General features: G+C 39.9%; 1 protein-coding gene and 1 long non-coding RNA gene across 2 annotated transcripts; both read left to right on the top strand.

Annotated features, from left to right (window-relative positions):
* The first annotated feature begins 303 nt into the window (after window positions 1-303).
* On the top strand, window positions 304-1,691 carry ARF6 (ADP ribosylation factor 6). The gene has a single exon (XM_042943113.1). The coding sequence runs from the start codon at window positions 670-672 to the stop codon at window positions 1,195-1,197; it is 528 nt and encodes a 175-aa protein (XP_042799047.1). The 5' UTR covers window positions 304-669; the 3' UTR covers window positions 1,198-1,691.
* A 19,120-nt stretch (window positions 1,692-20,811) lies between these two features.
* LOC122222544 lies at window positions 20,812-58,183 on the top strand. The gene is made up of 3 exons (XR_006203794.1): window positions 20,812-21,164; window positions 53,839-53,918; window positions 57,504-58,183. It is a non-coding gene; the product is annotated as an uncharacterized LOC122222544 (long non-coding RNA).
* The last annotated feature ends 1,008 nt before the right edge of the window (window positions 58,184-59,191 follow it).

Here is a 59,191-nt window from a genome sequence, read left to right on the forward strand (position 1 = left end):
GGCGGCGGCGGCGGCAGCGGCAGAGCTGGGAGGAGGAGGAGGTGGAGGCCAGAGGGAGCCCGCGCTCAGGGCGGCGGCTGGAGGTAACCTCCTGGACTGAGCTGGGAAAGCGGGCCACCTCGGCCTCCGCTCCCCTCTGGTGCTCCGCCAGTAACTCCCTTCTTCCTCTCTGTGTCTCTGCAGGCGGCGCACCAAGTTCCCGCGAGGATCAATGACCTGACGAGGCGCCGGAGCCGCGCTGACTCTCGGGTGGCCTGGGTCGGTGAGCCCGGTGCTGGTGGACCGGCGGGCGGGCCGGAGGGCCTCGGTCTCCCGCGGCGGAGTGAGGAGAAGGCGGAGGAGCGGGAACCGCGGCGGCGCTCGCGCGGCGCTCGCGGGGGGAAGGGCAGTTCCGGGCCGGGCCGCGCCTCAGCAGGGCGGCGGCTCTCCCGGCGCAGACTCAGGGCCCCGGCGGCAGCGGCGTCTGGAGGAATCAAGTTGTGCGGTCGGTGATGCCCGAGTGAGTCGCGAGCCCGGGCCTCTGCCCCGAGGAGGAGGCGACTCCCACGCAGGCCGCACGGGCGCCCTCGCGGCCGGGAGGCTTCGTTTCGGTTTCGCGGCGGCTGCGGCGTTGTTGGCTGAGGGGACCCGGGACACCTGAATGCCCCCGGCCCCGGCTCCTCCGACGCGATGGGGAAGGTGCTATCCAAGATCTTCGGGAACAAGGAAATGCGGATCCTCATGTTGGGCCTGGACGCGGCCGGCAAGACAACAATCCTGTACAAGTTGAAGCTGGGCCAGTCGGTGACCACCATCCCCACAGTGGGTTTCAACGTGGAGACGGTGACTTACAAAAACGTCAAGTTCAACGTATGGGATGTGGGCGGCCAGGACAAGATCCGGCCGCTCTGGCGGCATTACTACACCGGGACCCAGGGTCTGATCTTCGTAGTGGACTGCGCCGACCGCGACCGCATCGACGAGGCCCGCCAGGAGCTGCACCGCATTATCAATGACCGGGAGATGAGGGACGCCATAATCCTCATCTTCGCCAACAAACAGGACCTGCCTGATGCCATGAAACCCCACGAGATCCAGGAGAAACTGGGCCTGACCCGGATTCGGGACAGGAACTGGTATGTGCAGCCCTCCTGTGCCACCTCAGGGGATGGACTCTATGAGGGGCTCACATGGTTAACCTCTAACTACAAATCCTAATGAGCATTCTCCACCTATCCCCCGGAAGGAGAGAAATCAAAAACCCATTCATAGGATTATCGCCACCATCACCTCTTTCAATTGCCACTTTCTCTTCTTTTGAATTTGAACTCTGGAGTTACTGTTCTACGGTTGGGGGGGGGGGGGTTAGGGGTTTCCTTTTTTTGTTTCTTTTTTTTTCCGTTCTTTTTTTTTTTTTTTTTTTTTTTTTTGCTTTGCGTTAGGAAGCTCTGATCTGACATTTGCCATGAACACAAAGTGCTAGATGCTCTTAATGACTTCCAGCAAATGGGATGGGGGAAATATAGCAGTTTTTGGTAAAGTCCTTTATAATAATGGTTTGATTTTTTATTTCGAGAGAATCTTTTTTGCAATGTATGCTTTTTTCCTTTTTGCCCAGTTTCCTTATCACTTGCTGTAGATGGCTTATTTTGCATTCATGCAGACTATGTTGCAAGTCTGTTTCATCTAGTAAACTGAAAATTATTGCTTAATCAAACTGCCGTTTGTCTTTTATATTTAAGGCCTTTACCCCTCCCTTCTGAGTTTTACCTTTAACTTAGTAATTTCAAATGTGACCTTTTATATCTAAGACCAGTGTAGTAAACTTAGCCTACAGTGGCAAATCATGAGTAATATCATTGTAATATGTTCCAGTTGCACATCAGTATGTTAAACAGGTAATGTAAGAAGTTTTTTGAAATGTCAGCTATTAAGTTCTGAAACATACATCATGCATGAGTAGGGATAAAGCTCAAGTTCCTTATTACATAGCCAACTTACACTGCATAAAGATACGAAAGTGTAACCCGTCAAGAACACAGGTTTTTTTTTCACTGCAAAGTTAGCAACTTTGCGGTTTTCCCTCTTTTTTAACTTTAAAAGTAGACTTTTCCCAGAAAGTGGAGCAATAATGGTGTATGCCACACACAGATGAGATCTCTGTAGATATCTTACGTGACTTTGGGGCAAAACTGGAATATATATTTTACCACGTTTCGAATATCTAAGACCAATAGTTAAAAAAATTATTAGAATGTTTATTTTGTCCATTAATAAAGCATCTAACAATTCAAATTAAATACACCTTCTACCTAGTTGGAAAAACACGTTCCTGTTTTCACGTTAGAGCAAGTGATTAAGCTGAAGATACAAGTCTTTTTTTATAGATGAGTGATCCACATCTCCATTAATTAGAACACTGGAAAAGATGTTTTATGAAAAAAGTATTTAATTCTGTTTGTAGGATTAACTCATACAAAGAGTAAGTCAGATATCCTGTTGGTTCATTAATACACTATCTCCTTTAAGGAAGGAAATGTGATGAATGAATTATGTGTAGACTTGAGGAATGACAAAGGGGAAGTAGGATGAAGAAAACGAACCTACAGATGACAATGAATGTAAACTTATTTTTCTTCAAGGGTAAGCATTGTGCTCACTGGTGATATCCAGGTCCTAGCAAGATTACTTGCTTAGCTTGTTAGGACCGGTAACTAGGTTATTGAGACCACTATGATTGATACTTGGAACCAAATGTTAATGCTTGATACAGAATTGTGAGCAGCATCTGGTTCTCATATAGCCTTAAGGATTAATTTTAGAGATCCTCAAGGAATTAAACATAGGGAATTTAAGAAATGTAGACTGCAAAGGCAGTATACAGGAGAAGGTAGAGTGGGTTTTGTTCATGAGGGTGTCTGAAAACTAAAATGGAGCGGGATATCATGGTACATAGTTGGACAGTATTGGTCCTTCGTGCTTTGGCCATATTGTATAACGGAGCTTTTACCAAAGATGTATGAGAAGCATAAGGCTATAAAAAGTTAACTATTCAAAGTAAAACTCTTGACAAACATTTTACTTAAAGCAGATGAGAAAAGGTGCTATGTTGTAGGCTCCTGATGGTGCAGAGGGATTTTTGAATTCAAAATGCAACTAAGGTACAGAGTTCTCAGTTTTGCTTTAGAAAGATCTCTAGAAATCAAGCTGACAGACACATCCGAGAACATTTTAGTTGCTTTTAAAATTCCCAAAGCTCCACCATAAATTTAATTCTTAGTGTTTTAAGTGATTGCATTTTAAAGGTATATAAACATGGGTTATACAAATATCAATGCTATAGTAACATCCTTAGACAAGACAAGCACAAAGGTATAAATGCCTAAACTGGAGGAAACTTGAAACCCTCATCTTAATTCTTAAATGTAGTATTTCTAACTTGTGACAGACAGATTGATAGGCAGCCATTTTTTTTGTGTTTTAAAATACCTGGGAGCATAGTTAAAATTTTATACATCAAGTGATTGCTATTGAATGTTGCAGGTGAGATGTGGTGGTTACTTTTAGTTTATTTGAACTGTCTAACTGAAGGGGGGAGGGGGGAAGCAAATATTTGAAATTTGGAAAACCCTAAACTTTTTGGTAAGAACTTGTAATTTTCATTTACATTTTCTTGAAGGATATAAAAGGTGGATAATTGATGTAGTTAAATTGAACCATAACTATTGGTAATCACGGGGCAGGTAATTGTAGCCTGCAGAAAAAAGTTACAATCTAGAATTTAAAAAAGATCCTGAAGTTTTTGTTTAATTGCATCAATTTCTGTATTTATGTGAATTTATAAACTGCAGTAAGTTTTTGAATGAGGTTAATCTTGTCTAATATAAGTAAATGAGTCTGTAGACTGTGATCTCCCCAAACTAAAAAGTACAGTACTTGGAATTGTGTTCTTTATGGTTGTAGTGTTGGTAAAGCACTAATATGCAGAAAATAAAGGAATTACACAGTGCAGTTTCTCACGTTATGTTACTCGTTTGGACTAGATTAAGTGGGACATGTGGTGTGTTGGGCCATGTTATTCTCCAGGGAAATATGGTATAAATGACTCAATTTGGGAGTCACCTAGCTTTTATAAGAACAAAAAAGATTCAGTTTGGTTTTTACAATGCTGAGTGTATAAAAAAGTTTTGTACTGATTTAATTCCACCAAACTTACTCTGATTTTATGATAATTTAGGACACAAAAGCACTTGAAAATAATTTTGAAAAATTAAGCTTCTAAGCAGTTTCTATTCTACCATTTTTCCCAAATCACAACCTTAGTGTTTTTAGGAGTAGAGAATTGTATCTCTAAAGAATTGGCCTACAGAGTTGTCCTAACCCTTGACAAATGACTTTTAGATTTTAAAGTTTGTCTTCTAAACCCAAAGTTGCTTGTCTCCTAAGAATGCCTGAATTGTAGCCATTTAGAAAGTAGGAGTAGATGAAGAATAACTTGTTGGATAAAAGGATTTTTTTTAAAACACATTTCCTTTTCCGTAAGCATTCCCTCTTATATCAGCAATTTTTATAGCTTGATTTTAGAATGTCTTAGTGTATTCTCTGGTGTGATTTACTCCCCACATTAATATTAATATATTTAGTACTGTGATTTACTAATGGCTGCCAAGTATCAATTTATCAGTGCTAGAAGTAGAAAATATTTTTCTCTTTAGTGGGTTTTTATGTTTTTCATATGTTTAGAAATATAATAGCCATGGGCCACCTGGGTGGCTCAGTCGGTTAAGCATCTGACTTTGGCTCAGGTCGTGATCTTGCAGTTTGTGAGTTCAAGCCCTGTGTCGGCCTCTGTGCTGACAGGTCAGAGCCTGGAGCCTGTTTTAGGTTCTGTGACTCCTCTCTCTCTGCCCCTTCCCTGCTCACTCTCTCTCAAAAAATAAATGTTAAAAAAAAAGAAACATAGTAGCCATAATCTGAATGGTGGTGGAGCTTACTAAATTCCCAGTTAACCCTCAGTATCTTGCCAAGTATCTGTCAGGGTATGGTAAGACAAATCTTGTTGCTTGTAGGGAAAAATTGTAAAACCACATACAACAATTAGAAACTTTTAAGTCTGCCTAGTCACTGAGCATAATGCATTTGGAGTATAACCTTCAATAGAATTTTTTGTTTATATTGAATGCTGAAGACAAAGTAGGAAAGATTGCAATATTAGGAAGTTTATGAAAAAAAGAGAATGGTGGGACATAGAACTGTAGAAGAGGTAAAGTAACTTTTCCCTGATTTGCTAAACTTTAAACTTGCCAAACTAGATTAGTGAGTTCAGTGGGCAAGGAATACATACAAGTGAGATCAAAGAGGCAGAACAAGTCTGTAGAGAGGTTTAGGAATGACAACTGAAATATGTTATAAGTAAGCTAAAGTAATGGTAACTTTCCTGGGAATTAGTCTGTAAGAAAAACCATTTTGTGGGACAGTAAGAAAATGCTTTAATTTTGAATATTTTTTTTCCTCTAAAATGTTTTATGACTACTTGAAACAATTTTAAAAGCAAAGTATTTGTCAATCTTGTCCTTGAAAACTTTTCTACTAGTTAAATTATTTCATTTGGATATATATCTCCTCCGTAGTATTTGTTTTATAGTTGCAAGAGTAGATTTATTTATTGAGAGCCTACTGATATACCTGCTACTGGTCTAGGTACAGGAGATCCATCAGTGAAAAAAATACAATATCTGCTTTCATGTAATTTATGCTGGTGGGGGTGGGGTGGGGTGGGGGGAAATGACAAAGATCAAATAATGACTTAAGCTATGTAAGGTGATGTACTATGTATTACATAGTATGTTATATATATATATAGGAGGACAGGTAGGAATGTCTTCAGAGGCCTTATTGAGAAAGTGACATTTGAGCAAATACTTGAAAAATATCAGTGGAATTGACATAGTAACAGGAAGATAATACTGTATGGTATAGAGCAGGGGTGGGGAACTGAGCCTAGGGCAAATGTGGCTGTGACCTGTTTTATAGGGAGTAAAGGAATTGTTTTTACATTTTTAAAGGATTTTTAAAGACTGAAAAAACAAGGGTGACTAGGTGACAGTAGTTAGCCTGAAAAGCCTGAAATATTTACTATCTGGCCCTTATTAAAAAAGTTGGTTGACCCCAAGTCTAAACCCCAGTTTTTAAAATATTACCAAAATATATAGGAAATCCAGCAATCCAAAGTAAAAGACCATGGTTAATGAATGAATGAGTCTTATCAAAACTTTAAGGAACAGCACACACAATTTACCACACTTGAACATTTAGTGATCCTTGAGACTTGTGATTGAGTAGTCTAACCTGGAGGTTTTTTTCTCTGAAATTTAAATGTGTGGAATCAGTAGTTTTTCAAGTTCAATTTTAACATTCTTTAAGATCTTGTGAATCATTTCATTAAAATTGTTTCCCTTATTTTTATGGTAGTTGTGCTGGTTTTTGGGTATAAGTTAAATGTGTTTCCCTGTTGAAGGGCCCTTTCCTCCAGATAACCTAGATTAGTTTGGAATAGGTTCAGATAACATCATAGAACGGACTTTTATTCAGTTGGTATTACTGTAATCAAGTCCTGAGTCCAGTATTTTATATTATGAAACTTTGTAAGAGGAAGTGTTTTGTTGACTTGGAGACTAACATGTCACAGGATATTTGGTTTCTTCTGGTGTTAATTCCTCCAAGTGATATAAAGTAGGAAATTCACACATGAATTATTTCTTGCCTAGAGAGTTGTTCTATACTGCTTACGTGGTAGAATGTAAGAATCTGTAACTGTCTTAAAAGAGAAACTAAACAATAATTTAACAGGAGTTATGGGAGTAAATTTTATGGAGGACATTTACAAATGGGCTTTAAAAAATAAAAGCACTTGTAGTTCATAGAAAGATCTATGTGAAGCTGGATATTCATGACCATAAAAACTCTTTCCCATTATAACTAAATAGACTGTCCTGAGAAGGTCATAGCATTATGAGAGGGGGGAAAACCATTAAAGGAGTTATAGAAGCAGGGATTTAGATCTTTGATGTTTGTTCTAATTTGGCAAACTAAAGTGCTTTTTCTCTATATCTTTATTTCTAAGTCAGTTTTGTAAATAAGTCCTAGGTTGGAGCTAGGCCTAAAGATACCAAATTGGGAAACATTCTAAAAATATTAAGAGTTAGCATCTTTTGAATGTTTGCCACGTGCCAGACATTGTTCTAAGCATTTCATGCATATTCTATTCATCCTCACCAAAACTTGGGAGAAAAGGCTCCCATTTTATAGTTGAGAAAACTGAGGCTTAGGAAGGTATATGTTAATAAGTGGCAGAGCCAGACTTTGGACTCCAGCAGTCTGTGCTATACTATGAGTATGGCTGAGGTGAACCAGTGGTTAACGATGTGCTTAATATTTTGTGTGTGTGTATTGCTTATGAAAAGGTTACTTTGTGTAATATAATTTCATGTTTGTCCATCACCCAGTTTTGAGTCCCTATATAATTTGAGCCTTCTGTGTAATGGAGAATGTAGTATTGGACTCTGAGAATTATTTTTTTCTGTAAAAATCACATGTGACTACTTGGTAGATTGCAAATTTTACAGATCATCATGAAAAAATAGAAGTTAGTTTTCGCCGAGTTGATTATTTGCATGCTTGTTTATACAGAGCCTCCTTTTGATTTGAGAAAAAGGTTTTAGAAAATTTGGAGTGTACGATTTACATTGTGTTTCTACCTAATAAATTCACGACTACAGACATTTAGGTGTTGTTTAATAAGTGAATTTCTTGCTTTTTAGATCCTATTGTAGCTCACTTTTTGTATGTGAGATTTACTTAAAGAACATTATATCCTCCTATCAGCAAGAACCTGGAGCCTAAGGTTACCTAGAGTGCTTTAATAATGTACTTTGGTGTTTAAGCCAGGACTTAAGAGTAAAATCTGATAATTTTGCTAAAATGCAAGATGCCATACCGAAAAATCCTGTTTTGTCAGTAATTTCTATTTGAGGTAGAAATTTAAGGCTAGGGAAGACATACGCTCGAAATGTTCAGTCAGTTATCAAGTGCTCTATCAAATACTAGACAGTGCAAAGAAGTATTATATTGTGGGCTGGAATGGGCTAGGGAAGGCCAGTGGGAACTGAGTTGGACCCAAAAGGGGAATTATAGCATTATTGATTGTATGCTCACCGTGTGCTAGGCACTGTTCAAAGGGCATTATTTGCACTATCTCACTTAAAATGTGTAAGTAAAAGTGCATTGGTGGTATATCATATAGTATTTAGGAGATGGAGAAGAGACTTGTCTGGCTAGGGTTGCCAGATTTAGCAATTAAAAATACAGAGTGCCTTGGGTGAAGGAGAGTGGGAGGCACAGGCTTCCAGTTTTGGAGTGACTAGGTCATGGGGATAAAAGGTGCAATATAGGGAACACAGTCAGTGGTATTATAATAGCACTGCATGGTGACAGATGGTAGCTACGGTTGTGGTGAGCATAACATAGCATATAGAGTAGTAAAATCACTATGTTGTACACCTGAAACTAATAGAACATTGTGTTCAACTCCAATAAAAAAAGTAAAAGGTGCCCAGTGAAAGTTCAATTTCACGATCTTTAGTACAAGTATATTCCATGCAATATCCTAAAATTATATATAAAATATTATTGTTTATCTGAAATTGAAATTTCACTGGGTGGCCTATATGTTATCTGCAATCCTTTGTTTGACTTGAGTGGTAGAGGAGGAGATATGGTTCAAAATAGAAGTTGAAAACGCGGTTTTTAGAAGGCCTCAAGAGCTAGAGCAAGTAGTTTGGACATTTTTGTGTGTGTGATGTGAGCCACTAAAGTTTTAAAATATTCCCATAGTAGGAGAGACTCACAATGTTTAGGACTATTAAATCTAGTAGCTTTGTGTAGAATCCTCAATCAGGGTCATGAATAGAAACTGGAAGAAACAAATCCTTTCAAGAGACTTAATTCAAGAGAAAATGCAGACAAAGTATAGGATACAGAAGATGAGAAACAAGTGAGATGAAATAAAATGGTAGACATACATTACTTGTGGAGGGAGAAATAATTAATGATTTTGATCCTTAATTTCTATGCAAAAGATAATGATGACATAAAATGTTATTGATAGAAAGAAACCAAGATATAGAGCACCTTTGAACAGAGACACTTTAATAATTGGGTAAAATGCTTCATTTGCAATCTTGATATTAAGTCTGTTAGGCATACTCTGTTTTGTAATTATTCTGTCTTAGAGCATTTTTGTACAATATAAATATAATGCAAGCTGCCAATGTAATTTAAAATGCTTTAGCATCACACTCTAAAAAGTAAAAAGAGGGACGCCTGTTTGGCTCAGTCGGTTAAATGTCTGTCTCTTGAGTTTGGTGCAAGTCATGATCTCACAATTCATGGGATCTAGCCCTACATCGGGCTCTGTGCTGAAAACATGGACCCTGCTTGGGATTCTCTCTCCCTTTCTGCCCCTCCAGCTCATGCTCACTCTCTTTCTCAAGATAAATAAATAAACATTTAATAAAATTTAAAAAGGTAAATATAAACAGGTAATATATTTTTTAATGTTTTATTTAGGGGCACCTGGGTGGCTCAGTCAGTTGAGTGTCAGACTTGGGCACAGGTCATGATCTCCCAGCTTGTGACTTGGAGCCTCGCGTCGGGCTCTGTGCTGACAGCTCGGAGCCTGGAGCCTGCTTCAGAGTCTCTGTCTCCCTCTCTCTCTGCCCCTAACCCACTCGTGTTCTGTCTCTGTCTCTCTCAAAAATAAATAAACATTAAAAAAAATAATGTTTTATTTAACCCAACATATCAAATATATTATTTCAATGTCACTAGTATAAAATAATAAGATACATTCCTTATTTCATGCAAAATCTTCAAGATGTAAGTGTATATTTTATACTCGAAGCACATCTAATTTCAGACTAGCCGCATTCCAGAGCTCAATAGTTATATATGGCAGGTGGCCATCATATTGAACAGTTCATTCTTAGAGGGTGGTTATTTCTAATACCATGCCTACAGTTTCAGAAACTGTACTAGAGAGTACCAGTTAAGATCACTGCAATATGATGAACCTTCTAGGCCAGGGATTCCCAAAATATGGTCTATGAGCCAAATCTGGCCCACTGCCTGTTTTTGTAAATAAAGTTTTATTGGAACATAACCATGGTCATTTATTTGTGTATTGTCCAAGTCTGCTCTTTCACACAACACAAGACCATACGGCCCACAAAGCACAAAACATTTACTCTCTGGCCCTTTATAGAAATTTGCCAATACCTTTCTAGATCCCAAACTAAAGTTTCAGGGATAAAACACATACTATAACATTTAAATGAGTTTTCAGAAATAGTATTGAAATAGTTAAAAGGTAATGTATATATATATTTATCCATTTATTCACCAAGAATGTATTTACTATGTTCTAGGCACTGCAGTAGGCCCAATAAACAGGAATAAATAAATGTCATTAATCTTTAAGAAGGTCATAGTTTCGTTGAAAATAGGGATGCATCCATAGATAATTACAAAGATGTCCTATAACACATGGTGCATTGAGTGTACACCAGTGAGACACCTTTCTCTGGCTAGGGAATGGGAGGTAGAGGAATGGAAAGCTGCAGAAGAGGTCTGTCTGAGGTGAATTTTAAAGGATGAATAAGAATTATTCAGAGAGGAGGTGATGACATTTTAGTCAGCAGAACAGTTATATGCAAAAGTCAGGTGTTAGCATAGCACCATCACGAATTGACAGCTTCTTATGCCTGGAGCATAGGATGGACTTGTATTAGATGAAGATGGAAAAATGGTCAGGGGCTGGATTATGAAGTGCCTTCATTTTTTATAGGAATTTTGGATTTTATAATTTGGGTCCTTAGAAAACCTTGCGGGATTTTTAAGCACAAAATCGCATGAGACTTACATTTTAAGGTGCTTACCAACTACTGTAAAGGATGAATAAAGGTCCTAGGCAGGAAACCTATTGTCGACTAGTTGAGAGAGATTTCCCTAGTTGAAGCAATGGGTATAGGGGTGAAGAGGAGAGAACATATCTGAGAAATATTTGAATTACATTTTGCAAAGTATATTCTGTAGAACACTGATCACCAAAGATAATCCTTTGGAAAAAGGCTTCCAAACTCTTTGGGAAATGCTTCATATTATATCTGCATTTGAGAGTCACAAGTCACGTTAGCAGTATATTGAAGGGTCTTAGAAGTCTTGCTTTAACCCAGCATTTCCCAAGCTCATTTGATCACAGAACCCTAATAATTTTTTTAAAAAACTATGCTGTGGAACAAAGATTCATTCCAAGAACTATAGTTTAGGAAACCCTATTTTAGGCAGAATCACCAAGTTTTGGCCAATTGAATGAAAGGGAACAAGGGAAAAAAGTCTACATGAGTGACTGTTAATGAAAATTAACATTTATAAAGACAAAAATTAGAGGGAAAAGAGCAAGTTTAAAAGCAGGAGGCCCAGTTTTGTCAGCAAGTTTTGGGTGCCTATGGCATGGACATCTACATGGAGATATGCAGTAGAGAGGTCAGGAGACATCTAGTCTACAGATAGAGGTTTACGTGGTAGCTTGTAAATGGGTTCTTGAAACCACAGATGGTAGTGAGATTTCCTGGGAGAAGAATGAAGAGCAGAGGATATGGAAGACTTCCTGGAGGAACGCTGATGTTTAAGGGGTGGGTGGAAGAAGAGGGTATTAACAAAGAAGACCCAGAAGAAATGGGAGAGAATATCAATGACTTCATATCCTACAGGGAGATCAAGAAGGTTGAAGTTCAAAATGAATTCTTTAGAACTGACATTAGAAAGCCATCAGGACCTTCCTTAGGGATATTTGAATGAAGTGGCCAGAAACTAGTTTGCAATGAAAGAGACAGGAGGCAGTAGAGAAGCTGCTAACAGAAGGGTTCCAAAAAAGCTGGGGATTAAGGGTTGATAATAGATGTTAAGGATGTGATAGTCAGCGGGAGATAGGTGCAAAAGTTTATATAAATAAATAAATTAATAAATAATTAAATGTTTTACACGTTAATATACACTTTAGTATACACTTAAATATAGAAGGGTCATTTAATTTTCAAGACATTATTTCAGGTAAGCGTTGTACGTATTGATTGTGGAGGGTGGAATACGAAATGAGGAATATGTGCTCCCTATCACCAGTTTCCTAGAGGTAAGGAAAAATTGGAAAAAGAAGCCATTTGAAAAATGTTAATCTCAATTCCTTTAAGCTGCTCTTTTTCCATAGGTAGGGTTCTCCTCCTGAAAATGCCCACAACGAACATGCCCAAGTAATTCTAGTCCCACGGCAACTACGGTTGTAGATGGTGCCATCCCTGTCTCTCAAATGTAGAAAGTAAGCCATGGTGGCCATGGCCTGTCCAAGAACTCATAGAAGTTAGTGATATAACTGAAACTCAAAATTCCTTTGTATTATTACTCATATAGTCATGGAGCGAAATTTAAAAGATTTTCTTTTTTTTAAAATGTATATTTATTTTTGAAAGAGCATGAACTGGGGTGGGGCAGAGAGAGGGGGACAGAGGATCTGAAGTGGGCTCTGTGCTGACAGCAGAGAGCCTGATGCGGGGTTTGAACCCATGAACTGCAAGATCATGACCTGAGCCGAGGTTGGATGCTCAGCCGATGGAGCCACCTAGGCGCTCCAAGAATTTCTAATATGTAAGCATCATGCTGATTAACTTAACCCCTATTTAGGTAAAATATAGAGTTTCCAATTTACTATGAAACTTCTCTTAAGATTTGCAAACCGAAGTTTAATACTGTCACCATCAGTTTTGAATTTTAGGATATTTTCTTCCATGATTTAGGGTTAGAGGGAAAAAATCTATAGGATGACAAAATGGAGTATAGAATTAAATAATGGTACACATTATTAAATAATTTATGTGTGCCTGCCAGTGTGCGACTGGCTTTAAATGTAATATTCACAACAGACTAGCAAAATAGGTGGTATTCTCTTCTATTTTACAGATAGGAAACTTAAAGCACAAATGTAAGTAATTTTTTTTCTTTCTTCTTTTTTTGTTTATTTATTTTTGAGAGAGACAGACCATGAGCGGGGGAGGGGCAGAGAGAGAGGGAGACACAGAAGCTGAAGCAGGTTCCAGGGTCTGAGCTGTCACCACAGAGCCTGATGCAGGGCTCCAACCCATGAATCGTGAGATCATGACCTGAGCCAAAGTTGGACGCTTAACCGGGTCACCCAGGCACCCCAGTAATTTCTTTATGATACCACAGCCATTCCATGGGAGAGCCTGTATTCAAACCCAAGTCTTGTTGAATCCAAAGCAATAGCCTTTAGGAAAGGAGGATTCTAACAAACTGTAATAAATTATAATTTTTTAACACTGAATTCAGTAAGTCATGGTGGCTGTGATCCAATAATCTGTCATCAGTCCAGTTTATCAGGAATACTTGTGTCTGATCCTGGAGACAAAGCAATATTTTGGAGGGACCGAGGCTTATTTGAATGTATGAAGAAGGTGCTTCTGTCCAATGAGTGAGAGAGTTGACAATTAAAAAAAATTTTTTTTAATGTTTTTATTTTATTTTTGAGAGAGAGAGAGAGACAGCGTGTGAGTGGGGGAGGGGTAGAGAGAGAGGGAGACAGAATCTGAAGCAGGCTCCGAGCTGTCAGCACAGAGCCTGATGTGGAGCTTGAACTCACAGACTGCGAGATCATGACCTGAGCCGAAGGGACGCCCAACCGACTGCACCACCCAGGCACCCTGAGAATTGGCAATTTTAAATAACTCCTAAACATTCTTCCTTACTAGATGCTAGAACCTGAGGGCATGGCTGATAAGAAAGGCATTGGGAATGGGGTGGGGCACAGATGGTGAGGAGGAAGAGGCCTTCCTCTCTCCTATCCTATGTTAGAAGAGATGACATCAGGTTACTTTGAACTGTATCTCTCTATGTCCTTAACTAGGGGATGGTTTTCAAGTTACTTTTTTTCAACAGCAGCATCAGGACACGTGACTTCTGAACCCCTTATAGTTGCCTGGATCTTGCTTTTACTTGGGGAGGAGGAGCCAAATGTATTCTGTTTCTGTTGTGCATTTGGCCAGGAATTACGGGCTTGTACAGACATGCCTTTGATGTATTTGTGTTTAATTATTTTAATTTGTCTCTGTCAATCTGGACTTTGTATTAGGTAAATTCATGAATTTATTCGCAAAGAACTCAACATTTGAGGTATATAAATATTTAAAGAATACACGGAAAAACAAGGTGAAGCACAGACTTACTTTCAAAGGTTTGTGTCGGGTAGCAGGGAAATACACATTTTAATGAAATCATCTTTGTAGCAGTGACAAGTTAACTGTTCATTTTTAAGAGGTGGAAGAAAAACCCCTGGATGTTTTCAGTAACTTTCAGAAAATCCATGTAGCATGTGTAAGTTTGATCCACTGTTAATTGGATTATATGATAGGACTGCAACATCAAAAGTGTATAAAAGCTTATAGAAAGACAGTTTGTTTAAAAGATTATGATGTGGTAGTACAGGAAAGCTAGCTTTATAGTATCAGCGGTTTATCCCCCCCACCCCGCCCTCGTACAGAATTAAAATTTGAAGGGGGAGAGGAAGGCAAGGCTGTGTTAAAGCCAGGAGGTTGAATCATCTAAGGAAATGAGTCAGTGGCTATGAACCATAACTTTCCTTTTTCTGAGGCTTTGACTTTGAGGGCTTAACGTTGAATTATTTTAAAAAATCTCCTTGCTTGCTATCAGTAAATTGAAAACAATTTTTTTTTTTTTTTTTAGGAATTTAAAGATAATTAGTATTTGGGATTCATGTTTTTCTTTCAACAAATATTTAGCAGAAACACAGGGATATTAAAACCAGTAGTTATGTTTTAAAAAGCAGTAGTTACATACTTCAGACTAAGTAAATATGTAGTGATTTGGTAATAAGGGATTATGTCAGTATCTTTGTATATATATTTGGCTCTAGGTAACCAATAGTGATTCTTTTTTTTTTTTTTTTTTAAGGGTTATTTATTTATTTTGAGAGAGACAGAGACAGCGCAAGTTGTGGGTAGAGAAAGAGGGAGAGAGAGAGAATCCCAAGCAGGCTCCACACTGTCAGCACAGAGTCCGACATGGGGCTCAAACAAACTGTGAGATTATGACCTGAGCTGAAACCAGAGCCAGTTGCTTAACTGACTGAACCACCCGGCTGTCCCCCAGTAGTGATTACAATCAGCTTTTAAAACAAGATTTTTGAGGTTAATAACTGGTAACTCATTTATGGATTTAAGAGGAAAAACCTGGGGTGCTGGTAGCTATTGACAATCATATTTCTATTCAATACACTTGAGTTTTTTCCTAAGCCATGAACTGTTTCTTTGGAACACTGAGCCCGTGGGAACCTTGAGCCCGTAGAAACCTTGAGCCCGTAACTGAAATGAACACATTGCATTATGGCTTATTTTTTTAAGCTTTAAAGATCTGAGCTGTAATCATCAGGTTTGAGAGTAAAGACAGGTAGGTATCTCAGAGTGAACACTAGTGCTATTAAATGAAAAGTTTCAGCTTTTTGTGGTTGCTTATCTTTATGAGTTAAACTTTTTATATGATTGGATTGCATTTCTTATTCTTTTCAATTCATGACTAATACTTAAGATAGTGAATGCATTTCACATAAGAATCTAGTATTTAGAAAACTACTTGAGGAAACTTCTTTTAATATTTTATTTTAATCAATCAATCAGTTAATTAACTTTTGAGAGAGGGAGGTACAAGTGAGCGAGGGGCAGAGAGAGAGAGGGAGAGAGAGAGAATACCATACAGGCTCCACGCTGTCATTGTGGAGCCAGAAGCAGGGCTCGAACCCACCCGATGCAGGGGTCAAACTAAATGAACGGTGACCCGAGTGGAAGTAGGATGCTTAACCAACTGAGCCACCCAGGCACCCTACTTGAGGAATCTTAAGTCCTATTTTTGTCATCTACATAAACGTGAAATATAGAACAAAACATTAAATTTTTATTCCTTTTTTCCCGCAATTAATGTAATAATATGCTAGAGGAGTCTTGGAGAAAATATTTAAATAAATGTTAATAGGTACTCTTCTTTTATTATTTGTTGGATATGTCATTGAATGGAGATTTTAGACTAGCATGACAAAACTAAATTACATCCTGGGCCTAATCTTCCTAATTAGTAAGGTTGGCAGGGCTATTTTTTCTGTATACTTAGACATGTTCATTTTTCTCCATTCATAACTTTGGTGATATCTAGACTTTTCTTTTCTTTACTTTTTCTTTCTGCATATCCCATCCTGATAAAACCTAAATCTGTTGCCTACTGGTACGCCTAATAATTTTTGCCTTGCTGAGCCTCAAATCAGTGAGTTAGGAAACTGTGTGACTTTTGGATTCTGAATTACAATATTAGTAACACTAGAGGACTTAGGATCTGGAAACATCCTGTGTATGATGTTGTGAATGCCATTCATAGCACGGAGGGAAGACTGACGGTAGAGGAGATCCCTCTTTCCTCAAAGTGTCATATAAGACATTTTCTATCTTTTCACAGGTATTTTAGTTCCCTGCCTGACAGTGTTGATTTGGGGAAAGAGCACAGGGCTTTGAGTAAGATAGACTTAGGTTTGCATCCTAGCCCTGCTACTCAATAGCTAAGTGACATTGGAAAGTTTATCTCTTCATCTATCTTTTCTAAAAATGGGAATGGTAATGTTCACCCTGTAGGGTTTTATCACTAAAAGTTGTAACTTAGGAGAAAGTCTCTAGCATAATACCTGGCATGGTAAGCACTCAATAGAAGTTAGTTCTAGTCTCCTTTTCCTGCTCTAGTTTAATAATTTAAAAAATTTAAAGTGGAAGTAAAATCCAAAATTTATGCTAGTATCATTGAAATATTTAAAGATGAAATTATATGACTTGGATTTGCATTCAATTAATCCGGGAGTAGGATTACACATGAAAATCTATACAATTGTTTGAGTTGAGTGAATATGTACATGGGCATTCATTGTATGTTTGAAAGTATCCATAATAAAAAGGTTTTTTTTAATGTTTATTTTGAGAGAGAGAGTGCAAGCAGGGGAGGGGCAGAGAGAGCAGGAGGCAGAATCCAGAGCAGGCTCCAGACTCTGAGCTCTCAGCAAAGCCTCACGCAGGCCTTGAACTCATGAACCGTGAGATCATGCCCTGAGCCGAAGTCAGATGCTTAACCGACTGAGCCACTCAGGAGTCCCCATAATAAAAAGTTTTAAAACTTATACTGTATGTAAAAAAATATTTAGTGAACAAAGACTTTCTCAAGGTGATGAGGAACGATCTATTTGTTGGTTGTATCTTTTACAAAAATGTTTATTTTTTTGAGAAAGAGGGAGAGAGAAAGGTGCAGAGAGAGAGGGAGAGAAAGTATCCCAAGCAGGCTCCACAATGTCAGTGCAGAGCCTGACGCTGGGCTTGATCTCATGAACCTTGAGATCATGACCTGAAAGCCTCAAGAGTTGTACACTTAACGGACTGAGTCACCCAGGCGCCCCTAATTGCGCCTTTTTAAAGATGATGATTGAGAACAGGCATTATTGATTTATGAATGGTGGTAGTTTTTCCCCCTCAACTACACAAAATGAATAGTTCTTTGACTAAGAAGAAAAAATGTCAAGTGGGAAGCCTGAAAAAAATCCTGAAGAAGTCAGTTTAAATGCTTTTGTCTAATTATCTGAGTCACTCCTCAGGGTGGAGGTGCTGTGGCATGGCTCACAGCCAACATAATTTTCAGCTGAAAAAAGAGAGCAGTTAGGCCAAGAAACACAGTAACCAAAATGACTACTATGATACGGGAACCAGCTTTATGTACTGACATTTTCTTTGTTATCTTAGGATAATAATGAAGAGCTACTGGCGTTTCTTCTTCTGAACCATATTAATTTTCTAAGAATGACTGTATACTGAGTTACAAACATTCGAATAAATTCCAGAGAGCAAACAAATGTGGACTACTTACTCATAGGGATATGACTGTTCTATACAGCATTGAAATATAGAAGGAACAAAAGGCTTTCTTGTGTTTAATGATTGATTAAAGGCACATTGCTTACTGCAGAAATCTAAAGGTCTACTTTTTTAAAAATGCCTGCAAATCTTGTTGGAAGAATTCTAGAGACCAATGTATTTGATAACCATTTCTGGAAAATAGAATTGCCATTGACATATCTAAACAATTGGATTCATAATATAGTATATAATTAATGAACTTAATATTTCAATCAGACTTGATGTTCTTGATCATTAATTACTTATTTTTAAAGAAGAAAATTAGAAGTGTCAATTTAGAGAGAACAGGAACTTTCACTTTCCTGACCTCCATTTATAGAGTAATCGTTTCTTTAAAAAAAAATTTTTTTAACGTTTATTCATTTTTGAGAGACAGAGTACAAGTGGGGGAGGGGCAGAGAGAGAGGGAGACACAGAATCTGAAGCAGGCTCCAGGTTCTGAGCTGTCAGCACAGAGCCCAATGCGGGGCTCGAACCCACAGACCATGAGATCATGACCTGAGCTGAAGTCAGCTGCTCAACTGACTGAGCCACCCAGGCACCCCAAGACTAATTGTTTATTTCTTAAAGCTTTCCCCAAGGGTGTTGGTATCCATACCATAACCCGGTGTAGTAAATTAATATTTATATAACTTTTCATTAAAGTCTCAATTCAGAAATTGTAATCATTCAACAATGACACTCACCTGCAGAGTATTACTATGAAAGAGGTATGGGCACCCAAAGTGCCTGTAGGCACCCAAGAGGTTGATTTAATTTTTAATAGGGTTGAGAAGTAGTAAGGGAAGAAGGAAGAGAGGGAAGGAAGAGACCTGGAAGGGAACTAACATTTATTGAAAATTTACTACTGTGGGTAGAAAATCCTTTTAGTACGTTATTTATCTTATAAGAACTGCTTGACATTACTTGAAATTAAGAGCAGTTGTTCCAAAGTCAGATGGCCTAGTTCCCCATTCAGATACATAATAGCATATACTACTATGAGACCTTGGGCAAAGATTGCATAGGACATAATTATTCTTTTTTTATCTGAAATTTAAATTTAACTGAGTGTCCTTTATTTTATCTGACAACCTTATCACAGGGGATTACATTAGTGAAATCTTAGACATTATCTAGAACAGTGCTGGTGCATGTAAGTGCTCAATAAATGTTAGTCTTTATTTTTGGAATCATCCCATCCTACAAATGATGGAAAACTCAGGTTAAATAATTTTCATTTTTTCCATAAGTCAAAATAGTTTACTTGGATTCTAATTCTCTGCGGCCACTTTAGAAAACTAGTTTAACAGTTCCTAAAAATGGTAAACATAGAGCTACCCAGTGACCTGGCAACTAATCCAGCCCATGCTCTGGGATCAGATTAAACACTGTTAATATCGAGAGGTGGGGAACACTGGGGGCCATCTTTAAGGATGTCTATCATGGCATGGAATGGATGTCTACCAAATCAGGACAGAAGATACTTCAGAACCCTACTCTGAGGGGTTGCCGATCTTTCTTTTTAGAGGGAAAGCAAAAGGTTAAAATATAAAAATACGAGAATTTAGAAGTCCCTTTTCAGTCCCTTAGGAGAACTAAATGCTTATAGAATAATTTAAACATATTGCAGTTAAAGAACTGAAACTCTCTCTTTAACACAAATTAAGGGTTTAGTAGTTGGCTCTCCTAGATTCTGTGACCTTCAGAGAGAGTAGCTGCTGCAAAAAAACCCATAATGGGCGGAATATATGTGTGTCTACGTATCTTAGCTGGATTTTTGTTAGATATATGTTTGAACTATCAAGCGAAGGCTAATTTTTGTGCATAGAAGACTCGCATACATTTATTGGCTACTAGAGTATGTTACTGTGTGAAAAATACATAATGTGAGCAGGCCGTGTTTATCAATTTGTAATATCTTCTGCAACAACAAATAAAAAACAAACAAGACAGGCAACGGTAGCCTAAACAAGGAGGGGCTTATTTTCTCACACAGTTTAAGTCCAGCAGTAGGCAGTCCTGGCCTGGCAGAGCCCAGAGAAATAATCGAGGACCCAGGAATCTGTGTTTCACCACTTGTAATCCTTAGTGTGCCGACGTGTTGATTGATGATACCACAATGGCTACTGCAGCTCAAGATATCTGTGCCCATTTTTAAGGCAGGAAGAAAAAGAGAGCAGCACAATTGTCCAGAATTGGGTCACATGGCCTCTCCTGGTTTGAAAGGATGCTCAGAAAAAAGGCACTGACTCTCTCCAGCCTCTCAAGTGGAAGAGGACAAGGATGAAAAGGGTTGAGAATGGGTTTTGAGTTAGCTTTAATAAAGGGAATCATGGTAAAAAAGTTGACAAATACTGCTTTAAATGCTCAACAGGAATTGGATAAGTTTACAGGGGGAAATTAAAAATTAGGGGTACAATAAGAACCAAGAATTGATTGAACACTGTGGGTTAGTTCACAGGACACGGAGGAGCCCAGCCCTATTAGGTGGAGAATAATGTTGAGAAGTGATAGAATTGGGTATGAGGCTGAGATTGGCTGTAATAGTTAATAGGACATCCCTGAATGGTTTTGAGCAGGGGAATAATGTGTGAAGAAGGGGGTGAGAAATATTTGCTAAGATGAATTATAAGAAGGTGAACTGGAAGGTGAGGAAGCTAAGACAGTGCTATAATAACGCAGTTGTGAAATGCCAACTATTAAGACTGAATCACATGTGATTCTAATATTCAACTAATTTTGACCTACAACATCATTAGATTCATTTCATGTTGGAGGGGATGGTAGGATGTCCATATGGAGAAGTCTGGTAAGTAAATGAAGACAGAGGACACAGACTTTCTGAGACTAAAGTATTGGAGAAAATGTGAGTATCTAGATAAAAGTAGGTACTTTCCATTCTATAGTTCCTGGGTGATTTCATTTCCTTTCAACGCTGAAGCTGTCACTTGCTAACGGCTTTAACCCCCATATTTATTTCTAAGCTCCACACTCTTATATTCAACTGCTCACAGGACATCTGCCTTCAGATATTCCAATGGACCCTTCCAACTCATCATGTCAAAATAGGTATCATTTGTCTTCCTTCCCTTTGTTCCATCTCTTTCATATACGGCTCTTATTTTTTGTCTCATTTAATGATATCAACATCCGACTTGCTGACTATGCTAAAAACTTTGAACTTGTCTTAGATTGTTCCTTCTTTTTACTCCCTCCATCCCTTTGCCCATAGACCTGATCATTTCTGCTTCTTGAATCCATTCTTACTTTCCATCTCCCACTGCCATTCTCTTAGTTCAGGCTCCCAAGACTTCTCTTCTGGATTATGAAAACGCCTTTTACTTGCTTAGGTCTTCTCTTAGGGGATCGTCCAAACTGCTACCCAAGGGATCGTTTAATATACAAATACCACCTTGTCTCTTTCTTGCTTAACCCCTTTTAATGGCTTTCAATACACAATGAATAAGGTCTGAATTTATTACCAGGGCCTAGAAGAATCCTCCACAATGCTCACTTTATCTCCAACTTCACTTCCTTACACCCACCCAAGCCCCTCTAAGTTCCTCCATACCAGACTTTTTGTCCTTTTCCGTAAGTGCTGGGCTGTGTCGTAATTCCATGCCTTTCCGCTTATTATTCCCTTAGGCTGAAATCGTCATGTCCATCTTTGAACATTTTGGCCATCTTTTACTAATATCTCCTCCTTTGAGACTTCATAGATATCAGTCACACCCTTCTTTTTTCTCCCATTGTAATTTGCACTAGCTGCTCATCATATTATATAATTCTTGCTCAAGTGTTTTCCTCTGGCTCATGGAAAATGTGGTCTTGGAGTGTCCTGGTATCTTGTACAGTTCCTGGCTCATCGTTGGTGCTCCGTCCATATTGGTTCAGTGCACTGACAGAACGTGGATAAGTTGTCCCCAGGAGAAAGACTAGGTCAGGGGAACAAAGCTGATCCAAAGGGATGCTCGTAATTAGAGGATGGAGAAAAAAACCCGATGGATCAATCAGTGAGATTAGGCAAGAATCATTCACTTAGCATGTTGTAGGACACTGTACTGACTATAAGGAAATATGCTGGTGTGTTAAGCTAATGAGATATTTATTTTGGTTTAGCTTTGTCTCCGGTAACATCCAGTCGTCTAAAGCCAGACCTTTCTCTGTTACTTTGATTTGTAGTTTCTAAACAGCTCTTACAAGTACTGTCATATTTTCGTAAAGGTACTCAATTTGTAGGTTTTTGTAACTGAAATACAGATTTTAAATTGGTGAGGAGAAGTACAGAGGGAAAATGTCTGAATCTAAAATCCCAGAGGTAAGTTCCTTCCTAGACACTTACCAAGTTGACAATGTTCCTTTGTCACATTTGGAAATTATACTTTCTAGGAATGTTATTGCTTGCGCTCACTATTGGTCTCCTGACTATACTCAGCTCCCACAGAGTGAAAGTGAGTACGAAACATGATGTTCAATCCCTTCTCAGGCTCACCAACCACAGAAGTGATATTATCATATAAAATCTAATTAGAGGCAAAACTAACAACAATTATGCTCTAAATATTAATTTCCAATTGTTTATAACCTAGTGCTTAAACTCCACTGTATATATTTTGTGGTCTATTGATTGTCCCAAATATACATACTATTGCCTACACAGAGTTTTTACATTAGTCTTCCCATTCCACTTGTTATTTAGGGGATCACTATGTTCATATATTCTGTTCAATGCTTCGTTTTTTACTTCCTATTGGCCTTGACTCCTAGGACTCTCTAAACTATTCTTCTTGGGTTTGTGCCATATTATGTTTGATTCTTTCTTTTTTTTTTCCCCCAAAGTTTATTTATTTATTTAGTTTGAAAGAGAGAGAGCGTGCACACAGCCGGGGGGGGGGGGGGCGTGGAGAAAGAATGCCAAGCAGTGCAGAGCCCGATGTGGGGCTTGAACTCACAAACCATGATCATGATCCGAGCTGAAACCAAGAGTTGGATTCCTAACCAGTTGAGCCAGGCTCCCCTGTTTGATTATTTCTTAATCCAAGTCATAGCCTCATCAAACTCCTTCTCTTTCAGTAGCCTATCTTATCACCAACAGTGGCTCTTGATCAAGCTCAACCTGCTCATAAGAGATCCTGGCTTATTTAGCTTATTCAAAGTCACCCACTTGATTTTTTTTCTTAATTTTCTTCATTCTTTTAAAGTTTTCCTCTTGGAATTTTACCTTCTGTAGTCTTTCATTAAGGTTTTAAAATTATGAAAGTGAGCCATGTTCTGTATGAAAAATCTGGAAAATGCAAACACAACTGGGAGGGAAGAGGAGAATAGTTTGTAATTCCTCGACCCAACTACTAGCATAGATATGGCTATTCTCTTTCAATTTTCTCTTAGCATGAAAATGTATTTCCCCATGTCATAAACTCTTCAAAGCAATTTGTGATTGTACTAGATGTTCCACTTTCAAGATTACGATGTCATTATTTTCTGTTAGAATATTAACTTAAAAGAAAAAGACCACTGACAATACCAAATTGCTTTCAAAGAGTATTAAACCAATGTATGCCCCTCAGTAGTATGGGAGTGCCAACCTCTCTGCATTTTTTTCCAGTACTGAATATTATTATGCTAATTTGATAGGCATATTTTTCTCTTTAAAGATGATCAAAAGCCCTAAAAAACAACACCAAAGAATTCATAAAGTTCATAGAGTCACAACTTAGGAGTCAAAGGAAGCTATAGAAGCCGTCTAGTCCAGTGCTGAGGGGTACTGGGTATGGAGCCAGAGGCAAGCACTACACAGGATTCAAGATTTTTGGCATCTCTTATAATCTCGAAACAAAATCAGCCTTAGCAATTTTTTTTTTTTTTAAAGATTGAGAAAAGTTACAGTTATGTCAGCTCCTAGAAGACCTGGTACATCAATAATATTGGTGTCAACACACATTTCATCAGCTAGCTGTCCTCTTTCCAGTTATAGGTCCAGTGTGTGGACATCTTTGTCCCAGAAAAGGCCAAGTTAAGCCAGGACCATTCCAGTTTGTTTCCCCTCCAAAGTTTTGTTTCAGTTTGGCACATACTGACCACCAAGGTCAGTAAACAGAGAAAGGTCAGTCAGTTGGGATAGTCGAGGTATCCACTGACTGGGTCTGGAAGGCTATGGAGGGTGGAAAAGAGAAACCAGATGAAAATGGTATGAGTAAGGCAGACTCTTTCCTAAATCAAATTAAAACTCCTGTCATGTCTACTTCCAAGAAGAAGAAAAGTAGCTGGTGAAAATCATATGCTAGGTGGACTAGTCAAAGAAGGCACCCTTGAGTGATGGAGAGGTAATGCACAATAAAGAAATGCTTTAAGTTGCAGATATTGCATTGTCTGATTTTAAATTAAAAAAAAAAACTCACCAACCACAGGTATTTTATTTTTCATAAATAGGCCTTTGTGTTGCTCACTGTAGACTATGCTTTGGATATAGTATCCCAGAAGGAATTTTTTTCCCTCTCTCTCTCTCTCTTTTGCCCTCCTCTATTGAGTGCCAAAGCAGGCCAGATCCCGCTTATCTAGAGTTTATAATCTAATGAGGAAGACGGTGAATAAGGAAATGAACAAATGGGTATTTTGGAAGAGTGAAATGCTTCCACTGAATGGTCACGGGAGTCTTTCAGAGGAGGTACTATTTGAACTGAGACCCAAACATGGACAAGGGACCAGCCTCGGGAAGATCTGGGAACAAAGTGTTTAATGAGAACATGGCAAGAATAAAGATCCTGAGTGGGGAGAAGAGTCAGCATGTCCCCAGTATGCAGCTTTGGGTTTGGGTGAGAGATCATTTGTGTTATATTCAGGAAGTATCCATCTATTGATGGCGTGAGAGGTGTTTTGTTTTGTTTTTAATGTTTATTTATTTACTTTGAGAGAGAAAGAGAGCATGAGCAGGGGAGGGGCAGAGAGAAAGGGAGAGAGAATCTCAAGCAGGCTCCCCACAGAGCCTGATGCGGGGCTAGATCCCATGTAACCATGAGATCATGACCTAACCTGAAATGAAGAGTCGGACGTTTAACCAACTGAGGCACCCAGGCACCTCTTAGTGAGAGTTTTTAATCAAAAGGTGATATTGTATTTTTATCAAATCCTTTAATAGCATCTACAGAGATGGCTAAATATATGATTTTTCTTTCTAGATCTATTATGGTGAATTACGTTAATAGATTTTCCAACATTAAAGTAAACCACTGTTCCTAGAAGGAAACCTACTTGGTGTATTCCTATTTTAACGTGCTGTTGGATTCTGTTTGCTGACAGTCAATATAGGCTTTTTGGCATTAATAATCATTAGTGCTATTGGTCTGTAGTTTTATTTTTTGGTGCTGTCTTTATCATATTGGTGTCAGCGTTGTAGTCATTGATATTGTTACAAACTAACACTATTAATAACATTATTATAATTATTAAGTATATTTAATTATAACTATTATAAGTTAACATATGCCTTATGACTCAGTCGGCTAAGCATCTGACTTCCAGTCAGGTTATGATCTCGAGGTTTGTGAGTCTGAGCCTCACGTCAGGCTCTGGGCTGACAGCTCAGAGCCTGGAGCCTGCATCGGATTCTGTGTCTCCCTCTCTCTCTGCCCTTTCCCCACTAGCGCACGCTCTCTCTTTCTTAAAAACAAATAAAAGTTTTTAAAAATTTAATATTTATTTATTTTTGAGAGACAGAGACAGCGTGTGTGAGTGGGGAAGGGGCAGAGAGAGATGGAGATGCAGAATCTGAGGTAGGCTTCAGGCTCTGAGCTGTCAGCACAGAGCCCAACACATTAAAAAAATTTTATAAGTTAACATACAAAGCAATACCGTTAATAATATTACAAAGTAAGAATTTATTTTGTCGATTATTAATAATTTTCTTTATTTTCTACACAAAAGAGCAGTTTATTATCTTTTAAATATATTTTTTAATGTTTATTTTTTGAGAGAGACACGAGTTGGGGAGGGGCAGAGAGAGAGGGAGACACAACATCCAAAGCAGGCTCCAGGCTCTGCACACTGTTAGCACAGAGCCCTACACAGGGCCCGAACCCACAAACTGTGAGATCATGACCTGAGCTGAAGTTGGCTGCTTAACCAACTGAGCCACCCAGGCTCCCCTACGCAAAGGAACAGTTTAAATAACATCGCAAATATCTTGAACAATTTAACATTGTAGTTCTCAACCTCAGCTGCATATTGGAATCACCTGGGGAGCTTAAAATCTACTACTACCTCCCAGAGATGCCAGTTTAATTGGTTGGGGGCACAGTCTGGACTCCTAGATGTTTCCAAAGATTCTGAGGTGATTGCAATGTACGGCCAAAGTTGAGAGCCATTGGTTTAGCTGAAGTCTCCGAGTGAAATCATCTGGGTCATGTTCTTTTGGTGTGGGAGAGCTATGGGACCACTTTTTCTGTTTCTTCTCTATAGTTGATCTGCTTAGATTTTGTCTCTTTTGGGGAAGTTTCATTAAATTACACTTCCTTAGATAAATATTTGTATTATTAAGATTTTTCAAATTTCTTTGAAAGATTGATAAAAGTCAACTTTCACGAATGTTTTAATTTTTTCTGTCTGACTATTTTTCCTTATGTTTCATTTATTATCTGTATTCAGGATTTCTCTTTTTTTCTCCTTGATTTGTTAGATAAGATTTTATTTGCCCTTTTGTTTTTCTCTGTTTTTTAATTAATTAGTCTCTACCTTTATCTTTATTGCTTTATTTTATTTTCCTTAGAAAAGAAACAAACAAGAATAAATAAACCTAACCATTTGAGTTATTAGAACTTAAAGTTTTTTTCTTTCCTGTTTATGTGGACATAAGTATTATCTAAGGCTATGAGATTCTCTGGAACTATTGTTTTAGTTTTACCCCTAAAAGCTTGTAGTGCTTCATTGCTGCTATAGTTTAGATATTCTCATCTTTGATCCAAGAGTTTTCTATTAAGGGTAGTTGACTTTGACTGGCTGGCTCAGTCAAAAGCACATGTGACTCTTGATCTTGGGGTCGTTAGTTTGAACCCCACATTGGGTGTAGAGATTACTTAAAATAAATAAACTTAAAAAAATTACTTTCAATGTTTATTTATTTTTGAGAGGGAGAGAGACAGAGTATGAGCGGGGGAGGGGCAGAGAGACAGGGAGACACAGAATCCGAAGCAGGCTCCAGGCTCTGAGCTGTCAGCACAGACCTTGATGCAGGGCTTGAACTCACGAATTGTGAGATTATGACCTGAGCTGAAGTCGGACGCTTAACTGACTGAGTCACCAAGGCGCCTCATAAACAAAGTTTAAAAAGAATATTCGATACTATTCTTTTCTGTTCTTTTCTTTCTTTTTTTGTTTGGAAGTGAGTTTTATTCTCTTATCAGTAGAAATACTTCTAAATACACCCAAATTCTGTTAGCTGCTGATGCTGTGGAAAAATAAATGAATAAATTCTGTTGCATCAGACACCATTATAAATCTTGTAAGAAATATCAAGATGAATATGGTGTTCTATCATTCCAAACTTTCAGATCTCTCAAAATTATTGAAGAACAGTAGGAATGAAACATCCTACATCTGAAAACACAGAAACTTATCAAGAGAATACAAGTTCTGGGGCTCCTGGCAGGCTCAGTTAGTAAAGCATGCGACTCTTGATCTCCGGGCCATGAGTTTGAGCCCCACATCGGGTGTAAAGATTACTTTTACTTTTTTTTTTTTTTTTTAAGTTTATTGTCATTGATTTTGAGAAAGAGATAGAGACAGCAGGGGAGGAGCAGAGAGAGAGGGAGGCAGAATCCCAAGCAGGTTCCGTGTTGTCAGCATAGAGCCTGATTTGGGGCTCAAACTCACGAACCCTGAGATCATGACCTGAAGTCAAGAATTGGACACTTAACCTACTGAGCCACCAAGGTGTCCCCAGAGATTACTTTTAAAACAACAACAAAAAAAGAGAATACAAGTTCTTCAAGGCTTTCCATTTTTAAGTGTCCCTTGTGTCAAGCATTGAATTTTACCAGAAAGCATTTATTGGATCACCATAACAGCAATCACCTATTTCAATGTTTATTTATTTTTGAGAGAGAGAGAGACAGAGAGAAAGGGAGACACAGAATCCAAAGCAGGCTCCAGGCTCTGAGTTGCCAGCACAGATCCCAATGCAGGGCTCAAACTCACAAACTGTGAGATCATGAGCTGAGCTGAAGTTGGCTGCTTAACCGACTGAGCCACCCTGGCAGCCCAGCAATCACCTATTTCAGATAGTTCCTGTGACATGTCCTATTTGTGTGTCTCTCCCTTGGGCACATCCTAGCCAGATTACTGGGACTTTTTTCTAGTTACTTAAATCAAAGATACCAGTTTGATTACAGAGAATTTGTGAATCTTCAAGCAGATAAGGAAACCCAACATTAAACTGCTGTTGAAGAATCTCTTCAAGTAAACATCTGAAGGCTGTAGACATCTCTGCATCTTTGTACCTTTCACTTCAAGAAGTGAAACCTTTCAAGAAGAAATCCTTCCGTGTCCTAGTCCATGTGGAGTTGCTGGAAAGTGAGAGATCGGAGCACAAAGCCACAAAGCTGGAGAGCACCGACATGCATTCGCCCTCCATGCTTCCACAGGAGCAGCCAGGATAGGTGATACTATTCTTTTTTTTTTTTTTTTTTTTTTTAAGTCTATTTTGAGAGACAGAGAAAAAGCGTGAGTGGGGGAGGGGCAGAGAGAAAGGGAGAGAGAAAATCCCAAGCAGGCTCCACACTGTCAGCACAGGACAACATGGGGCTTGAACCCACGAACTGTGACATCGTGACCTAAGCTGAAGTTTGAGACTTGACCGACAGCCACCCAGGTGCCCCTAGTTGGTATTATTCTTAATCTTCCATTTCTTTAGATGATGTCTATTAATTCTCTACTAGCAAAAATGATGAGATTAATTTATTTTCTCTTTATCTCCCTTCCCTTTCTTTTATCACCTAGTTTTAACTATAGTATCTATTACCTATATCCTATTATTATAAAAAAAGATTGTGTTGTATTTTTTGGTAACTGTTAATTATGCTTATATACTCAATTGATTTTTCGGTGTAAAGAAAACTTTTAGCCCCAGGTATTAAAAAAATAGAGAAATCAGTACTCTTTAACTACTTCCTACCTTTTTCCCATTCCCCTCTCAACTTTCTTATTCAGTTTCCACTTTGTCAGAGTTCACAGCATTAGAACTCGGTTCTGTAACTGCAATTCTCCATTTTGTTTTAGTTCAAGTACAACTATTAAATAGATTCAATGCTCACGGGCAGCTCTTTGCTGTAGGTTTTCCCTTTATGTCTTGGTTGACTGAAATTTGTCCTTTGAGAGTTTCTTCAGATGGACCTCATGGGAACAATATTCCCTGAGTGTTTGCATGTTCAAAATTGTTGATAGCCTTTAGAAGTGAATGACAGTTTGGAGTACGTATTTTCTTTCTGGGAGATACTGCTATCCTAACAGTGAATGTCATCATGGGGAAATCTGAGGCTAATCTGATTTTTCACCTTTATAAGTGACTTGATTCTTCCCTCCCCCCCTCCTTCCACCTTGGCTAATCAAAGCATCTCTATTTTAAAGTAACCTTTTAGGGGCTCCTGGGTGACTCAGTCGGTTAAGTGTCTGATTACTGATTTCCGCTCAGGTCATGATCTCATGGTTCGTGAGTTCAAGCCCTTCTTCGGGCTCTGTGTTGACAGTGCAGAACCTGATTGGAATTCTCTGTTTCCTTCTCTCTCTGCCTCTCTCTCTAATAAGTAAATAAACATTAAAAAAAAAAAAGACAAATTAAAAAAAAATGACCTTTTATCTTCAAAGTCCAGTAAATCTTCTACAACCATTCCAAGTCAAGATTTTTGTGGGGTAGGGTGTGCCATTTCAGTCTGTAAATTCAAGTTGCCTTTTATTCCAGGAAAGTTTTTTGTTTTTTTATGTACATGTTTATTCATTTTTTGAGAGAGAGAGAGCATGAGTGGGGGGAGGGACACAGAGAGAGAGGGACAGAGCTTCTGAAGTGGGCTCTATGTTTATAGCAGTGAGCCTGATTCGGGGCTTGAACTCATGAACCGTGAGACCATGACCTGAGCTGAAATCAAGAGTCAGACATTTAACCAACTGAGCCACCCAGACTCCCCCAAATTTTTCTTTTTGGCCCAGGATTTTGCACGTGAGACATTTTAGCCTTTTCTTCTCCTCAGCCAATGAACAGAAGCAGCTACAGAGCTTTTCAAGGTAGTCTCTTTTTCTCCTCATGAACATATGACTTCCTGTGAATATGGCTTATTTGTGGGATTCCAGTGTAGTCCTACCTTCTCTGCTACTCAAAACCAGGGAAACTCATTCTAGATAGCTAGGGCTGCCAGAATAAAGTACCACAGACTAGGTGGCTTCAAACAGAAATATATTCTCTCACAGCTCTGGAGGCTAGCAGTGCAAACTCAAGGTATTGGTTTCTTTAGAGGCTCTGAGGGAGAATCTGTTCCATGCCTCCATCCTAGCTCCTGGTGTTTCTTGTCTGGTAAATGCATCACTTCAGTCTCTCATCTTCATATGGTGTTCTCCTCTCTGTATCACCCTGTCCAGATTTCTATCTTCTTATAAAAGACTCTAGTCATTTGATTAGGGCCCACCTCAATCCAGGATGACCTCATGTTACGTTGAGTCCATCTGCAAACACTATTTCCAAACAAGGTCACAGTCAGAGGGGTTAGGACTTCAACACGTCTTTCGAGGGGACACAGTTCAACTTATAATACCACCTCATCCTCATTGTTTTACCGACAATGCTTTACAAACAATTCATTTTTCACCTCAGTATATGCATCTCATGAGATGTGGAGCCTTGGGTGCCCTCCCTCAGTTCCCTTCAATGCCTTTGCTTAAACTCCATTGCTTTTGGTATCCCTTCAACCTATTTTGTGGTTAGGAGCCTCACCTCTTCTACATTTTTTATTGACGATGAGATTTTTATTCCTGTCTCTTGTTTCCTTTGTTTTTGTTTGGGCGGTTTCTAAGAGATGAAGGAAATGCCAATTTTATGTGACATCTTCAAACTGGAAAAGCCTTGGGTGTTCCCCATTCTTTAGGGGTCATTGACACATTGAATTGAACAAGAAAGGAATGTACACTATTTTTAATGCTTATTTCATCAAAATAGCCTTCTAATATCCTAGTCTCAGTCTAGCAGACACCAGTTCTATCTACCAATTCCTCATAGGTAGGAATTCGCAAAATTTACTTATATCAAGACTTAAAAATATTTCATAAGGATCATATTGAGCTGATAACGCAATTGCAATTATTTTTTACTTTTATATAACAGTGTTAACACTTCTTTAATTATATGCTAATTAGAAAGCTAATATTTATTTATGTTTCTCAGCGTATAATGAGTCTGTGTTGTATCTTTAGAGCTATGTAGTGTTGAAAAGTCTTTTTAAGGTCTAAATGATTTTTACTCTAGTTGAGCCTTTCTAAAAATAAACATTTAAGAAACCTAAAACTATTCTGTCAACTTAAGGGATTCATTTCCAGGAATAGCCATTCACTTCTTATATATAGAATACTTTAAAAATTCTTCATCCCCAAATATTCCTGGAATCTGCTGATTTATTGAGATTTATTCTTGTAATACTTTCTACTAAGTCTACTAAATACTTGATTCCATTTAATGCTAATAACAGGCCTGACTTTTCAAGTCTCTCCAAGCTTGTCAATTTTGAATTATTGCCACTTCAGCTTCGTGTGATTCTCCTGAATGGCAGAGTCAGCTAAGTAATGGAGGCACTCAACATACAGAACTGCTCAGAATTACAGAATACAAAGCAGCTCATTTTAACCATTTGTCTGCTCAGGACTAGGAGAGGTATATAATGTAGTTACCCAAGTGATTTTTGCCACAATAGGCAGGAATTTGGGGAAGACGTCTGCTTTTTGAAAAACAACACTCCTGGCCTACCACTAACCTAATCATGTGAGAGCCAATGTAGCACAGTGTTCAAGGATGTAGCCTTGGAGCCCAGCTGCCTGGGTTCAGATCTTGGCTCTAAAAGCTGTGTGAACTTGGACAAGCTTCTTAATCTCTCTATGCCTCAGTTTCTTCATCTGTAAAAGGAGGGTTGGTGTTGGGTTAAATGGGTTAACATAAGTAAAGCACTTTGAACGGTGCCTGGCCCACCTTGAGCACTGTACGAGCGTTAGCTATCAAGACAAGCATTAGTTACCGTCTTCATTTACTCCCTGGACCTACAGCCAAACCAGGAGAGTAGCAGCCAATGACTAGCTACACCGAGAAGTGCTAGCCTAGTGATTAGGAGGTGCTCAGAAACCACTGATGAAACAAGTCACTGACTGGAGAAGTTTTGGGTGAAGGAAGGACACGAAGCTCGAACCCTTATCTCAATATCTTCCAGACAGGAAGTTGCTTTCAAGAAATAAAGCACCTCAGAGTGCCTGGGTGGCTCAGTCAGTTAAGTGTCGGACTTCAGCTCAGGTCATGATCTCACGGTTTGTGGGCTCGAGCCCCGTGTCGGGCTCTGTGCTTGATACCTCAAAGCCTGGAGCCTGGTTCGGAGTCTGTCTCTCTCTCTCTCTCTGTCCCTCCCATCTCACACCCTGTCTCTTTCTCAAAAATAATTAAACATTAAAAAAAATTAAAAAAAAAAAAAAGAAAGAAAGAAAGAAAGCACCTCAAATCTCCAAGAAGACTGTCTGGCCCATGGGTGCTCTGTAGCTCTCAGTGGCATCTGAAGAGTTAATGGCCCTATTTCAGAGTGGGAATATTTAAGCCCCTCATTCCAGCCACAAGGAAGGAAGGGTAAGGTACTGAACACCAAGGAATGAATAGTTCCTAATGGTAAACAGATAGAAATTGTTGGCCCAGAAAATAAGCAACCAGATAAGATGAAAGAGATTAAGTAATAAAATTAAGTTACTCTATCTGCTCTGTTTTGTGAATATTTTAAGTCAGTAAAACCTTTCCCTTTTTATTTCAAGAACTTATGAATTTTTAATAGGTAAAATTCTGGGCAAGGTGTTTGGCTTCCACTCGCATCTGTGTGGAAAAGGCTGCAGTACGGTGCTCATGACCATCCATCTCCTCTGTATCCCCAACCCTCTATATCCCCAACAGACCTCAACTCATGGCTCCTCATGTGATATTTCAGTTTTCTTGTGGGATGACAAAGACCTGTAAATCTATGTTGGTGCAGGGGCGCCTGCACGGGTTAAGCATTGGACTACGGGTCAGGTCATGATCTCATGGTTTGTGAGTTCCAGTCCTGAATCAGGTTCTGCACTGACGGTGTGGAACCTGCTTGGGATTCTCTCTCTCTCCCTCTCTCTCTGCCCCTCCCCCCCAATCTCTCTCTCAATATAAATAAATAAACTTAAAAAAAAAAAAAAAGCTATGTTGATGCAAATAATAGGAGGCCTAGGGATAAGATAGAAAATAAAAGCCCTGTTTAATAGGTCAGGTGGTGCTATGAGAAGCCATGAGAGCTTCCAATCCAGGCTTTAGGATTTACAGGCTGCTGATTTCAGGAAAGTTATTTAATGCCTCCAAATATATATATATATTTAATGTTTAATATTTAAATATATATTAAATATATAATAAATTTAATATATAATAAAATATATTAATATACATTAATTATAATGTAAGTATAAATATTGTAATTATAAATTAATTATACTATAATTAATATATATTAATATATTTATTATATATTAAATTTATTATATATTAAATATATGTGTATATATACATATATATTTTTTTAAGTAAGCTCTACAGCCAATGTGGGGCTTGAACTCACGACCCTGAGATCAAGAGTCACATTCTCTACTGACTGAGCCAGCCAGGTGCCCCTCAAGTTATTTAACCTTTCGAACCATATTTTCCCTATCTGTAAAATGGGGTTAATATTATTTTCTGAGGCTTTGGTAAAGAAGAAAGATAATCTATGTAAAATGAAAGGCACAAAGTAGGCCCTCAACTAATAGAGTGTTTCTCATTAGTAACTGAAGACAGAAGCATCTGACCTGATTATATTTAAGCCATCTTGGTATTTCCTGCCTCCAGCAGTAAGGTGAAAACTAGAAATCAGGATTTTTAAATATATACACACAGAGATCCTATTCAAGATCTCTATGCATTATAGAATAATGGAGAATCTACATTTTTGGAAAATTATTCACTATAGCACACGATTAGAACAACACGGCCACTTGCTCACAATGAAACAAGTGAGTTCTGATGTTAGCTGTGTAGTGGTATAAAGTAAGATTTAGACTCTGAGGGCGGAAACTGTCCTCTTCAGGATTCCCGGAAACAGCTGCTCTGGTGTGGGGTACACAGGAAGTACCAAAAATGCTTGTTAAGTATTTTATTAAAGTGCACCTTATACATATTCATACACACATACATTTCGAGAACTCATTTCTGTACGTTTGAGAATGAATCTTAAAAGAAAAAATGTAGTCAAGCAAAGCTTTTGCACGGACTGCTAAGGTTAGGGTTGAACACTGATTTATCCTTTCTCATAGTCTAGGACCCCTGGTGCTGTACAAAGCAGGAAAGCCAGGGTAGGCAAAAAGATGTGAAGGAAGTAAACAATGTGAACTGTGGTTCTATTAGCAGACAGACTTCAGGTTAAGTTTTTCTACCTATGTTTTAATTTAGTGAACATACTCCTTTAATACTTTTAAACCCTGATTTTTTCCCTCCAATCAGGGACATATAGGTATGGACATGTCCTACCCTCCACCGCTCCCTCCACCCACCCAATACTCATACTCCCTCTTACAGATGCATTCTTGGCTAGGCTGAAGCTAAACCAAACATTAAATATAGAACCAAGGATTGAATGAAAATGTCCTTACTTTATTGTTTTCTTGAGATTGAAGTACTGATTGTTTTCTTGAGATTTAAGTACTGATGTGCCAGGCCTAAATAGCTTTGGTTCTTGTATACACCAGCTGAATTTACAACCCATCATTTTGTCCATGAACTTCAATTTTGATATTGGTTGAGGATTCCAGAAAATATTATCATACAACAGATTTGGGTTTTTAAAATCAAAGTTATGTGAGTATATAGTACAGAGTTAAGTAGTTCTTGCGCTGGTTATCTATTGCTACATAACAAATTACCCTAAAATCCAAGGGCTTAAAACAATGATAAACATTTATTATCTCATTATCTGTGGGCCAAGAATTTGGGACAAGCTTAGTTCTGGTCATTCCGGGGTCTTTCAGGACCTTTTGTGAGGTTGTAGTCAAGGTGTTGGCCATGGCCGAAGACATCTGTAGGCTTGTCTGGGGCCGGACGATACACTTCCAAAGTGGCTCATTGTCATGATTGGTAAGTTGGTGCTGGATATTGGCAGGAAGCCTCAGTTCTTCACCATGTGGACTTCTCCATAGGGCTGCTTGTGTGTCTTTACACATGACAACCAGCCTCCCTCAGATCCATGTGGGAGCCTCAATGTCTTTTATGATCTAACCTCGGAAGTCACATTTCATACAAGGTCCTATTGGTTACACAAGGCAGGCCTATTCACTGTGGAAGGGGACGACACCAGACCAGACTTCTCAGGGTCACCTTGGAGGCTGGCTACTAGAGTTCTGCAAAGTTTGATATACATGCATCCAAATCTCTCTGTCACACCTGTGGAGTAGAGGTGGGGTTGGTGGAGCGGGTATGTCGGGGTAGATTTCTTTTTCTCCTGAGATAGAAATTTTTAATTTTTAGCTGATTCTTTTGGTATGCTTACTTTTGGTATAGATTTTCTCTCTCTTGCACTTTCATTTTTCACCACCTGCTCCACTCCGTGTACCTATTTCTAAGATGGTCTCCCTGCTCTTCTCATTCCTATTCTAGTCTACTTGGATTTGCAGGTAAATAAAAGTATGGGGTGCTGAGGAAGGGCCTGAGATGCCCTTCTCTGAGTAAAATATTTACATTTCAGAGAATGATTTCTCTGGAATGATATTCAAAACAAAACAGTTACAAATTGGACTTGTGCTTAAAATAAGGATGTGCGACTCATTCGTCATAGAAAGAAATAGAATTCATCATCTATGTAATAAAGACATTTGGCTGTCAAGAACTAATGTGACACATGATGAAGTTAGCTTTATTAGAGGTGATTCCTGGCCTCACCGCCATGGCCTACGAAAGAGCCAAGATGAATTTACATATTTGTAAAGATAGCTGGATGATTGCATATTTGTTAAAAGTACACGTGCTTAATCTATGTAAGCTTTTTAGTAGGTTATATCTGCCGACTCCACAGGGCTTTGTGCTGCCTCCGGTGCCCCCACCTCATGGTGATGGGTCCACAGAAGGAGAGCTCCTTACGCTGAGGGCTGTCTGTGCCTCAGCCAATGAAGAGCCATGGCAAGGGCAGACTCTGGGCACATCTAGAGTGCCTGTGTCTTCCTTTGTTTTCCAGGCTCCTTCTAACTCTACCAGTCATCGGTCACCATCTCCTGCGGTCAGCTTCCCCCTCACAGTCTCTTCTAAGTTTTTATTCCTTTAGAATTGCTGTGGGCCAGGAAGCAAAATAACCAATGGTATTTCATTGAAGTCTAAAAATGGGTATTAATACTATTAATAAAATGAAACATTTAATGCTGCTCAGTCAGTGTTAGATGAAGGCAGCCACTGGGATCCGGGCTGGAGGCTGGAGGGAGTCCAGTGCTGGGTAAGTCAGAGTGGAAGAGGTGTGTGTTAACCCAGAGGAAACACTGACCTGCTGGTTCTGAGTCACCTGTGCAGAGCAACTGCAAAGGAAGCCTCACTGGGGCATTTCCAAGAGGGCAAATGCCTGGTCCCTAGTGTGTGGGTGGGGGTAAGGGATGGTAAGAAGGGCCTTTGAATTCAGTCTGTACAGCTGCTTCAGCATACGAGCTGTGTGACCTTGAGCAGATTATTTAACCTCTTGAAGCCTTAATACCACTTCTTTCAAATGGGTGATAAAAGTACCTGGCACGTAAGGTTGTAAGAATTAATGAAAAACTGTGTGTAAGGTACTCAGCACATTTCCTGGCATATAATAAGCTTTCAAATATTAGCATTTATTAAAAGACACATACATACACACTGTATTTTCCCATGGGAGCCCATTTTTATTTTGTTTTTAAGTCATTTATTTTTGAGAGAGAGAGAGATAGAGCACTAGTGGGGGAGGGGCAGAGAGAGAGAAGGAGAGAGAGACACAGAATCTAAAGCAGGCTCCAGGCTCTGAGCTGTCAGCATAGAGCCCGACGCTGGGCTTGAACTCATGAGCCATGAGATCATGACCTAAGCCAAAGTCAGACACTTAACCAACTGAGCCACCCAGGCGCCCCATGGGAGCCCATTTTTTAATAGGTAGGACATTTAAAATAAGAACCCTTCTTATTTTCCCCAATAATTAAAACTTCTTGGTAAAAAAGCAGTGTTACAGCAAGAACAGGTCTTGTGGAATAGCACTTAGGATATGATTATGGGATGGAAGCTATCCACACACGCATACAATGAAGACTCTAAGTCTTTGGAAGCTATGGACGATACAGGCAAGGTCCCTTTAAGAGTTAGATTTTGACCTGAGTTTAAAGGGCTGGAGGGGAGAATACGGAGAATTTTAGGCAAAGACCACGAAAGAAAGGAAGATAGTCATCTAAATAAGTTAAGTAGCAACTGAGAAGGGGATGAGGTTAGGTGTTCATTAGCTTCCAGGGAAAGAACCACATCCTGTGAAGCTTAAGCAAGAGGGACTTGATTAGATTAGCTCACGGAAGTGAAATCTTGCTAATCTTGCTTGGCTCCAGGCAGGGCTGGATCCAGGGCTCGAAGGGTGTGGAATGGGAGGGCCTCCACCTGGTAGACAGATTCTCACCAAGCGGTGAGCAAGACTCACATTCTTTAAGCTGACTCAAGAGAAAGCCTTTTCTGAGAACCCACATTTCAGAGAGGTCTCTGGCTTGGTGTGGCTCACAGGTCCAACTTTCTCCCAGTCACTGTGATCCTGGAGGAACAGGGGTGCACTGGGCGGGGTGGGGGGAGAGGGTCAGCTGACTGAACCACATGGATGGGTTCACCACCACCAGGAGGAGTTTTGCTCTCAGCAGACAGGGCAAAGGATGCTGGGCAGCCAAGAGGACTACAGCCAGCCCCAGCAGGCAGTGCTCTGCTTAACCTCCCACACCATCTGCCATTGCCTCATGGGCACACCTATCTTCTGTTTAGCTTGACACGGGACCCCTGAGCCAACAGGACCCCCTGAGGTGATCATGGAGTCATGTGATCATACAAGTTCCTGGAAACCCAATCTTAGAGCAGATAGTTGCCAAGAGAACTAAGTGTAGACAGTTCCTTTTGTTCCAAGAGATTTGGAGCTATGACAGAATTCACAGAACACAAGGTCAGCAGAGTGAAGGACGGAGTAAGGGTATTTTTCAGGCAGTATTAAATGAATGCAGCCACCGGGACATTTGGGATCTGCCTGTAGGTTGGATGGAGTCTAGTGCCAGGCAGGTCGCCATGGAAGAGTTGTGACTGAACCCAGGTAACATGCTGACCTGCTAGTATTGAGTTACTTGTATGGCTTCATTTCCAGTGTCCTTCCCATGTGCCATATGTGGTCTTCCATTCAATAGAATATTTTCTTCCTCCCTCGTAGAAAAATCTCACGAACACTTTTAGAGAATTGTTTACTTACAGTAGGCATCAGCACACATCCTGTGCTGGATATGCATGCTTCAAAGACTCCTGGGTGGTGAGGCACATGGGGCTAGGGCATGTACAGGTGGGGAGAACAAGCGCAGATTACTAGAATGCTTTAGAAATCCTTTTCTGCTTCAGATAAGTGGCTAATTAAATTTGGGGTTGGCTATTGGAAAAGTGCCAATTATGGAAACGAGCATCTGTTGATCACACTTTGCTTCAGACGTTTGGCTCCTCACTAGAGCACTGTTGGAGAGAGAGCAGGGAGCCGCTGCTAGCACCATGGAGAGGAAAACATGGTAGGAGGAGTGATTCATCATATTTACTTTCAGGCGTTCGTCTTGTAACACGATTAATTCAGTAGAACTCAACTTCCAGAGAAAAACGGACCATTTATTGTTTTAGATTCAGACTTAGGCACAGCAGGTGGATCTTCCAAATTGCCTCATCTGACATTTCCTAGAAATATAAGCTAACGTTATTCCACTTTTTGGCAACTGTAACGTTATATTTGAACATTCTACCAGTCAGTTGGCAGGACTGGGAATTTCGAGCACTTAACTATCACTCTTGAGTTTGAGCTTGATTTTGATGAGTGATTTTTAAGCATGAGACAGTCCTTTTTTTAGATCTGGAAATCATCTCAGAAAATTTAAGCTATTTGCCAAAGGTCACTGAATAATAAGACACAGATTAGAGCTGGGAACTGATAAATACTGATTGGAATCCAGTTCACTTATATCTCAGAGTCACTTGTAGAAAGTGACTGTGATTTGTGATGTGTATAACTTCGTTTAGCACATGAAATCAGTGAAAATTTTTGACATCCATCTTCTGGCTTTTCCCCCTGGTACTTCTGGGGCTTGCTTACTGTGATGTCTGCTCTTACCATCAGTGAGAATGCAAAGCTGTAAATCATATTTACTCTTCTTCTAGAAGCAAACTTTCCTGCTGTGTTGGGCAGACTATACAGGCAAATCCACTTTGCCAGCAGTATGATACCACAGTCTAGGTAATGATGTCTTTTGATCTTTTCAACTGCAAATGGTAGGCCTAAGCAAATTAATTCCAAGTAAGTACAATCAGTTAATGACTTCTTAATTGTTAGACGAGTCTGATCTTTACCAGTTGTCTCTAAAACATCACTTTAATTCACTATTTTAATATATTTTTCTACTCCTTTGAGGTTTCTCTGTTCAATAATCCTTTAGGTAATCTTCATCTTTTTTGCTTGTTTGTTTTATAGGTGTCACAGATTTCCCTCATATTACTCTGCATTTTTGTGGTTCTTTACAATAACTGTAGCCTTTCTTGCTTAAAGATTTCTGATATTTGAAGCTAACTCTTAGGTTGATAAGATATAGGCATTCTGGGGATGGCAGTGGAGGTATACGTTTGAGTTGATGAATTTGGATTTAGACATGTTTATTTAGGTACTTCCGGTACACCCAGTCAATATGCACTTCGAAATGGGTTGGAATTCAGAAGAGTTCAGGGGCAAAAAATAGATCTTTGGAATAATCGGTTTATAAGCAACATGTGAAACCGTGAGAACAGATGTAAACATCCATTGGGGGAAAAGGCTGGTATTAAGGACAATGAGGTGAGGTGTGAATAACTGGGGAAGAGAGAGAGGCCAGTGCATTCAAGGAGACTGGGGGTAAGAAGGCAAGGAGAGAAAACTGAGAGGTTCTTCAGGATGGAGAGTGTTGACCTTGACCATGTTTCTTTGGGAGAAGAGGAACAGGGGGTACTAGTGGCAAGGGAGAAACTGAAGAGCGAGGAGAATGGGGCTTGTTGATGGCTTGACATTTCAGGACAGTGGGGACAGTATCAGGAACACCACGGTAGGGCCTGGAGGGGGGTCACACGCTCCTGTAGCTAGAAGGAGGGAGGTGAGTGAGAAGGGAAGTTAGGAAGTAGAAAGTAGAGGAATAGAGAGAGTTATCAGTCCTAGACCCCTTTCGCTTCTCAATGAGGCAGAAGGAGCATAAGCTGAGCACAAAAGGAGTGTTGGTGGAGTTCAGGAGCATCTTGAGAAATTAAAATATATGATGCATCTAGATTTTGCAAAACTCATAGATTACCTTTCCATTTTGGAATCTAAGCCATTTTTCACTTCTTTCTGAGCCCTAGAACATCATGATCAAGAGTAAACAACGTATACCAAAGCCATGGAAGTATGAGAGCTTCCATCATGGTTTGTAAAAGCCATCCTGGGAATTTCTGACCAGCCAAAGGCTTGCCTTCCGATATACAACCTGGCGTAATACAGCAAATCTATGCAGAGCTATGCAGATTTGAGATGTAAAGATGGATGGCTGAGCAATTTATACCTCAACTAACCTGATAAATTGACTCACTCTCTGAGAATGTTATATCTTCTTTGGAGATAGAGTAAAAACTCCTTGGGGTAGGGAGGTCCTCTGAGAAATGTTAGTGTTCCTGAGGTAATAACAGGCTGGAAGGCCTTTTATTATGGATGAGTGTGACAGCTAAGAAACAGAAAGAAAGAAATGTGAGTCATACAGAAGCCTCATTCGTGACCTTTGGCCGTTGTCAATCATATTTAGGAAAATATTTTATGTTTTATATAATACTTATAAATGCTACATACATAAGCTTCACTTCTGATGGAGAGTGAGACAATTCTGTGTTTCACTTTCTCCCTCTGTGTTAGCGTTCTTGCTGCAGCACGAGGCAGAAGCTTCTTCTTTAGCAGGGTGATCAGCCGTGAGGGAAGGGACTGGGAGGAGACACAGTTTCCTGTGGCTTATTGGAGCTCTTTGAATTTTAAAATTTGCTCATTTCCCTTTGGGACTTCTTACCTTTGCCCCGGGTTTCCTGCTTCAGAGCCTAACTTGGAGTAAGCCCAGAGCAGGCTCACCCCACACATCCACAGAACTCAGCAGAAGCTTGCCTGTTCTTGTCCAGCCTTCACATAGCACCTCAGGGGTGGGTACAAAGTAGCTTTCAAAACCTCAGGTACAGCCAGCCAGAACCTGTTTATTTTTGGCCAGCGGCCAACGCTGAAGCCACTGGTGCTGTGGCTCTCAAGGTCCTGCTAATTGGCACAGTCAGTTACACACTGGTTGGGGACAGTGGAGGGAGGCACAGCCTAGGGAGCACTTTGCTCTCTCTCTGGCCAAACTAACAACACGAGACCCTTGAATATAGAATGAACAAAGTGACAAAGTTAAGGAAAATTAAAACAAGAAGCATTGGAAAGATTTTTGCCTCTGTTTAAAATTCCCAAACTTTTCCTTTTTTAAAGAAAATTAGCTAACAAGCACTTATAGCATGCTGGTCGTTTATGGCTTATAAATGCTCTCTAAGACTTTGTGACACTCACTGTGGCACAGCTGTAGGTTTGAATGTACCCTTAGACCTCACCCAGAGTGTCCCTTTCCAGAGCATTTGGTCTCCTCTGTCCTGTCCTGGATCCTGATGAACTACTAGGAAAAAAGGAGATTGTTCTGTCAGACACAGATCCTGAGGGTTTTCCCCGGCAGCGCTGTCAGATGTAAGAGAGGACTCCCTTCCTGCCTCAACCTATAACACGGGCTCTGTCTGCTCAGAATGCCCACTTCTCAAAGCTAGAGAAGCATCAAGGAGCCATTACAGATGTGGATATGTCCCTGGCCATCGTCATGACCCGTTGGACATCTTCCTCCTGTGCACGTGAATGGGTTTGGAGACAGCCTGCGAGCATCTTCTTCCCTGTTTTTATAAAGTGTTCTCGGTTTTCTACTGAATCTTCAAACACAGCTTGTGTCTTACTATGTATCATGGATAGTGTTTTCCTGCGTCTGAGGAGCTTAAAAAATAGACCATGTTCCTATTTTTCTGAGAACTTAGTTCTGTCTATAAGTAGGGAGATAAAAATACTTTCTAAATCTATAGTCCTTAAGTTTATCTGTCCTCTTTAGCTTCACCAGGAAGCCAATAAGACCCATGTGCTTCAGGGTGGAGGTAGGAGGTGACAGGTAAAGTGAAAAGATTGCTCTGAACTTAGGTGTCTGCTGAACATTTCAGTCCCTGAGCCCAGGGGATTGCTACAGTAATCTAAAATCAACAGAAGAAGCAATCCAGGGCCAATGAGTAGGGCCAAGCGTATGGCAGGAATCAGGGTCATGAGTTACAAATTGATCTGGGAGTGAAATTATGAGCCTGCATAAAGCTTTTACGGGGCTTGATTCCAGGAAATAAAGGGAATGCATTGCCAAGGTAGTTAATTTAAGGCCGGAGCTCTCAGAACTTTAACACTCTTTTGTTTTCCCTAAGTGGTTGGGAATGTGGTGGACACTCACCCACAGTATCTCTGCTCTGGAGGGAATGCCCCCTTGCATGTAGTCGTGGGGAGGTGCAGGGTCCTACATTGTGTCAAGGGTGATCCCCTCTCCCTGGCTCCAACATCCAGGGTATGGTGCAGCACCCAGGCTCAGCCAGTCACATCCTCCTCTCTGGGATTTTGACTATCAAGGGAGTGAAGCAAAGATTCAAGGATAGTTTATGAGCCACTTGTGGTGACAGTGTCATCCCGTGGGCAGCAGTGGACATGCACAGTGTCCTGTGGCATGACCTTGACTGTAGTCCTTGCTGCCCCTTTTCTCTTGACCTTCAGCCATTTCCTGAACCTTGTTCTCTTGAACCTCTCATTCATCCTGGGATCTATTCAATACCTTCCACTACATTCCAGCTTAAAGTTAGCCAGGGTTTGCTTGTATTGCCTGCAACCAAGAGTTAGATTGGACCATCTGATGTTCCTGTCCTCAAATCCAAAGAGATGCTCCCTCTGTTCCTAGTTGGTCTCTGTTTAGAATGGTCTGGAAGCAAGCTTGCTATACCCCTTCACATAAGAGCAGCTGTATTAAGGGATTTCTAAGATAAATCTAGGATCAAAAGTTTGGGGTATGTTCCCGGAGTAGACACAGCTCACTTAATGTAGAGAGAAATTTCATCAAGTATGGGCTCTAAATAATCAGTGTTTACAGGTGTGGATCCCAGGCCACAAATTTAGGTGGCAAGAGATACTGAGTTTTCTCATGTATTCAAATCAACTTAATTTCAACTTTACATTTTCCCAAGCAGCAAGAAGGAATTGTTGACTTAGGCACTGTTGGCTTTCTCCAGAGCCCCTTCATTCTAAGGGTCATTTGGAAGCCCTCGGTCTCATAGAGACAAGATACCATGGGGAGGCCCTCTGGGAATCAGTCATTGAACTGTATCAGTGACTGCTGAGACACCCATTGTCCTGGCCTATAGTCCCTTCAGTCGTGCTGGCTCTGTTTTCTCCCCTGTGGCACTGGAAGCATGGGGATCTTTGGCAAGGCGGCTGCCTAGAGTTCTGTCTCTTCACGTGTACCACAAAGATAAGCCTTTGAAGATTTGGTTGCCTTCTTGGGGCAGTAGTATGGAGATGGCTCTGGTTTCTGATGCTTGAGGAACCCATAGACCTCTGTCCCTCTCTCTTATCTTATCTCCCAGAATCCTTTGGTCTGACGAACATTCCACTTTTTTCATGTTTCCCTTGCAGGAACCCCCTGCCCCAATACATTAATCAATGGGTTAAGCTTTTGAAAGCAAAAGTCAAGAAGAGAACAATCTCACAGGCATCTTGTGCTTTCTGCTCTGCAACAAGCCTCCTTTGAGACAAGGAAGTATAGAACCTGGTCTTTGCTCAAATAGAAGGGAGAGGGGTCACTACATGGTGTGGGAGGGGAATAAAAACAAATTCATAGATTAAAAACGGTCTGGTCAGGGTGCCTGGTGGCTCAGTTGGTTAAGTGTCTGACTCTTCGTTTCAGTTCAGGTCATGATCTCACGGATTGTGGGTTCGAGCCCCACGTCAGGCTTCGCACTGACAACTTGGAGCCTGTTTGGGATTCTCTCTCTCCCCCTCTCTTTCTGCCCCTCCCCCACTTGCGTGCGTGCTCTCTCTCTCCTCTGAAAATAAATAAAAAAACAAAAACATTTTTTAAAAAGTCTGGTCAATAACATTTAAAATTAGTAAGGAGGAAAAATAACACAGAAGTGCTAGAATGCTATCAGCTGCCAAATAGAAGGGTTTAATTGGATTTGTATTCGGTGTCACTGTCTTCTGTGATTTCTTAGAGTTTCATAAGAGATGCAATCTCATCTCTGAGCTATTCTGGCAGGAATAATGTCACTCCCTCCTTTCACATCCCAACTTTTTAGAGTCAGGAATGAGGAGTGTTTCTTGTCTGTATTCTGTAAACCAAGTCAGCAATCCCAGCTCTAATTAAAATGAGATTTCTACTCTAGCTGAAAACAAATATTTGTGTTACAAATGAAATAGCGTGTAATCCATAATCAAGTTTCTTATTGAGTCCCATGTTCCAGCTGCTTCTTTGAATAGAATCCACTTACTATAGACTTTCTAATCTTGGGTAGCAAGGTACCTTAGGTGAAGTATCTCTCCAGGCATGTAAGCCTAGTAATTCACTGATACATTTAAAATAAACATATGCTAAGAATTAATAACAGAAATACCATATGATCCAATAATTCTACTACCGGGGTGTATACCCAAAGAAAATGAAAACACTAATTTTTAAAAAATGTTTTATTTTTGAGAGAGAGAGAGAAAGAGAGAGAGAGAGGGAGGGAGGGAGAGCGCACAAGCAGGGGAGGGGGAGAGAGAGGTGGAGACAGAGGATCTGAAGTGGGCTCCGTACTGAGAGCATTGAGCGCAATGTGGGGCTGGAACTCACAAATTGTGGGATCATGACCTGAGCTGAAGTTGGACTCTCAACCCACTGAGCCACCAGGGGCCCCAAAGAAAACACTAATTTGAAAGGATATTACTCCATTATGTTTATTGCAGCATTATTTACAATAGCCAAGACATGGAAGCAGCCTAAGTGCCCGATGATAGATGAATGGATAAGGAAAATGCAGATATGATAGAATATTACACAGCCATAAAAACAATGAGATCGTGCCATTTGTGACAACATGGATGGACATAGAGGGTATTATGCTAAGTGACGTAAGTCAGATTGAGAAAGACAAATACCATATGATTTCCTCATATGTGGAATCTAAAAACAAAACAAGGGGCGCCTGGGTGGCTTGGTCGGTTGAGCGTCTGACTTCGGCTCAGGTCATGACCTCACAGTCCGTGAGTTCGTGCCCCGCGTCGGGCTCTGTGCTGACAGCTCAGAGCCTGGAGCCTGTTTCAGATTCTGTGTCTCCCTCTCTGTCTGCTCCTCCCCTGTTCATGCTCTGTCTCTCTCCGTCTCAAAAATAAATAAACGTTAAAAAAGAAAAATTTAAAAACAAAACAAAATGAATAAATAACAAAAAGCAGAACAAGTGTTATACATACAGAGAACAAACTGATGGTTGCCAGGAGGAAGGTGGGTGAGAGGATGGGAAAAATGAGCGAAAGGGGGTGGAAGATACAGGCTTCTGGTTATAGAATAAGTAAGTCATAGAAACAAAAGCACAGCATAGGGAATATAATCAATAGTATTGTAACAGCGCTGTATGGTGACAGGCCACAGCTGCACTTGTGGTAAGATAGCATAACATATAGATAAGTTGAATCATTGTGCTGTACATTGAAAATAATGTAATGCTGTGTGTTGACTATACTAAAAAAATAAAAAATAAATAAAATAAGCATATACTAAATGTGTTATTTTTTTAATGTTTATTGTTTATTTTTGAGAGAGCACACACAAGCGGGGAGGGACAGAGAGAGAGGGAGACAGAGGATCTGAAGCAGGCTCTGTGCTAACAGCAGGGAGCCCGATGTGGGCTCAAACTCACAAACCGTGAGGTCATGACCTGAGCTGAAGCCGGATACTTAACTGACTGAGCCACCCAGGCGCCCCATCATATGCTAACTAAAAAAAATCATTATAGGGGCACCTTGGTGGATCAGTTGATTAGGCATCTGACTTTGGCTCAGGTCATGATCTCATGGTTCATGAGTTCAAGCCCTGCAATGGGCTTGATGCTGTCCACAGAGAGCCTGCTTCGGATCCTCTGTGTCTCCCTCTCTCTCCGCCCCTCCCCTGTTTGTGCACTCTCTCTCAAAAATAAATAAACATTAAAAAAAAAAAAAAGAGAAACAACGTAAACAAAAAAAAATTCATTATAGATGCTGATTCCAAGAAGCAAAGAATCCACATTTTGTGAATTTGCAAGTCTTGTTCATTCTGCACAGATGAAGGCTGGATTCTGGCAAAATTGGTAAATGAATCACCAGATGAGGGAAGGTCAGATCTTCATAAACCCATAACCACTTTCTGCTTTTCATTTGTTCCATAAAACAATATGTATCAAGTGCCTGTTATGGGGCTTGACCTCCTATAGACCAGGGTGTACAATGGTGAACAAGCAGTGGGGTTCTAGCTCTGCTGGGTCATATCCCTGGGACACCCTCAGGGACATGGAGGATGTGTCCCTGAGGGTGATGTATCAGGTACGAGTGAGGAGTCACCTCAGCTGGAGCTGACCTCTTGTCTTTGAGCTTCTAAAACTTTCACTGCTTACATAATGAAGATACAGCAATAACAAAGGCCCACGTTGAAGAAAATCTGCTACCGGAGGGGAAATAACATTTTTATCCCATTTTGTTGGGGGCAAAAATAAAATATTTAAACTTAAAATAATATGAGTTTTAACACACCTATTTTCCGATTTTCAATATTTTCTCAACTACATTAAATGTCCTGGGAAAAAAATTAACTGGTAAAAAATACACTGAGGGGCACCCGGGAGGCTCTGTTGATTAAGCTTCTGACTTCGGCTCAGGTCATGATCTCGTGGTTTGTGAGTTCCAGCCCTGCATAGGGCTCTGTGCTGACAGCTCAGAGCCTGGAGCCTGCTTCAGATTCTGTGTCTCCATCTCTCTCTGACTCTTCCTTGCTCACACTCTGTCTCTGTCTCTCTCAAAAATAAATAAACATTAAAAAATTTTTTTAAAAATAAATAAATAAATAATACACTGAAACACGTATATGGGGATGCACATTTTTTCTTTTCCCTTGGGCTCCAGTATGGCTTGGCATAGCATTTTAGAAGACTGTTTTTACTTAAACTTCTGCTATTTTGTGCATCATGAATTTTTAAATTATTGCATTAAAATATTATTTATCTTTATTACTGAGGGGTTTTTTTTGGTATCCTCTGTGCCCCAGGTGAGTGCCTCACTCTAATCCTGGCCTTGAATGGCAGAGCTGGGATTCAAACCAAGGCAATCTGGCTGCAAGTCTGTACTCCTTTTTTCTTTTTTTTAATGTTTATTTTTAAGAGAGAAAGAGAGACACAGAACGTGAGTGGGGGAGGGACAGAGAGAGAGGGAGACACAGAATCCGAAGTAGGCTATAGGCTCCGAGCTCTCAGCACAGAGCCCATCTCGGGGCTCAAACCCACGAGCCGTGAAATCATGACCTGAGCCCAGGTTGTACACTTAACTATCTGAGCCACCCAGATGCCCTTGCAGGTCTGTACTCTTGACCATTACACTACTCGTGTCCTAGAACTGTTGATTTTTATAATTTTTATATCTACATCTACTTATCACTGTTTTTTCCCCTGAAACCAAAAAAATGCCTTGAGAGCACAGGCCAGTTTTATGTTGCCTTCTTGTATCCCCAAAGCATCTAGCATGGTGTTTATTTGGCACATAAGGGTGCTTGATAATGGTTAGCCAACCATTTTAGGCAAAGGGAATAAAAAGAGACTTTTTTAGTGTCCTGAAATTTACCATCATCACCAGCTGCTTTTACCACAATTTGTAGTTTTGCGTTAATTTTGCATTTTAATTTTACAAAAATAATTAACTGAATAACCTATCTCACATAAAGATGATGAATGAACACATATGAATAAAAACGTTATGAAAATAAAATGCTTTATTCAACCCCGTGTTCTCTTTTTGGCGAAACTTCACATTTTGTGGAAATCTATGGCCTCTGGGAAGAAATCCTAGAGATTTTAGTTTTGTAAGCCAACAGATCACTGTAATAAAGGGAAGGTAGAATGTTCATTGACATAATTATCAGCTCTTTGGTTACAAGCTGGGAGTTTCTGAAATAAAACCCTTCTGTGATTTATGCTTCGCTACAAACTGGGAACTCGGCTCGTCACCTCCTACACCCGGCTGTGAAATCCTCCTCACCTGTGGGTGCATCCACCTCAGTTTAGTGATGTCATGCCTGGTTGGTTATATTTTCTCTAGCACTACTTCTGGAAATGACAGGAGGGGCGTGAGAATTTTGTCTACTGCCACTGAACTACTAGAAATGTGACTGTTTTAGGGGATGGGATCAGTGATGAATGCAGCAATCTTTGAGAGCTCTCTTCAGGGTGGGAGTCTTGAAGACAATATAAATGAAATGAGAGGCACCTGGGTGGCTCAGTCAGTTAAGTATCCAACTTCAGCTCAGGTCATGATCTCATAGTTCCATGAGTTCGAGCCCTGCATCGGGCTCTCTGCAGTTAGCGTGGAGTCTGCTTCAGATCCTCTGTCTTCCTCTCTCTGCCCTTCTCCCACTTGCGTTTTCTCTCTCTCTCACAAATAAATAAATATTAAATTTAAAAAAAAATAAAGAAAATGAGTAGCACTAGAGAACATTTATGGCAGGTGACTTCTGGAGGGTGTCTCCTGCCAGGCAAAACTTCCTAACCCCTTCTTGCCGATCCAGTTCTGGGCTTGATTAAAAAGTATACAAATCCCTTTGATTTGTTTGTCTGCATGTTAAAATCCTCTGAGCAGGTTTTAGCTTCTCTTGAGTTTTATTTTGGAGTATTCTATACTTACTAGTTTATTTACTCATTTTACAAAAGAGAATAGAGCCAGACAAACTGTCACTTGCTTGAAATTTGGGAATCATATGGATGCTCCCTTATGCTCCTGGGTTCTGCAGGGAATAAAATACTGCACTCAGTCTAACTCCAAAATCATATCACTATAGGAGGCAGGATGAAGCACTGTGTAATCATCCCAAATGCAGCTATTAAAATTTGTGTAGGGTGTGTCACTATGAAGAAATGGGGTGTAAGGGACACTGGTTAGAATTGTTAGTTTGCTCGACATACAGCTTTGCTGAACATCACCCCATCAGATTTGTAGCCTGAAAACCCTTCTCCATTCCTGGTGCAAACGCAGCTACGTATTTGGGGGGGAAGAAGAAACACTCCTGGAGAGCGCATTATTTTCTGGTGCAATCCTTAGCTACACTGCAGGCACATCCATATTCATCACCTAGACCACTGTAGATTGTCAATGGGGTGGGAAAAAGCTTAAAGCTTAACCAAGACTCAACTTCATTGTAACTTCTATTTTAATAATCTGAGAAGAGAAAATGGTCAATTAGGTCCATCTGAATTAAACTGGAGAGAGACAGTCTCCAAATGTAGGAAGGAGGGTAATAAAAAAGTTGTGCAAAGTGAGGAGAAAAGTTGCAAAGGGTGGACAGTGGCAGGGTCCAGTGCCTAAATTCTGGTGCTGAATGTCTCCTCTCTGAGTTCTCGGGGGAAGCAGGAATGTTTTGAAAATAAGGCAGCCAGAACTCCATGGGAGGTAAGCCAAGCTCAGATGAGGACACAGCAGAAGTCAAGAAGCATCCACTCCTTCCGTATCAAGGATGGTTCTAAGTACAGTAGTAGAGTGCTTGACATTTAAAGACATAAGGGCTTAAATTTGATCACTAGTCTTAGATTTAGATGTCAAAAGATTAAGAAAGTAACAAATGGGGGGCGCCTGGGTGGCTCAGTCGTTAAGCATCTGACTTCGGCTCAGGTCATGATCTCAACGGTTCGTGAGCTCAAGCCCCAATTCAGGTGAGCACGAGCCCCACATCTGGTGAGCCTGCTTCTCTCTCTCTCTCTCTCTCGCTCTCACTCTGACCTTCCTGGGATTCTTTTCTTTCTTTCTCTCTCTCTGCCCCTTGCTCACTTGTGCCCTCTTTCTCTCTCTCAAAAAAAAAAAAAAAAAAAAAAAAAAGGCAACAAATCTGGAGGTCTGGAAGGATGTGATTCAAGGAACATGAATTGAGAGCTCAGTTACCTGACCCCAGGGCTGGAGACACAGACTTGATTAGGCATAATGCTGCCCTTACAGAGCTACGATGTGTCCAGGATCTTGTATCTTATACTCTAGCTCACTACAGGTTTCCAGGATTGAACGGTATCAGAAGAATTGCAAGTATGCTTACGGAACCACATACTAATCCATATGGAAATTATAACTAGAAAGGTCTGCCCTCACAGGACTCCCTTTGCTTCCCCGACTTCAGTGGTATTGCCCACACTTTGCAACCCCTTTGTATCAAGCATCTTTTATGCAGTGTTTCTCCAATACCTGCCTTGACTTCTGCAGAATTCTACTCTACCACACATTTGCCTCCCCAGAGAGCTAATTATAAGCCTCTATTTTAGTGCCTACTTACAAATGAAAGTGTGTGTCAAAAGCAACACATACCTATATAGAAATTTCAAAGGGTGTAATTCCAGAACAGTGATGAAGCAATGCTCTTGGATATGTTCGCCATCCAAGTAGTGGTTCAGGGAAGTTGAAATAGGTCTGGTCAGGTCAGTGCTGGCCTAGTGGATGCCTCATTAGTGTTTATTGATAACAACCATCACAATAATGATGCAATGACCTAGTGCAAGCTTATTTGGGACACTTTTTATTTATATGAAGAGGCAGAGGAAACCCTGCAGTCATCAAGATCAGAGATTGGGCTGCACCAGCCTTGTGGGTAAATTCACACCTTTGCAGACCAATATGGTTTTTCACCAGCCCATCTCTGTCTTGAGAAATGATGTGTTTGATGTAACCATGGCTTAGAATACAGTAAAACCTTGGATTGCAAGTAAGTTGTTCTGCGAGTGTTCCGCAAGATGAGCAAACATTTCTAATAAATTTTAACTTGATAAGTGAGCGTAGTCTTGCAATATGAGTAGTATGTGATGTTGAATATCACGTGATCACAACTGAGTGAGTGATTCTTCCCTCTCTCTCTGTCTTTCTGTCTCTCTTGTTGCAGGATTGTGGGTGATCATCTGAGCTCAAATGCTCAGTCTCAGGCTGCAGTGTTTGGCAGTAATCAGTGATTTTCAGAATGTTGGAAGGTGCCCACAATGGGCACTAGCGTATTTTTTGTTACTTCAAAACACCTACAGATAGTCCTTTGCTTTTCCATACAAGAGTAAGCTTAGGAAAAGATTTGCTTCATTCTAGGTCATTGGATAGGTTCCTTGTTAAAGCTGAACGAAAAGAAAAAGATTCCATTGAGCCAATAGAGAGCAGTGGTTCCGTTACTGATAGTGAAAGTTGTCCTATACAATAACCCCCCTATCGCTTGTCTCCCTCACACCAGCCACGCAAGTTTTCAAATGTAAGTGCAGGTTAATTTCTTTCTTTTCTTTATATTTTGTACATTCTTTATTATTTTGTATTATATTATAATATTGTAATCATTTTTATATGAATATTTTGGGGTTGTGGAACAAATCATCTGAGCTTCCATTATTTCTTATGGGAAATTCGCTTTGATATACAAGTGCTTTAGATTACAAGCATGTTTCCAGAATGAATTATGCTCACAAACCAAGGTTTTGGTGTATTTGAACAGTGGGTATTACAATTTAGATTTTTTTAAATGTTTATTATTCATTTTTGAGAGAGAGAGAGTACAAGCAGGGAAGGGGCAGAGGGAGAGGGCGACACAGAATCTGAAGCAGTCTCCAGGCTCTGAGCTGTCAGCACAGAGCCTGACACAGGGCACGAACTCACGAACTGTGAGATCATGACCTGAGCTAAAGTCAGATGCTTAATCGACTGAGCCAGCCAGGTACCTCCACCATTTAGATTTTTAATCATAGCCTTTCTTACTAATGTTACAATCTCCTTTAGGCCTTTCGTCTCTGAGCCAGTTCTGATCTGCTGGGATACTATTATCACTTCCTCTTCTCCAGTTCAGGGGTGGAAGGTGGAAGGGGAGGGGGGAATAGACATGGGAACAGTGTACATGCTTCTTTACCTACATCTTGGATTTTGAAGAGGTAAGTAACTCAGACCTTCCAAATTGTCTTCTATCATCTATTCAAGGTCCAGAGCTCTATAGAAATGCCCCTCCCCTTAATACAAAAGAAACAAAATCTCTGTTCAGAGCTTCCGGGCGCTTTCATGTTTACAGACGGAAATATTTGTGGTACTAAAAATCTCCAAGATGTCTGCCTTATTGCAGATTCCTAGTTTCTGTGGGATTATGTAAAAGCTTTGTGTTGCTAGCCACCTCCCCCCCTGCCCCCCCTACTGTCTTCCTTCCATCTTGAAGGAGTGTTGAACATTTTATTAAATTGACAGCAGGGGAATGTTTTACCTGCTTGACTTGTTCTTCCTATTTTATTCAGGTTTCAGTCAAGTGTTTCTACACTCTGCTGGGTGTGGGAGGCCGTGAGTCACCAGGAGAGAGGATATCGTTCTCTGTGCACGTCCAGGGTGTTGCAGGATGGTTGAGGAACTTCTCGTCCGGGCTTCGGGCCACCTTGCTCCTTCCCTTGTTCTCTCTTGGATATCTGCTTGGCTACTGGTTCCCAAGGAGGACCAGTCAGTTGAGTATTCCAATATTAAATTAATTCCTCTTTCTGTGCAAGTGGCCAAGCAAGTTTTTACTGGAAACAGAGACGAGAGCCTGAGGAAAAATGGGGGCAGGGAGGGAAGAGACTGAGTTTAAAAGGCAAAGGAACCTATGGAAAATTGCTTTTCTGTCTAGTTACAAGTTTTATGACACATTTCCATTGTCCGTGATCTTTGTGCACGAGTAGACTAAGAAAATGGTTCAGTGAGAATAACCTCGTGTTAATCAGCTTGTGTCAAGAAGCTTCCTCTTTCCTGTTGGCACCATCTGCTGGGTCCATTAGAGCTCGGAGAGGGACCTGACCCCTGGCTGTCTGTCTCCCATGAGTCACATTTTGCACATAACACCTCCTCCTTTCACCCTCTTTCAGACTAAGGACTTGCTCAGGATTCTAGTGGCCGCAGGCTTGGCGCGAGTGTGGGGAGTCACTGGCTGAAGAGAAGCTGTGCGGTAAGGTGGAGGTGGACACCGGGCAGCTGGGGTTCCTCTCCAGGCTGTGGACTCTCTCCTCATACTCAGTCTTTCACTCACCCTGCGTCCTGTCTCCCTCCTGCAGGCGCTTCTGGAGCTACCTAGCTTGGTTACATCCCTCCCTTTTTAAAGCCTGATGTTACTACTTTATCAAGAGTAATACCCAAAGGTGTTCAAATTAGGTATTTTGAGTAGTTGGTCCCAAATGCAACTGTATATCATGGAGAAGGGGGCAGGGAGAGAAGTTGGCTTAGAAATACACATTCTAGGGCCAGGTGGCTTTAGTGGTGCATTCTACCAAAAATTTAAAGAATAATTAACACTAATTCTTCTCAAATTCTTCCCAAAAATTGAAGAGGAGGGGACATTTCCTAGTTCATTCTATAGGCCAACATTACCCTAATACCAAAGCCATAAAAAGACACCATAAGGAAAGACAACTACAGAACAAGGTCCGTTATGAATACAGATTCAGAGTCTTCAACAAAATATTAGCAAATCAAATTCAGCAACATATTAAAAGGATTATAATCTTTTTAAAATGTAGAAGCTATATTTCCTTTTTTAAAACCAGTTACATTGCTTTTTTTTTAAGATTTAAAAACTTTTTTTAAAAATGTGTATTTCTTTTTGAGCGAGAAGGACAGAGGACAAGTGGGAGAAAGGCAGAGAGAGAGACACAGAATCTGAAGCAGGCTCCAGGCTCTGAGCTGTCAGCACAGAGCCTGACATGGGGCCCGAACACATGAACCATGAGATCATGACCTAAGCCAAAGTCAGAAGCTCAACCAACTGAGCCACCCAGGTGTCCCATTAAACCTGTTACATTTCTATACACTAGCAATGAAAACTCTAAAGTGGAAAGTAAGACAATAATTCCATTTACCATGGTATCAAAAAGAATAAAATACTTAGGAATAAATTTCTAACCAAAGAGGCTAACGACTCATACACTGAAAATTATAAATCATTGCTGAAATAAATTAAAGAAGACATAAATAAATGAAAAGACATCCTGCACTCATGTATTGGAAGGCTTAATGTTCTTAAGATGAAAATACTACCCAAATTGCTCTACATAGTCCATGTAATCTCTATCCCAATAGCACTTTTTTTTTTCAGAATAGAAAAACCCATTCTAAAATTCATATGGAATCTCAAAGGACTCTCAAAAGTCAAAAAAGTCTTGCAAAAAATAAACAGATTTGCAAGTCTGATACTTCCTGATTCCAAAGCTGACTCTGAAGCTATAGTAATCAAAGCAGCATGGTACTGGCATAAAGACAGACAATATAGACTGATGGAATAGAGGAGAGAGCTGAAAAGCAAAGCCTTGCATATATGGTCAAATGATTTTTGACAAGGCGCCAAGACCATTCAGTGGGGGAAAGGACAATCTTTTCAACAAATGATGCTAGGAAAACTGGACATCCACATGCAAAAGAATGAAATTTGACCTTTACCTTATACCGTATATAAAAATTAACTCAAAATGGATCAAAGACATAAACCTAGGAGCCAAACTAAAAAACCTGAAGAAGAAAGCATAGAAAATCTTCATGACATTGGATTTGATAGTGATTTCTTACACATGACACCAAAAGTACAGGAAAGAAAAGAAAAAAAAAATAACTGGGTTTCAACAAAATTAAAAACTTCAGTGCACGGAAAGACACTATTGAGAGAGTGAGAAGACCATCCACAGAATGGGAGAAAATATTTGCAAATCATATATCTGACAAGGGATAAATATCCAGAGTACATTAAAAACTCCTATATCTCAACAACCAAGACAACCTAATTAAAAAGTGGACAATGGACTTGAGTAGACATTTCTCCAAAGAAGATATACGTATAGGCAGTAAGCACATGAAAAGATGCTCGACATCATTAGTTGTTAGGGAAACACAATTCGAAACCACAACGCGGTATCGCTTCACAACCCTTAAGATGGCTATCCCCAAAACCAAAAAACCAACCAAACAACCCCCAACCTCACCCAGTGCCAGACAGAAAATAACAAGTATTAGTGAAGAGGTGGAGATACTGGAACTCTTGTGAATTGCTGGTGGGAATGTAAAATGGTACAGCTGTTGTGGTAAACACAATAGCTTGGTGTTTGGTGTTTCCTCAAAAAGCTAAATATAGAATTACCATATGATCCAGCAATTTCACCCAAAAGAATTGAAAGCAGGCACTGAAACTGATATTTGTACACCAGTGTTCATAGCAGCATCATTCATAACACCCAAAGGTAGAAACAACCCAACTGTCCACCAACAGATGAATGGATAAACAAAATGTGGTATATACATACAATGGAATATTATTTAGCCATAGAAGGAATAAAATCCAATACGTGTTATAGCATGTATGAATCTTGAAAACATTACACTGAGTGAAATGAGCCAAACACAAAAGGGCAAATATTGATGATTCTATTTTTATGAGGTCCTTAGAAAGTAGCATAGAGGTTACTGGAAGCTGGGGGTGGGGAGGGAAAATGGGGAGTTATTTGTTAATGGGTACAAAGACTCTGTCTGGGGTGATGAAAAAGTTCCAGAAATGGATGGTGATGATGATGGCTCATGATTGTGAATGTACTTAATGCTACTGAATTATATGCTTAAAAATGGTTAAAATCAGAAATATTATACTATGCCACAGTAAAAAAAAAAAATAATAATACACATACCAGGGCCCTACTGTTAAAGAGGCTGAGAGGCTGATATAGTAAATATGAATTGGGAACCTAGAATCTGGATTTTTTTTTTTTTTTAATGCCCTCCTATATTTCACAGGCATAGCCAGGCTTAGAAATTTATGATTTAATATCTGCCTGTTCTTTCCAAGGGGACTGGTGCCAGTCTGTGAAGAAATGTTCACCAATCTATTTGAAATATGTGTGTATTATTCGTAAATCTAAGTGTATTACCTTTAAAGTGCTGTTTTGAAATCTGACATTGCCATGACCACATTGTGTTAGGGTGTCTACTCATTTCTGAAGTGATGGTAACAATAGTTCAGGTTATTATTTTTTTTAATGTTTATTTATTTTTGAGAGAGACAGAGACAGAATGCAAGTGGATTAGGGGCAGATAGAGAGGGAGACACAGAATCCAAAGCAGGCTCCAGGTTCTGAGCTGTCAGCACAGAGCCCGACACAGGGCTCAAACTCATGTCCTGTGAGATCATGACCTGAGCCGAAGTCGGACGCTCAACCGACTGAGCCACCCAGGCGCCCCATAGTTCAGGTTATTTTTTAAATGCCTATACTTGGCAAAATAAAAATGAATAATCCAGGGGTACTTGGATGGCTCAGTCAGTAGAGCTTGAGACTCCTGACTTCAAGCCCCAGGTTGAGCCTGGAGCCTACTTAAAAAAAAAAAAAAACCCTGAGTTAGTCTTCTCAAAATTTCTGGAAATTTTTAATGGCTCATTAAATTCCAAAGTCTGGGAACCTTTGCAACCATTTTGAAAATATTGTAACGGAGACTGCTCCTGGTATTAACTTATTTGTACAATAAGAGATTGTTGTACAAATACTTTTCCTGTTGTTCATAGGATCCTTGAATAAAAAAATGGCTGAGTTGAAATTGACGGTATTAAGATGTTCTTTCTCCTGCTGACCGTTGCAATGCTCTTCCTCAGATGAGGGAGGAGGTAGGTAGGTAGAGGTGGGGCCAGGAGAGCAGAGAATGGTGTCACTCTTCCTGGAGAACATACTGTCAGGGGAAGTTGTCCTGTCCCGGGTGGTGCCTTGAAGGTCCTCCTCGCCTTCCTGAGTTTGGGGGCTGAGGTAGGACTGGGGCTGAGGAACATTCATTTCTAGAGGATGCCTTTGCATTCCAGAGGAGGGCAGCTGGCAGCAGGGAGTGCCAGGTCTGTGGGAGCCACGCCTGCCCCGCCCTTTAGGCAGATTAGTTAGTTATTGAAAAGTGCTGGAGAGACTCCATGTGCCCTTGCTCAGGCCTGTGTGGGAGCTGACATTTCTGAGATGCTGAGTCTTTTCTAGGAGGCTGTGGGACAAGAAACAGTTCTTTCCTGTTGTGCTGCAGTCCTTTCAGGGTCTAAGGATGCAGAGACAATTCCAGAAAATTCTCATGCAGTGCATCCTATCTCAAGGGAGAGGTTCATTTTGTGGCAGGATTTGTAAGATATTTAGATAAACGGACCACATCAGATCTGTTTTGTTTTCATGTTTAAAATGTTTTGTTTACATTCAAGTCATTTGTACATAAACAAGATCATCTAACGTGTCCTGTTCTGTGACTTACTTTTTAAAATCTAGCAACATTCCTGGGAGATCTTTCCGTGTTAGTACATTTAGGCTTCCCTGTTATCTTTTAACGGCTACATTGCTTCCAGACTATATAGCTGCATTACTATTTCTTTACCTACTGTAGAACACCTAGGTGGTTTACTGGTTTTCACCATTACAAACAGTATTACAACAAACATTCCTATACAAAAATCTGTGTGCTTATGTGTAAATGCCTCTGAAGGATGTATTCCTGGAAGTGGAATTTCTGGGCCAAAGGGCATGCACATTTCAGTTTTTGGTAATGCTCTCTGAAAATTCTGTTGTAATTTATATAGCTACCATGATACTCATCAACACTGGACGTTACCAATTTTTTAAAAAATTGCCAGCAGAAAAAGCAAGGTCATTTAAAATTGCCTTTCTCTGGTTTACCAGTTAGGTTATGCAACTTTTCACATGCCTATTGACCATTTGTTTTTGTTTTTTGGGAGTTTTTTTTTGAACTTTTTTCTTGAAGTGTAAAATTACAGAAAAGGTACACAGGTCATAAGTGCACTGCTGAATGAATTAACAAACACAAGGTGAACTCTTCTTGTATCCCCCACCCGAGTCAAGAAATAGAATGTTATCAGACCTTTTCCCACCACCTCAAAAGTAATCACTATCCAGATAGCTAACCCCTATAGATTAGTTGTGCCTGGTTTTGGATTTCATACAAATGAAATCATATAACATGCACTCTTTCATCAGGCTTCCTTTATTCGACATTTACGTATCTGAGCCATTTATGTACTTGTCTGTAGCTGTGATATATTCATTTACATTGCTTATTATATTCCATTATATGAATTTACCACAAGTTATTTATCAATGGCATTTGGGTTTTTTCCAACTTTCAGCCATTAGCAAATAATGACGCTATGAACATTCCTATGCATGTCTTTTAGAATTCATGTGCATATATTTCTGTTGGGTATATATCTAGGAA

Source organism: Panthera leo, chromosome B3 (genome assembly GCF_018350215.1).
Source record: "Panthera leo isolate Ple1 chromosome B3, P.leo_Ple1_pat1.1, whole genome shotgun sequence".
NCBI classification, from domain to species: Eukaryota; Metazoa; Chordata; class Mammalia; order Carnivora; family Felidae; genus Panthera; species Panthera leo.

Coding starts and splice junctions, on each gene's coding strand:
- ARF6 (XM_042943113.1), top strand. CDS start 670: ATGGGGAAGGTGCTATCCAAGATCTTCGGGAACAAGGAAATGCGGATC.